The sequence below is a fragment of the Brienomyrus brachyistius genome, chromosome 21, assembly GCF_023856365.1.
Source record: "Brienomyrus brachyistius isolate T26 chromosome 21, BBRACH_0.4, whole genome shotgun sequence".
NCBI classification, from domain to species: domain Eukaryota; kingdom Metazoa; phylum Chordata; class Actinopteri; order Osteoglossiformes; family Mormyridae; genus Brienomyrus; species Brienomyrus brachyistius.
The window spans coordinates 10,917,488-10,989,576 of record NC_064553.1 but is presented as its reverse complement, the minus strand read 5'-3'; the positions used below and the strand labels follow the sequence as shown (position 1 = coordinate 10,989,576).

Here is a 72,089-nt window from a genome sequence, read left to right as displayed (position 1 = left end):
CCGCCGTTGATCTGAGGCTCCCACACCTGCCAGGAATGCACTGTGCAGGCTGCGCTTCTGAAACCAAAAACCCGCCAGACATCACTTTAAAAACACGCTCACAACTACACATGATCCGGTAATCTGCCTCACCCCATTCTTTCACATTAAAAACATCCTCTCCGTGAATACACAGAAAGCAAGTGAGAGTTCTCCTTTAACGACCCAGCCTGTTATTACTGAATTAACAAACCATTTATTTGGTAATTAACATTTAAAATTCTTAAGAGAATTTTAGAAGAGAAGATACTATTTCACGGAAAGAAAAAATGCAAGTGGCAGTGAATTTTTCAGTTTCACGCACCACCACTGTTACTTAGAGCTTATCTTGGACATAAACATCCTTTATTGTACCAAGCGCAAACAAACGGCGATGAAGAGATTCATTACTGTTTTCGCCCATGTCGTGACACAGCACCTGTGCTGAAAAACCAGTAGCGTATCACTGTGACCTGGCTGTTGGATATAGAATTTACTGCGTTAATTATGCATGCTGGATGTATTGCGAAAACCTGAACTGGCCCGATCGATGTCAAATTCAAATATTGTCACATGCATTATTAATTGATTGGTTTGAAGCAAACATAATGCCGTTCAGTCATGAAATTAAGCTGGACTTTCCGTTACTTTTTTAATATTCTGCCCAGAAAATGGACTGACTCCACTAATTGTTGCTCTACAGCCCCAACTTTAGCTTGATTCAAACAGCTAATGTACATATCAAGTAGCTTTGGAGCTGATTCAGGGCGACGTATGGTGGCTCCGTGCCAGTGTTTGGTAGGCACTCAGCTATCTTTTCAGGAAAGGAGTCACAGACTGGATTTGTTTCTGTGGATCTGGGATCGCTTTCCTAACAGAACTCGACCCTCGCGAAACCTGTTGTCGATTCCGACAGATTCATTGGTTTTGGCAGGACTCATTGTACCATATGGGCTGTCATTCACAATGCCTGCACTGATGAACGTGCCTTTTGAAAGTAATTTCCTAATGATTGTCTCGGGAGAGGGCAATGGACCACGCTTGTTTGGCTAATGTATTCAAGTGGTCGCACTGGGGATAGGATTAATCATCTAAAAAGCAACCGTAGCCTTTATTTCATGTGCAGGAACAACAGAGGGTTGCCATGACTGTGGGTACATTTTCTCTCCGTTTGGAATAAATGCCAGATCCCAGCTGATTAGCTCAGATGAGATAATCCTGTTGGCTAACCGTAGGGAGTTCGCTTCATACAAAGCAGAGATGGTGAACACTACAGCAATCCCAAGGTGTCAAACTTAACATGTGCGGCAATTAATGTGCATTGCAGCTCAAATAAGATGGGTGTCTATCATCAGCCGTAACTGATGCTGATAGTATAATTCTGCTGCATTTATTTTTTAACACATTAAAGAGTAATAATTTTTGATAAAAATTTAGATAATATGTACAATATCAATATGAAAAGACCCACCAGGACCAGTCAGATTATTTAGAGCAGCATGCATTTGCCCAGATGGTACCTATATAGTCAAGTCACAATGGCACCTCTTGAAATCACCGCAAGGCATGATTGGTAACATGAAGCTACTCACAAACACATATATAATAGCTACTTTCTACAATAAAGTCAATTTACGAGCATCAACTAATACTATTTATAACGCAACTGGGGCCTGTAACACGAAGCTCGATTTCTTGCTTAGCCAGATAAATTGTTGTATTTAAGGTAGTCTTGGCTAAATATAAGTGAAGGAAGATAAAGTCAATGTAACTGGGGAACCTTAAATCCGACAAGTTATCCGACTAAGCAAGAAATGCAGGTTCATGATACAAGCGCCTGATTACACTTTATCAAACTGAATGAGTTACAAGATGTGAGATTAAGCTTAATTCTGCTAAAATGAAAGACTTTTCAGTTTGATTGCAGTCACTGTGCTCAGTTATGTGAGGGCTTTATGTTCATTGACCTCTTTTACCAGTTGATTCATTGAGAGGAGCAACTTTACACAAATAAGAATGAACATCTGTTTAAAGACAGCTGACCATTTTTAAAGCTGATTAACTATGTTCCTGGTTAACTATGTTCCTTCAGCAACTCACATGGTTTAATACATATCAGTTTCCGTGTCATATTATGTTATAACTGTAGATGTGCACGGTATTGTTTAAACTGCCTTGAGATTTGCCACAAAACTGGACTGACCGCAAAGAGAAGCCTGGGAATTTGCTGCGGACCGACCGAGATCAACAAGTCGGCCACCAGTGAAATCAAACATTATCCTCAGTCGTGTCATGGAGATGGGTTGGGCTCCCCTGGGATGTAGGCTATATAATGTTAGGGTTTGGGACAGAAAACTGCCTCTCAGAGGGAAAATGCTTCAAACTTCATGACAGCCAGCCCATACCTACAGAGTTAACCGTTCGTTTTGGCACATAGACCTGTCAAGAGTTGAACTTTTCTGTGGTGTGGACACTTGGGCTGTGTTAATTCGTGAATTGAAAGTCTTTTCTTTTTGTGAAATGAACTCTGAAGTTGAACACTGATTTAGGAAGAGCTCATCGAGGCAGGAATTTTCTCCTAGGCATGTTATGGAGGCAAGGACATGTTTGGAAAAACACACGACAAGTGCAGCCCATTGCCCCCCTCCCAAGAGCATTATCACGAAATTATTTTCATAATGGTCAGCTCAAAAATGCCTATTCATGGTCAACAAAGGAAAGATGTGATGCGAGATGGAAAAGTGGAAAACCATCACACTGGCTGCCGTCTCCTCCATCCTGCGGTGATGTCATCCCCGTGATGTAGCAGCAGGTGGGTGCTGACTGCAGTCCTCCTGGTCACACCATCCTTTCTCAAGCAGCCAAGCTGGTGTTTTTGTGCGGTCAATGATTACCTCTCCTAATTTCCCACAGGCATCAAGCAAGCCTGGCCCAGTAGCTGGAAACCCTGAGCAACATCTGGCAGGTGGAACAAGGCCTCCCTTCCACCGTACTCCCGGACAATGGCTGCCAACAGATTTCTATAACCAACTTTCCCAGAATTCCCTGCAGCTCCCCTCCAGGCAGAAAACGAGTTTTTTGTGACCATCCGGGAAAATAAATGCACCATTGGCTACTTTTACTGGGCTTGTGTTTGTCAAAGTTAATCAGGAGGCTCATTCCCGGTTTATGGGCAAACGTAATTAATTAATTAATTTTTTTTTTTGCCTCGAGGACTTTTTTCTTATCTCAGAAAAATCGAAAAAGAAGGAAAAAGTTGAGACGATACATAATTTAATGCCCTACTGAGAAGAGGGTCCACATTAATAATTCACCTTAGATTCAAAAGTGTAAAAAAGACAGTTCTGTAAAATAATATCCTCAGAGGATTCTAAATGTTGCAATTATTGAGCGGTTACGTTAAAACGAAATGACAAACACTCAGCGTTCCGCTTCCCTCCATTCCTGCACATGGATGTCCAGCTTAATTAAGCTCCTCAAAGGGACCCGTCACTGCAGGGATTCCGGCTCTCTAGCTGCTATGGCATCTATTGCTCCACAGACCAGATACAGAGCTTTTGACACGATGGGCCAAACAAGCAATGCTGGGATTTCCAGGAACATTTCCAGAGCTTCAGATGGGGAACATCTGTAACATCTGATCACAAAACAGGCTAAACATGCCCTCATTATGACCAATTTGATGCGAAAGTATAAAATAATTTAGTCTGTCACAGACACTGAAGCACAGAGTGATATATGAATGTGATGTATTAAAGTCTTGTTCCCATGCTTGTTCTGCCGTGATGTGTGTTGCGGGTGACAGCGTATGACCTCTTGGAAGCAGTACCACATCTTTGTACACATCATCAGCACTGGACTGAGTCTCCATCTTCACGGCACAGGGAATGGTGACATATGTAAGGGATCTGACACTGAAGGAGTGTTCATTGACGAAAGGGCTCTGCCGTTGGCCCCCGTGGACATACTGGGAAGGCTGACACTGACCCCATGGGGGGGCCATAAAAAGGTGACATGCGGGTCAACTGTGTGCTAACGCTTACGCCCGCGCCAATGCGCATACAGCTGACTCATTTGGTGCCCGGATCCGCTACGACTCTGGCAGCCTCGGTTGCCGTGGGTGGTGCCACCATCTGCCTGGCGACGGCGCGGGGGAGAGGGCTGCGCTCTGGCCGAGGTAAACGGCCGACTAAGTGTGTGGGAGCGGGCGTCGGAATTGGCAAACACACGGGCGCACAGGTCATTTAAACAGAATGAGAACAGCCATCTGTCCCCCTGCCCCACCCTCACAGAAACCTGGACTACTGTCCAAAAATTTGCCTGATTCAATGACCCAGCCGTTTTACTATTTGCGTTCATCAACCGAAAAACTTTATATATAAAAACAATATCATACACATAAAATCAGGAGCGCGTGGCTTCTTAACGATGCCGTATACGCACAAAAATAAACACGCCTATTAAAAAGCATTTCGTTTGCCATTACAGCACCGAGGAGGTTAGTGGGGGACAGGGAAAAGATGACAGCCACCGCTGAAACTTTTGTAAGGACCGCTAGCATCCAGCAGCTGGCACTTTGTTTAGGAGAAGCTCGAGCTGAAAGAGCAGCAGGTGTCACCTGCTGGTTGGTCGAACGACGTATATAAATCACATCCACTCGACAAAACGATTGCCTATTAATGTCACCGGGCGAGCAGGCCGTCGCTTGCTTTTTTTATAGCGCTCAAGATGTTGTCCCTCTGAGCAGGATGCGCGGTAAACAAAAGTGCAGTCAAAGGGGGAACAGAAGAGCAGATCTCACAGGATGTCTGGACATTTTACGGAGATTTTCCACCGTGAGAGGCAAGAGAACTGAGATCTGATACAACGGCAGCGCTGGAGGACAAGGAAGATGTGATGTTCCTGTGTAACTACTGAAACACTTTAGCTGTTGCAGGTGAAGACACCAGCAGAGGTTGAGGGAGGTGGACGTGGAGCGTGATCGCAGAGAGTAACTGAGGGAAATACCTCAAAGAGAATCCACACAGCATAACAAAGATCAGGAGATGCCAGGAGTCAAAGCTTAAGGGATCAACAAAGGCGGGCATGGGGGGGGGGGGGGGGAGCAGGGGGGGGCGACCGGTGTGGTCTGTCACTTACTTCCAGGTGAGCACACGACATTTCACAGCATCCTCTCCCTGCCCCATTTCAGGATTCCTGCCCTCCCAGGCCTAGGGGAAAATAGGGTTGCAAAAGATCTTAATCTTCACCTTAATCTTTTCGTGTTCTTTAAGGTATAAAATGTACTGCAAGCGGAATATCAGCACCTAGTCATGAGGGCGATTGTTTTTTTTTTGTCATAGGAAGTTACTTCTATGAATCAAGGCACAACTGACACCGAGAAACGATATAATTATTATTTGTATCACTGCTGGGGAATGCAATTATTTACCTTGTCCTGAAGGCCAGAAGTCTCTCCTGGTCATTTTCAGAGAGATCTGCTCAAGCTCACTGATATTTCACAAGGGCATCTCTCAAGTTTCATTGGCTTAAACTTTATTACATTATTTATCCTTAACAAGAATTTTTTTTATCAATTCTGTGCTGGTGCTGAAATTGGTCTCTTTTGCTCCTACAACTGAATACTTGCATTTGGAATTCCACCTACTACATTTCAAGCCTAATGCATGGTTATACGCTACATTCTCGGATATGAAAAATCGAATTGAATTGAATTCAATTTTATTTATATAGCGCTTTTAACAACAGTCGTTGTCAGAAAGCACTTTACATTCAACCGGCCAGAACCCCACCAAGCAAGCCTGAGGCGACAGTGGCAAGGAAAAACTCCCTCTAGCTGGAAGAAACCTTGAGAGGAACCTAGGCTCGGAAGGGGACCCCATCCTCCTCTGGGCAACTGGGGAGCGTGAAACTGCATTTATACTGAGATTCAATAGAGTTCATACAGTTATGAAGTCCCAGTTGGTTTCATGCTGCTCTCTCCAGGAGTTCAGGTGCGGGTTCACATGGTGTAGAGTCGGCTCGGTATCTGCTCAGACAAAGAGAAGACGGAGAAGAGTTATTGCCCTACACCTAACCTAACCTCCGGCAGGACTAAAGTAACTATGGCAGCCTGGCTAAAAGAGAGACCTGGAAGGAAGGACAGACATGAGGGTTTCCAGGGGTTTTGGTGTCAAGCCAACCCTCCGTCCACAGCTTAAGTGATCGGCAAGAGAGGCAGGACAACAGCACCAATCCCCCCTTTCACCTTCAATCTCAAATGCCTGTGAATCTCCAGATTTCCCCTTCACCTTAGAAACGTACAAAAATCCCATCCATCCATCCTTCCGTCCATCCATCTGTCCATCCATCCATCCTCCATAATTGCTTATTCAATAAATGGTCACCATGAACTTGGAACCAATCCAAGAATAGCACATTAGGAATGGCAGCACAATTTGAATAAATGTGATGTGGTGGTTGAAGTGACTCCCCACTGGTTCTGTAAAGTGATTTGGGTGCCTATAAAAGTGCTATATAAATGCAAGCTTCATTCATTACATGTTATGCATGTATGTGATGGGAGAGTTTTAGTGAACATTAAGCAGAACCATTCACAAATTCATAAACGAAATAAGTCAGAGCATCTCAAAAACCTTTGCACACGAAGTGAGATTAAGCTTGGTGGGTGACTGGTGGGTTAATTTTTGAGTAACATTAAAATGGAAAGCTGCACCGAAATTAACCGACAAAGGAACCAAAACGTGTCGGGAAGCTGTTCAAGAGTCAAATTCATTCTACCAGGTGCCATCTGCGAGTGCCACGAAAACCAGCCAACGCCTTTTTGGAAAGAACTCCAGCGGACGACATTTGATTGATGGCCAGTCGGAGGTTAATGACCCACGACTTTAATCTGCTCTGCTTTGAATTCATCTAATCAAACATGATTGCCAGAAGCTGAGGTGAGTGAGAAAGCGCCTGAACGGAATGTTTGCGCCGTGACACGAGAAAACAAGAGCGTCAGAAGCTGTCAGTCAGCAGATGCTACTAGAATTTTATCTGAAAGTCATATGACGGGGTTAACAAGGCAGACCTCTTTCTTAATGCCTTTGGCTGATAACGCCTGAAATATTAACGAGCTCACTTTCAATATGGCTTCCCTGCTGCCAGGTATGTAGTACCTACTGGATAGTCCTGGAAGGGGCCCTGTTTGCATGTGAACATCACAATATCACTCTTTGAGAAAGGAACCATCAGTTGGCCTGTAACTGCAGAATAAAAATTTCTAGGCCACTCAGTGTGATACATGCAACAACATGGAAAGGAATGGACAGGGGAGGGGGCGGTGCAGAATCAGGTAGTGGTGGGGGTGGGGGGGGGGCATGTTTATGTTTTGTGGCAGATCAAGTATGACGAGAAAGATGGAGGCGGGAGGCACAGCGAGGGGACAGGTTGGTGCAGGCTTCCTGGGTGGTGGCGATGGTGACGGTAGCCATGCGTGTAGAGGTGCTGCTTGGAGAGGCTGCACGGGGATCCCTGCTGGACCACACAGCAAGATCGTCGACCTTGTTTTTGTTTCCCAATCCCTCGACCCCCCCCCCCCCCCCCCCCCGCCGAAACTGATTTGGAGTTCGGAGATAAACACAAGCCGAAGCAGCTCGACAAAAAAACAAAAAAAAAAACAAAACAGAAAGAGAAGAGGAACACTAAGCGCTTTGAGCTTTGTCAGAAAACAAGGTGCTGTCACGGTCACGGGAACATTCCGGAAAAAGCTGAGCAGGACCATTTTGCGGTCACTCGTCAAGTATGCAACTTGTGGAAGCATATTATCTGGGGCTCAAAACTGTTTTTATAGCGCAAAAAAGAAAGTTACACTGAAATAACAGAATTTATTATTATCTAGTGCAGATTTAGTGATATAGAGCGATAACACAGGAGAAAAATCTGTCATTCAGACACAGCACTGGACAGACTGATGTGAATAATGCTCATCAGAGCAAGGTCTCCTGAAACAGCCCTGACGGCCTTCAGACAGCCCCTGAGCAGGTCTGCGTCCACCGCGTCGTCCATGTCTGCTCTTCAGCTGGAGCGGACGATCTACGGGTCGAGAGTGGGTTGGGTTCCATTACCAGGTTGTGAAGGTAGCTCTGTGCTTGTCTGACACTGCGAGGAGTGCAGAGTCACACGGCAGACAGAGGGCCGGTGAGCTCAGGACTACAGCTGGCATGTCCAGCATGTCCATGCCAACCCTTTCATTTATTACTCAAAGACATGCAATATCAATTATACTTTGTACTATCCAGTAGGCAAGCCTAGGGACAATAGGGTATACGGCTTGACTCTTGAAATCTGGCCGTCGATTCCAAATCCAGGCCATGTTTTCAGTTCTCCCAGATAGTTAGTTTAATAATTTCTGATTCTGATTGGCCAGAGGCTTCACACCTGGCTCACAGGAAAAGGAAGGCTGGTAAATGAGCAGGACCTGTACTTTCTGGGCTGTGATATGCATAACCCTGGTATACGGAGTTAAGAAGCGTTAAACAGTACAGTAAAAACTAACAAAAAACAAAACATGCATTATATTTAATATACAGTACTGTGCAAAAAACTTAAGTAGTCAAAGAAAATGATGTTAAATCATCTCCATGTTTGTGTAAAACTATGATATTATCTCTGTCAAAGTGAGTCAGCTTAGCTTTCAAAACCTCCCCTAATGTCAACCCAGCATTTACAGCGACCATCCAATGCACCCCTGTGTTTTTTGACTACTAGCACGTCTTGTTTAGCTAATTAGTACCTAATTAACTAATTAATTAATTAAGTGATGAAGGATTTGGGAACCAAAGCAATATTCTTCTAGTCATCAAACAAGATGTCAGTAACTTTTCGGAGAACAGAAGACATTCTTGTTACTTTCTGTCGTGTCGCTTGTAATTTACACGTGTTCTAATGTAAAATAGTGATTTTTTTTTCAAGGCATATATACATTTACCCAAATAAATAGCATTACCTTTGACTGCCAAAGACTTTTGCACAGTACTGTATATATATAAAAATATCACATAATGCTCATATGCTCATGTAAGGTGGTGGAAGCACGTAGAGAACTACTCACATGATTGTAAATCAGTCAATATCTCACTAAATCAACAGACCACACACACTTTGATGTTATTACACCCCAGTTATGTCCTTGAAACACTTTACACTTACAAATATCTCAATTACTAAAACCTACAACCATCGGCGAGCTATTTTACATAATCCAGTGAGTATTTATGGTGGTTTCAGAATTCCACCATGGGTAGAACCTGCAACCTGACAGACTGACGGGAGCAGACTGGACCCAGTGCCATGCATCGCTTAGCCTGTTGGTGCATTTTCTGCTGCTAACATCTCTCTAGGTTGATACACGTGTGAAGCACATGGTTCATAAAAGGGCAGCGTTCTAGTACCTGCCCCTTGTTTTCAGGACGAGTACATATAGCAGATCATGCTACGAAGAAATGCCAAGACTTTGATCTGCCCCGGAGATTCAGCGTTTTTCTGGAACTTGCCGTAAACATTTCCTTACCCCTCAGGCCGAGGCTCAAACTGAGCTTGGCTGAATTTGCAGATGCTTATCACTCCCTCCGGCCCCCACTCGCCCGATGTGATTCACAAGGTTGTGAGTTTGAGTAAGTGCTGAGGAAGATGGGACAAGCCGAACTGCAGGAGAGCCACCTGGACATCACACCTGAGTATCCGAGCTCATACTTACACGCTTGAGGTTGAAAGGCAGCAGGCACTCGGAAGAACAGCTGCATTATATAACCACAGTGATGTCAGCACTGGATCAAGTTTTCACTTTTGATAGCAAGGGCCAGTGTGCTTATTGATTTAATGAGCTTCCAGGACTAACGTTGGGCTTTCTGTTGTTGGGTTTCCAGACTTTCTCCCAGGGCTGGACTGGTCATCTGGTACACCATGCATTTTAACAGAGGGCCGATAGGTTTGTGACCCAGCAAAATTTACTATGGGGGGTGATGTGTGTGTGTGTGGGGGGGGGAGGGTGTCCAAAATCCAGGGCCGATTTTCACTTCCAGTTCCACCCCAGCTACCTCCAATGTCTTAGATGTGCCTACAGAGGCCTGTGGGATGACTCAGGCACACAGGGACACCTTAAGTTAAGGTGGCCCTCATTTTCTGGGGCCTGTCCTTTCTTTTGGGACCTAAAAATGCCTGAAATGTCTGGCAGTTTTGCTTTGTTTCATGCTGACATTTGCTTTCAACAGTCAGATTAATTTCTGTGCGCATATTTGCGTTGCTCATAAGCAATGCAAACCAAAATACGGTCCCCCTACATAAATGCTGAAGGTTGGTTAATATGCTCCCTGTGAACACAATGGCATCAGCGCGACTGTCCCAAATGGAGAAACCAAACATGCACCACGAGGAACATGTGAAGTTCAGTATTTGGGGTCAATCAAAGGAGAGTGTATCTGCCAGCGACGTGGGCTGTGTTTGTACAAGCACTCAGGTGTCACGCAGTGAAAGCAGGCAGCTGCGTGCCTCCCCTCCGTGACCTTGGGTGGGCCTCCGTCTCGATCGGCACAACAATCGCCGGAGACAAAGGTGCGTCGGAGAGGAATCCTCGTGCGTGCTCATTGTGGCGGCATTAATCAGAGCGACGCCGGCTTCCGCTCCGTGCTCTTCCCCGTGCCCTTCGCAAACAAACAGGCCGCCTGCCACAAAGGAAGTCCCGCCTAAGACCTTAAGTCCCCTGTTTTTTCCCTCCATTGACAGGCATTGTTGTAGGCTGCTGTTGACCAGCTTTTACCTGCATGTCTGGGAGGTCACATGGGCGTGGGGGGGTGGTGGGAGGGGCTGGGTTTCAGGTAAGCACGCATCCTTCCCTTGTTGTTACGGTCCATTGTGTTCGTTCTGAAGCGATTCGATAGAAGAGGCTTTCTGCGGAGAGCGCCGGTTGTTCCGCCGCGTGGGGGAAAGTACAGTAAATAGGCACGTGAGCGCAAACACTCCCGGCCGGGCTGGCTTTAAAAAAAAATGCACGAAAGGTAACCGGAGACGAGGCGGAAAGGACTGGAAACAACGTCTTTTCAGGCTTGTTGTGATTCAGCTGGCCCACGTTGGTTGGCAAGGAAACACAAAGGCCGAGATGACTGAGAGCGGAGCCTTCTCCAGGCGCCTCGGGAAGAGAAAACGTAGCGAAAGACTCTGACAGTGACAGAGACAGAGGGGAGCGGCGCCGTAATTCGTGTAAATTCAGAACTGATCTCTTCCATTCTGGCCTGTGATGACACTCGACTGAATGTCACTAAACTGCGGATGGGTCCTTGGGAATATTGTCCAAAAGTAAGGAATCAGGGCTTAAGGTGTGAAGAGGAATGAGGGGGGCATGTAAAAAAATATAATAAAAACATAATAAAAGAAAGATTTATCTTTTAAAATATTGCTGCGTGCATGAAAGAAGAGATTTTGTAAATGTGACATAAATTTGAAACTCTGCAATCCTCGATTATGTAAACTGCTTGATATTTATCTCTTGGAATCTCAGGTTGCTACATATTTAAGAATATTTTAAATGCGCCATATATTCCCAATGGAAACAAAGTTTATCAGATTATATACCCTAAAACATAGAATTATTCTTATATTAAAAATTTAATCTTAGGGATCAATGAAGGTAATTCTAATTCTAGGACAGAATATTGCTGCACACTAAGTACTAAGAATAAAAAAACAACAACTTTGAACACATGAAGAAGAAACACCGTTTCAAGAAAATATCAAGTAAAATAAACATGAAGGAGTCCATTTGGAGCCCTGTCTTCTGTCTTGTGTGTCTTGGCCTTCCCCAAAGATCTCAGCGACGCAAACGCAGCTCTCCCAGATCAACACGTCCGGATTTGTTGTCTAAGCTGGGCCGTCGCTAATGAGAGGCAGCCAACACACGAACAGGCAGAGGGAGGCGAGCTCCGGCTTGCTGGGCAGGGGGGAATGTTTGCCCAAGTCTCCAGCGCTCAGGGTTTATCTAAGGTGTGGTCCACCTTAAGCTGTGGTAATTACCCAGAATACCATTGCCAACAGCAGCCAGTTGCACTTAACCCCTGAATGACTGCGATGGCAACGGTCTCTTGGCATGTCCCCCCTGCAAATTCACCCACATGTAACCGTCGCAGTGGATCCATCACAGGGCACATCCTACAATTTCACAAAGTGGATGTTAAGTCATTTATCCATCTTCTATCGAAAGATCAATTATATTAATCTGAAGCAATCTGGGACTGAGTTTTGCCCATTTATATATGATTAGCCATATATTTTTTGCAGAAATGGTTCCATTATATATTTCTACAGGACAGCCCTTTCTGAAGCCTAGTGTCTTAACCAGCATGCCACCTGGTGCCCAACACCAGAACGGCAACTCAATTCAGATTAAAACGTGCTATGTCCACCTCCCTCCTGTACATAAATAACAAAAAAACACAACACTCCCCCCTTAATTTAAATCATGAGCTATCAGGTGCTTCTTTCACTAGCGCCATTTAAAGTGAGAACCAGACAGTTTTTGCACTTACCTACAGTACAGTATTACGCAAGATATATTTTTCCCCATTTGCAATTAATTGCAATTAACTAGCTCACCTCTCGAGTGAAATGCATTGAAAATCAAATAGATTTTGATGAAGCACTGCACCAGTACTGAGACAAGGCATAGAATTTGTAGATTTTCAAATACAGATGTTGGGGCATTCTTGAAAAATTCCTTTTACCGATATCTAGCTGTCAGGTCTAAGACTTCTTAAGACTCTGTCAGACAGCCCAAGACTCTCAACGGCTTACAAGTGACATCACCCTAAATCACCCATTCACCTGTGCAAAAATGCCCTCCAAACTGTGTTCCACATCCTGTCTGTACCTGTTCCAAAGTATTCCCTTCCACAATGTTCTCTCTGACTTCATTATGGTTCCTGGAAGATAAAGGCAAAAAGCATGAACCAGTAGCTGTTTTTAGCATAGCGCTCATGGAATCATTTTCGCACCATGAGGAAAACAAGTACGGACCTAGTGTAAAAGACTCGTGTCTCTTCTATTAATATGAAAATACTCCTTCGTACTTTCCCCAAAATGAGGCCAGCAGATCTGTCACAACCAAATATGTTCTGAAGTAGCGCTTCAATCTACCGTGCAACGCCAAGAAAGTCATCGGTCTCGAGAGCGAGCTCTACCTGAGGTGATGGCCAGAAGTCATTTGTAGTAATTAGATTATTTATAACGGCAGCCTGTGCTAACCTCATTAACGCAAATGCTACAGAATCCCATCTGCTTACCTGTCATTGCTTAGGTGACCGGTTCACTTCACGAAATCCCTTAATAAGCTCATGTTACATTATTAGCGCTAAAGAGGGCCGTGATCTGTTTGTATATCAACATAAAACCTGGCAGGCCTTTATTGAGGCAAAACCCGGTTAACCTGTCAGAAGAAATGACTGGATAAACACAAACCTCTCATTACAACACATTAATACGACTACAGCACGGCAACAGGAGTTAAAACCGCAGCCGTAACGTCAAAATATGAAGAAATATAGCTTTACGTCGTAAATTGCGTTACAGACACTTGAAGTTCTGTCCTCAGCAAACGGTTGCTTGACTTCCATTTCATGGTATTTTTATGGAACTAAACTGTCATCCATTTAAATTTTTTATATTATGCAATTTTCACCTTATATTAAATTAATTTAAATAAGAAAATTAATTAAAGGTGGAAGAATGAAAGTTAAGTGTTATTTTCAATAACCCTAATCCCAATTATGAAAACTCTGACACCTTAACCCCTACCCAGCCCTAAACTTAATCACAGGTAATCAAACAAAGTAAGAGACTATATATATATATGAACACACACACAGTATAGTCAAAGAAAACGTTTAAATGTTAAATCATGCTGGTGTAAAACTATGATATTATATCTGTTAGGGTGAGTCAGCTTAGCTGTATTAAAACCCCTCCCAAAGTCACCCCAGAATTTACAGCATCCGTCCAATAACAGTCATGTGTTTCTTGATTTAACCATTGCCCCACCTCCTTTGAATAATCAATACCTCATTGAGTTATTTTCCTTATTAAGTAAATTCATTAAGAGAGCTGGTGGATCTCTTAATACATGGGATGGCTTGGGGGGTGAGTGGGGAGAAGTTTGGGATCCAAAGCAGTTTTTATCCAACAAGATATCACTAACTTTTTTGGCAAACAGAAGAAATCCTTCTTTATTTTGTTGTGTTACCATTCGTTCGCATATGTTCTAATTGTGTTAAATTATGTTTTGTTTTGCTGAGCAAATATATACTTACTACCCAGAAAAATACGTTTACACAGTAAAAAAGACTTTTACACAGTACTGTATCTAGCTATATATATCTGCATTTATGTACAGTAAATATATTTCAGATATTATTCCCTGTTTTTGTGGAATGCATAAATATGCTGCCCCGCTGCACTGAGCTCAAAGGCCACTTCTCCCATCTCTTCACCTCATACTTCGCATACGCATAGCTTGGCCCCATCCAGAGTGGCCCTTTTAGCATACACTGCCGCTCGTAAGCAAAGCACGGGAGACAACACAGCAGGACAGCTGCACGTATGCGGCCACAAGGCCTCTCAGATGTCAAGAGAGTAACACCGTCTTATGTTAGCGCTGAGCCGCTACTATTGTCAGAATTATTAGAAAAATGCATTAGGACGATTCTGCGACGTACAGTGTGGAAACAGGAGGATGAAGAATGCAGGGAAGAGCATATTTTTGAGCCCCCCCCCCCGCCCGTCTCTCTCATTACTCCTGAGCAGTCTAATTTAGAGAGTGCATATTCGCCCAATCTCCCGGGACCTGCATGGCTGAGAGGATTATGAGAGTGGCATTATCAGTACGAAATTCAGATCAAAAGGCTAAGTTGGGGCATTTTAAAGGTTGAAGCCCTTTAGACCCAGAGTATTTCAAAGTCATGTAATGACAGAATCGACTCTTCATACCCAGCCGCTAACCCTAGCCCAGTCTGAACAGTGCTAATGGCCAGATAGGGCCATCTTTGTTTAATACGAGGCCGGATCTGCGCGCCAATCATCGTGTGCTTTCCTCATAGTTTTGGAAAAGTCTATTACATAAAGGGGATAGCAGGACTTCAAAATTACTTTGCTCAGCTAGATAAAAAAAATGTGATAATTAATGTTAAAATTTGGCATTTATTTTAAGTGTTATGCAAAAAAACACCGATGTGACATTAGATTTTGTGCACAAAATAAATTAATTTTAACAAGCATATATACAAAAATATTTAATTACTAACAATTCTGTCAACAATAAAATTTAAATGCAATTTCTGGTCTATGTTGTTTTATTAAATGTGGGATATATGCGTGTAAAACAATAAACAGAAAATGAATTGTTTTACATGCGTAATATCTGTATCATCAGAGAGGCGTTTTTCCTGCAATTCAGTCACCTGCGAGTTTTACCCATAATTCCCTGCGTTAATGCAGGAAGACACAGGAAGTGAAAGTCATTTCAGGACCCGTGGCCTTCCTCTGTTTGCCTGCCTTTAAATGATTTAAGTGGCCTCCCCTGTGGGCGCAACAATGGGCCCGGGAAGCATTGTGCCCACGCGGCCCAGTGACAGGAACCCCCTGTGGCAGGCGTCTCGTCACGCCTCCTCTAAAGATGGCCGTCTCCACAGGTCCGGTCTATCTGGGCAAACTGCCACCTCACGCCTCAGCCGCCAGCCGTCTGCCCATGAGAGAGGCACGCAAAACAAACAACAATGACAAAAAAAAAAGAGCATCGTCATGGAGACCACACTGGCAAAAGATTATAAATACATGTGGCAGAAATGGCAGAGAGGCAGGAGCAGCCATTAGCATTGGGTTTCATAATAAATACGGAACAGGCTGCCCAAACTGCAGCCACACTCAGTGGTTTGGGCCATTTTACATCACGCTGCTCCCTAAAATGACACTTTATAGACATTCAGATTACAAACATTTATGTGGGACGATTTACTGGAGCAATCCAGAATGAGCACATTTACAACTTCGGCTATAAATGAAATAAATTAGATTTTATTTAAATGCTTTTGTATATACAGTGATAAGTGGCCAGTAGAAGATGCTAATTTATGCCATAATTGCTCCGATTTAGTGGGCTTTGTGGTTTCCGGAAAGTTCAGCCTGTTCTGCAGACATCACACAGATGAACAGGTGGGAATACATGCATGGCCCTATGTGTTGTTTAATGCGAATATATAGACTTTGCACGTACAATTATTTAATAATTTAAATATTCAATCATTTAAATATCAAGCAATTTACCAAAAATATACAATTTGCACATAAAATGGCATGGCTCAGAAACACTATTTCTGTCAATTCTGTTTTATTTATTATTATTATTATTATTATTTTTAGTTTTATTAATTACGCTAATTGTTCTGACATCCCCTGCCATTTTAACGTCAGCTTCCCCCCTCCCCAAAAAAGATCACCCATAGCTTCAAAATAAATTTCAATAAATGGTATAAATGACAGACTTGGACTCATTTCAGAAGTGGATTAGAATGTTTATCAATTATCTTTCCCATCAGAACAAGCACTCGGCTTCTCATCCACTAATTGAATCATTAAATGAGGTTGGTTCCTTTGGGGGGGGTGGGGGGTGAACAGGGAGCGGTTTGCAAACAGTGCCATCCCAGGCCCCTTCGGCTACCGCGAGATTGCCAGATATGTTTATTAATTTAAAGCGCCCAGTGTTTGGATTGCGCACAGAGAGCTGACAGGCCCAGCTGCAGGAGCCGGTCTATCTCTGCTGGCGATCTCACGGCGGTAAATACAAGGGAAGACCGCGGCGAGCTTCAGGCTGGAGAAAAGGCTCCCCCATTGTGCCGATATGTTGTAACCCTTAGGCAAGGAGAAGGAGGGGGAGCAATTTTATTAAATCGTCCCAAAGCAGAGGCTTGCTGTTAGTGAGAGCGGGTGCCAAAAAGGTGTGAAGCCCCCCTCCCCCAATCCACATGCCCCCCCCCCGCCCCATGCAGTGAGGAGGAGGTTCCTGCACAGCTTCTTAACTATCTTTTGAACCTGCACAGGGCTGCCATCATGCACACACACACACACACACCCACACACGCACAAATACACGCACTCGTATGCATGCACACACACACAAATACATACACGCATGCATGCACACGCACACTCGCATGCGCGCACACATGCACACATACACACACACTCGCGTGCACGCACACACACGCCTGCAAAACACATGCCAAATAAGAACACCAGCAATAAATTTTATACCACACATTCCCCAGGCTGACATGGCTCGTCACGCAAGACCTTATTAAAAGCTGTCGTTCTCAGGCTTTATTAAACCCCGAGCCTGCCAGAAATCCTTGCCCTGATTCTGAAGAGATATGCGGATTACGTAATATTAAGGGACGGCCACGTTGGTGACACTGAGCTGGACGGCATCTGCAAAGCCAAGCAAAACCTTTTCCTTCTTCCGGGCCAAATTGGTATTAGTTCTTTTCTGCTTTTAGTCCTTAACCTTAATGGTAAAACAATTGGAAAGTCAGTCAGCAGCATGTGGGCTGTTTTGGTCACAATTGTGGAATGGATGGGTGGGTTTACAGCGAAGCCCCACCTCCTCAGGCTTGCTATGTCTATTAGCACGCAGTCATGGCGGGCAAGTATCGCTCGAGAAACCCGGCATGCGTAACTGCGGGGCGGGAGGGGGGTGTGTCAACTCGGGAATCCCCAGCCTCTCGCGGGGCTGAGAGGGTGAGTGACGTGATAAACTGTGATGGGGAGCCAATTGAAACACAGAAGGGACGGGGCTCAGCAGGTGAGTAGGCGGGGCATCTAAGGGCCGCTGGCTGGACCCACGGCTGATCAACCTAAGCTGATGACGAAAGTTCACATTGTGTTTGTAGGTCCTGAGATGCGTTAGTAGAGATTAACCGATACTAGTCACTCCCCGGAGATGATACACATGCACTATATAGAAGCATGCAGGCCAGGGACATCTAAAACCTGCATTTTATAGCCTTCAAATTTTTTTTTCATTATATATACTCTAGTATACATACCTCGTTATACACTTCTTTTCCTGCAAAATGTTTTCCTACAGCTAACCTGAGAACCTGAATGGTGTCAGACTACATTTCATGACAGTTTGTTGCCTGTGGTGGGGGGGGGCAGGGGGGTTGACTGGATTAATAGTTCAGGAATAAGTAGATTTAATTGCAGGTAGCTTAGGGAGCCAAGCGCTCACACTGCTTCTTAAAGGCAACAGGTCTGGGAGCGGAGCTGCTCTCGGCTTGGTGGGAGATAGAGGCAGCCGGGCAAAAATAGCTACTTCCTCATGTGGCACCTAAATTAAGAAAGCCATGGATATTTCAATGTACAATGGTGAGGCGTGCTGGGTTAAATTGCTTCAGTATATTCATTAGGACCTTGACAGCTGCCATCGGTTGGGGAGCGATATCTCTCTCTTTCTCTGCTGACACCAGTACTGCCCAATTCCAGAAGCCACCTGCAGCAGCTCCTGAAGCTGATCTTTTTTTTTTTTTTACATTTGATTTATTTTCATCCAAAGCAACATACAGCTTTTTGAGAAGGTAGGATCAGACGGTGCCCAGAGGCCTTACTCTGGGGCCCAATTGAGGTGTCACTCAGCTGACCCTGAGATTTGAGCCAACAACCATCTGATCTCAAGTACATTGTCCTAACCCACTGGACCACGCAGAGACATTGAGGCACCTCCCTCTATTAAATGTCCTGGCGGCCTCACATGTTCTGCTCTGCTCACATTTAACATGCCACTTGCGTCACTAAGTACCCACATCAAACACCTACAGCGGGGCCCCACCTTGGAACCAGCGACTGTGAGTGGTCCTCTGTCAAGTATCTAATGTGGGAGCAGCTTCATGCTCAGGGAGTGCCATCCACACCGAAACACACCCTTACATCACCTGACAGGCACGTCCGAAGACGCCTGTGACCATTCAGGAACAAACACTACAAACTTCCATCCATCCATCCATTGGGAAGATGGTGGCACTGGAGGTAGTGCTTTCGTTCGGCAACTGGAGGGTTGCAGGTTCGAGCCTTGGTTCCTCCTGACCCCATCAAAGTGTCCTTGAGCAAGACACAGAACCCCACATTGCTCCCGGTGAGCAGGTTGGCACCTTGCATGGCAGCCTCTGCCACCGGTGTGTGAATGAGTGTGTGGATGGGTGAATGTGAGGCATGAAATGTAAAGTGCTTTGAGTACTCGTAGGAGTAGAAAAGTGCTATATAAATGCAGTCCATTTACCATTTTCCAAACCACTTATCCTACTGGGTCGCAGGGGGTCCGGAGCCAATCCCGGAAGCAATGGGCACGAGGCAATTTCTATTTTAAACATTAAAACCTGTCTATATATTTATGCAGATTTGTAAAATTATACTTCCAGTTCATTAAAACCTGTGAAGCAAGGTAAGCAGTCTTTAAGCTGTGAATGGAACAAGCAAAGGGAAAATTCTGAGCTTCTTTTCTTATCAATGAGCAGAGTCCAACAGAGGAGTAAGAGCTACACACTGTTGTTATGTTACCAAGGAAATTATCCCATATTATATCTGAACAATACAAGTTCTAGAGAGCATACAAACCCAAAAAACAAGCCATAAAATGAGAAAATAAAAGAGAAAATGAGACTTTATTATTTTAAGAATTACTTTAAAGTTAAGATCCTAATCCCTCACATCATCAGTTATGGTTTTAAAGTAGGTAGTAAGACAGTTAAATTTGCGAATCATGTTTGGTGGGGGGGGGGGGGGGTGTGTCTGGGCTTATAGGATATTTTTCAACGGAAGTTAAGTCATTAGAACTCCCGGCTCAGAAAAGACTGCCTGTCCTGCAAATATCTGGGGTAACTTCACTGTGCAGAGGTTGCGGTTCAGTGCCAAGAGGCTTAATCCTATGTACGTGGTTTTTTTTATCAAAGTGAACATGACATCCCAGCCTCCATGCACTGCCTCCCTTGCTGGAGGCATTTGGAGAGGTTTGCTTTGCGTGTGGCGAGAGGATGGCCGAGGACGAGCGGAAGAGTACATACTCACACGCCCTGCTCGCTTCACCACAAGCATTTTACATACTTTGACACTTTTATCAAAAGCAAGGAACATTCTTTTTTAGGAAAATGTAGAATCTGAAAGTCCCTTGAGCAATTGAGGCTTTAGGGCCATACTGAGGGGTCCAGTGGTGAAATCACTTGGTCAGTCATGGGATTTGGACCAGCAACCTTCCTAGTGTACCAGAGGCACTGCACATGGAGGGACACACACACACGTATGGACAAACACACGCATGTGCGCGGACACAGTCGCACACATGCATGAGCGTATTGACTGGCACACGTGCACTCATACGTATATCTCTGCACTCAGAAACGCATGCACCCACACACACACACACACACACACACACACGCAGAACAGTGTTGCCCACCACAATTGGAAGAACAGAAATGGCATTGAGGCTCTAAGCCGGTTTTGTTTATACCGCCTTTCAGGAGCAAAATTTTCACACTCTTAATTCCACTGCTCTTGTGCCTCTGCAGGGTGAGCCAAAAACTCCCGCGGATTCAGCGATGTTAGACAAAGCAGAAATCCTGTCATGCGGTGAGACGCAGCCTTATCTGCCCAAGAAACTGAAGACGACTGGCCACAGTTCATTTTCCACATTTGGCGACGCTCAGAGAGGATAAAAAGGCACTTTTATTGGAAACAGTGGCAAGGTTTAATACTCAATAAACTAGGCTTATTTTGTTCTCTTTCCTCTCCATTTAAATGCGGAACTTTTAATCAAAAGCGATCACAAGAGGCTGAAGTGCCCTTCCATGATCCTCCCAGAGACACTGCCCCAGCATTTAGCCAGTCAGCAGACGCTAAACCTGACGCAGGCCTGCTGGGGGTGGGCGGAGCTAACGGCCGTGCACCTTTGGCCAGGACAAAAAGCAAAGGTGGGCCAGGAATGGCCCTATTGTCTCACCTGATGAATATACCCCCCCCCACCCCCAGCCAAAGGAAGGGAGTAAGAGGGGAGGCCTGGGGAGGGACTTGCAGTGGGTCGCATACGAAAGGCAGGCGGGAGGGAAGTGTGCCCTTTCAAAGCAGGCCGCACTTTATGGATCCCACCTCCCTCTCCCCTGAAAACCCCGGCACACTGGGGAAGTGGTAATTAATGTATAGTGACTGACTCTCAATAGGAAATCACCCCCCTCCCTTTCTCCTCCCCAGAACCCACAATGGAAAGTTTGAAAGCAGAGGCGGCACAGAGCAAAAGGGGGCCGAAGGAAGAGTGGGGGATGCCGTAAAAAGATGGCCGCCGCGATGGGCCCGCCCCAGCCAGCGGCCCTGCTGACCTCCCCTTTACGATCCGCCACTCCGCTGGCTCTGTGTGCGCCGTAAAAACACAGTGGAGCTTTTCCTGTTGATTCTGTTATGTTTTATTCCATCGGCGTACATGTGCGTATTTAAACGCGCAGAGCTGTTACCATACAGGAGCACACATGGCCGATAAGTACAGCTTCAGGGAGCAGATTGAGTCAGAGCGACAGGCCGAACACAGACAGGCACGCACACGCACCCATACACAAACGCACAGACACACACGTAGATGCACATATACGCACACACACATGCATCTCTCTGACACTTACCCATTAATAGTACGTTTGATTGATTTTCAGCTATCAGCACGGCATGGTATGACTACAGACGGAAGACCAGAAGAAAATTTTAAATAAGCAAAATATTCTGCCATTTTTACTCTGAAAAAAAGCATTAAGTAGTAATAAAAAAGAAAAACAAAAAAATGATGATTCATTCCCTGAAGGTCGTGCAAACAAACACATTTCATTCCTGACACATTCCTGATACCCAGAATGCACCTCTGCCATAAATGTCAGACTTGTTTTCCCAGAGATCAGCATGTGCGAGGCGTTGCTCCTGCACCTACCTGCTCCTGCGCTGCCCACGTCGCCTTCTGACACGCACCTCCTCGGCCAGCAAGGGCATCACATGGGAACTTGGCACCTTTCCTCAAGCTTACCAGTCACCGGCATTTCTATAGCGAGATTCCCAAAAGATGACAGTACAAAAGATTTTAACAGATCGCTATCATTTTATGCCACGGGCTGAGTGTGTCTGTTTGACATTTGTATATCCCCCTGTGTTTGTACGGGTTGCCTTAGGTACTCCGATTTCCCCCCAGAATCCAAGATAAATGCAGTTAGGTGAACGGGTGTTCACTAAATTGCCCTTATTGTGTGGGATTGTGTGCGTAAGTGCGCACCCTTTGATGGCTGGCCCACTGCCTCATGCCCTGTGCTTCCTGGGAGACGCTCAAGGCTCACGGTGAATCTGTACCGGATAAGTGGTTACGGAACATGGAAGGATGCATAAATGGGCAAAACTCAAAGCGGCTCTAGACAAAAGATCTCTAAGAAACGAAAACACCTGGGATTTGTTAGAAAATGGCTGATGTGTGGTGGTTAACAGTTGTTTTATGGTCAAACGAATAGCAGGCCTGTCCTGACGCCCCGGTCTACTGTATTTCTGTCTTTTTTTGTTAAAGCCAAAGAGAGGAGAAGAGCAAACATTCGGATGACAAAGGGCCCGGGGCCCGGGGCCTCTATTGAGCGTGTGCGAAGGCTTAATGAGAAGGAGTCAAACAACAAAATACAGAGCGCAAGCCGCTCGTCCCGAGCCCTTTTAGGATCACATTTCGGAGTGAGGGCTGGGGCAAGGGGGGTCAGAGTAGCTCACAGAGAAAAAGCTGTAAAAAGCTTTCCAATCATAATTGTCTTTATTCAGAGGCTGTTTTGGCAAACAAGATCCTACAAAGAGATACGGACATGGAGACACAGGCCTGAAGCTAAAAAGGGTAAGTTGACCCCCACAGGAAGCGAGGGCTAGGGGTTTTTTTTTTTTGGGGTGGGGGGCGTGCTAAATGGTAATCATGCCTCCAGGGCTACCCACTGATCTGAGGTTTTGAGGCTGAAGCTGCAACTCTGCGTCTCGACTTCAGACGACTCGCCTTTCAGAGTGACTGTTGGAGACAGGAACCGGCGCAACGGTCCTGCCGGCGTTTGATGTGTAAAGCGGGCGAAGAGCCCCACTGACCGAGAGCCCGCCTGCGTAATCACCATCGGTGGTGAAATGCCGAGGTCAGCGATTCAGCCCAGTCAATGCCCCGGAATCCGCGCGACTGTAGCCCCCCAGAACCTCGCCGCGAAATCAGCCCTGCTAATTTTAACACCGGCGGTGCTAACACAAATGTCGCATTCTTCATATTAACACTCTCGGTGTTAAATTATACTGCCGGTTCTGCTCTGCCAGCAACTCCTCCAATCATTCCAATTGACAAAGATGTGGACATTGCAGATGTTTTCTTCATACCCGCCTTTGTCAATAGGCTAATAATCATACTCAGATCAGATATAACCTCATTCTCTCCAAGTCACAAGAAATGGCCCTAAACCATTTTTCCATTTACCTATGCAAAAACAAGGGGACAACTAGCAATTGACTGGCTATTTTATTCCGGCTCCTTCTAATTGTTAAATACATTATTCTTGGGGATATCAACCTTTGTTCCTTCTGGTGGCTAAAGACCTTCTTCCCGAAGTGAGGAGACATTGCCAGTGAAGACAGAACTTGCAATACAACAAGACATAGCGGCCTAGAAAATGCAGAAAACAATGAGAATTTTTCTTTTACAAAAGACCAAACCGAAGGCCAAACAAGGAGAAGGACTACACGTGTTGAAAAATAGCTTATATCATTAGAGACACCCCCCCCCAAGGATTTTCTATTGACAGCCTAGAAGAGATGCAGACGTTTTTAAACAGAAGCCTTTAGTTGCCCGCCAGCCCTGAGGAGAATGACCTTGTCGAATAGGTTGCCACACAAATACTCGTCCGACAATAATCTTTTTGTCATATATAGGTGCGCCTTGCATTCACACTCTTCCTAAGCGTGGAGGGTGAGCCGACTTAGCGCACCACCCACAAAAGCACAGTGGCCTTGTTTATTCATCTGTCTCCCCACCGTAATCTCCTTCACTTTCAGTTCACGGACTCGACTTTATCATTTCAACTGTCAGTCAGGCAAGATCATATAAGTGTTGTGTACCTCTATCTACATGTTCCATGTGTTTTACACCACAAACGAATTAATTAGCAGTTTTCTATGAGTACATCACGTTGTATTCGGTTGTCTTTAAAGTACTCACCTTTTCCATCCATCCATCCATCCTTCCATCCATCCATCCATGCATTTTGTGAAACCGCTTGTCTTATTCAGGGTCATGGGGGATCCAGTGCCTACCCCAGAGGCTACAGGTGCAAGGCAGGGAACAACTCAGGATGGGGGGCCAGCCCATCGCAGGGCACACTCACACCATTCACACCAACGGGCAATTTGGAAACGCTCACCTTTTCCATAAGACTTAATGGTATATTCCAAGAATCTAGTCACACCGATCATCCCACCTTCAAGTCACACAATCCTTTATCACCCCGCACGTTGCATAAATCCTTAGTAAATAGGCCGTTATTAGTTCTCATTGACTATTTAGATGTGCTTCGGTTTTGTACATTCACCTCGTCCTTGCATTACACTTTGTTCTTTTGGCATATTATCCACTTGGGCAAGTACAGCAATGGCATTAAGCAGTCCTGGATCAATGGCTGAATTTGAAAGCCTTAGTTGTAATGCACCGTACTTGCAATTCTCACTACGAGGCACAAATGTACACCTGGCATAGTAGGTAGCATTTTTGGTAAAGGGCAAGCCCCCCCCCCAGTGCCCCAGAAGGGTATGTTGCCCTCTCAAACAAAATACTTTCTCAGAACTGATCCAGGCTGTAGTCATGAGTTCAACTGTAAAGCCCTTTGGACAAAAACACTGGCTGGGCAGCATACATCTAAATGCAACGTCATTAAATCTATAAAAATAAAAATAACATATAAAGAAATTCCCATTTATTCCCTGGCTTCAGGCAAAGGTTAATAATTTAATCCTGGAACAATCCATTGGCTAATCCACCTATCAGAAGACGGAGATACCACTACTTGCCGTCATGGCAAAGATAACAGCATCTCCCGTCTGTTTACTCTCACACACTCGCAACGTAAACAGACCATTCACAACAAAGCCTTATTTTCACTAAGCAGCATTATACACTACTCACAGAAAGTCTTGGGATGCTTGCTTAATTCTGTAAAGATTTTGCAAATTTAATGGCTTCATAACAAAAGTCCACTGGCAAACAATGTTCAACATATCTGTACGTATCTTCTGCAGAGATTTTCACTTTCTGCATAGTGTAGTAATTTTTTTGGCCTATTCTTTCAGTTCAGTTCTTGTCATTCGGTTATTAAGTGCAGTTGTAGTCACTGTCTCCCAAATGGATACTAAACACAAATGTTCGGTGTTTCCTGTTATTGCAAAGGTGTCACTAAATAAAAAAAGCACCCAGTGAGGTTGCTTGTCAACGAAATTTTTAACTCAGAACAGCTGTTTTAGAACTATACTTTGGGTTTTAATTTGCTACTTGAAATAAATGTTTTACTTAAAATTGCTGGTTATTTTTAATGTCGATATACAGTATATTTTTCTAAACAAATGACTAAAGCAATGATTTTTGTTATAAAACCAATAAACTTGCAGTATTTTTACCGAATTAATAAGACTTTCTGCGAGCACTATCCCTCTTTATTTTGTTTTAGTTTTTTTCCCTGTATATTGTGAGGTGAGTCGTCTGATTGGCCATCCATATGTGATTCATATGCTTTCGGAATTCCTGTCCCATTCCAAGCTCTGATTTTTGAATAAGGGTTGATCCCGACTTCTACAAAATGTATCCGTGTGACTCCATTTGTCTCAGCAGTATCCAGCCACTGGAGGTAGAGATGTAGGTTAGTTTTCAGTGTGGAAAACACAGCGTCAATAATTCACATACAAACAACAAGCGCAGACTAGGTAGTCATATTACATTGTCGTGGCAACAGGAATTCAGTAGATTAACACGCTTTACGCAAACATGCAAATGAACAAATAAATCGTTCGGCAGGCCTACGATTTAATCCCTCCTGTATTCCCACAGTACAGGTCAGGTGTCTGCTGTCTGTGAAGGATGTTGGATACGTAAGTCAAAGTCAATAATGTGCTCTTTTGCAATAATTCCTGTGCAATCTCTGCATCTTTACTCTTCAGTCAGCAACTCCAGTAAAATATGTCGCTGATACCGGATAAAGGAGGAGACAGGCGAGATGTACCCACTGATGCACAGTGTGGGGAAAGCAAACAACCCATGATTGTGAAAATCTGACTGCTCAAACTAGCACAGCAGACCCTCTAGAAGTATCTTCAGCAATTTAATTTCGAAACTATGCGATGCCATTCGGTAAAGCAGAAAGTATGTCTCTCTGAAACCCCAGCAACTAAACAGGTGGGGAAAATACTGCAAGAAAATCACAATATCAAAATCCTTTCATTCACCCAGTATGGGGGATTTGTTTTGTATACAATTTAAATGTAATAGAAATACGAGACAAAAAGAAAAAAAAAACAATAAATAGAATAAAGACAAAAGGAGATGTAGTAAAAGAGAATGTATTATTAATAACTTGTCTTATGCAGGGTCGTAGAGGCCTGTAGTCTTTCCCAGAAGCTAAAGGTGCAAAGCAGGGAATAACCAAGGATGGGGTGCCGACCCATCACACACACACACACAAATCGGTGTGTAATTATATCTTTGTGGGGACTCTCCATTCATTTCCATGGGGAAAACTCTAATCCCAACATGATGACCTTAACCCCTACCCAGCCCTAACCTTAACCATAAGTAACCAAACAAAATATGCAACTTTTGGCATTTTTACTTTTTGGATTGCATTCATAGATCTTAAAAAAAAAAACAAAACATAAAATAACTGGTTTTTATTCTATTGTGGGGGACATCTGGTCCCCACAATGTAATATAAACCTAATTACGCACACACACAAATACCATTCACACTGATGGAACATTTGTCAAGTGCAATTCACCTCAGCATCTTTATGGACTGTGGGGGGAAACCAGAAAATGCAGTGGAAAGCCCACGGCAGCTCGGGGAAAACATACAAACACCACACACTGAGCGAGGTCTGCAGAGGCACAAGGCGGCTATGCGAACCAGAACACCACCATGCCACCCCAGGCTATAAAACAAAATGAATAAGTGCAGGCATATGAATAATGGTAAGACAGCAACACCCGGCCCCTGGATAAGCAGCAGAGAATAAGTGAATGAATGAAAGACTGACACAACGAGATGTGGGGCTTGACATGTGCAAATGAGCTTGGAGTCAATGGGAGAATAAAGAAGTATGTGACTAAGCATGGATGGGACCCACCGATGCCGGTGTGCTTCTCATTGGACCTTGTTTAGGAGGACGATGGCCTGTTCAGATGGCAAGTCATCCTTGTACACTAACTCTCGGCCCAAAGTTATACTGCATCTATAGGTGATTATATTCTGCCGTGATGAAGCGCAATTTCCTCAGTGAATCAGGAGAAGAAAAAAACTGGATTAGAGATGCTGGCCAGCACTGGAGGCAGATAATGGCGGGTTTATTAAAATCGCTGTGAATCGCCAAGGCCCCTGTTTGAGCCTGTGCACTTAGTAGAGAACGAGGGGCCCAATTTCCATATAAAAACAGGCAGCAGAGCCAACTGCCAATCAGGTAGCTGACGGGCCCCGCCCCCTTTCACACCTGCCCGCAACAATACCTCAGCATGTTAAAAGGAGGCAGTACAAGGCTGAGGCTTCATTCTGCTCCACTTAAAACTTTCCTGGATTTTTTTTGGGGAGGGGGGAGGAGGCTCGGTTCTCCTAACAGGGGAATGAAGGGGGAAAAGATGCTCTTTTAAAAAGCTATGGACACAAAAGCTGATTTTTTCCCCTGCAATGTCTGTGTAATCCAAAAAGATGAGAGATGGGCTTTGCAAAGATGTATGCAAGGTGTATATTATTTGGTCAGCATCTGGCAGAGCTTTTATAATGGGTGTATTTGCAGAGGGAGGGGTAGAACTATATTTTTCCTAAGACAGGCATGTAAGTTTCACGGTTCACCTTAAAAATGGCAAACAAAGCTGGACAAACTGCTCTTGGGAGAGAGATGGTTTTTACAGTTTGGAAGGGAATGACTATACTTATTTATATTAAAATTATCAAAGGAACATTTTATGACATCCCACTAGTGCAAGAATGATTGCAAATGGGGAAGAAACAACCACTGAAACATCTAAAACTACCTATAAACTCCGTCCATTACCTCCCCACTCTGCCCCCTGCCCCCGGACAGTAACATGTTCACTGACTACCTCAAGAACTGTTTACATTCATACCTTTCCGCTGCTAATTTGAATTTGACTTGTATGATTGTTACCATTTACACTCTATTGTTCACCATTTGCATCACCTACTTATCTATGTTTACCATTTGCACAACTACCTTAACTATTGTTACCCTTTGCACAACCGCCTCTTCTATTGTTACCATTTGCACAACTGACTTATATATTGTTACCATTTGCACTTTGTCGATGTGTCTCTTGCCTTGTCAGTTTGTCCTGTGTCTTGTTATCTGCCTTTTTGGATAGAATGTCTATAATTTAATAATCTAGATTAAACTTTCCGGTTCACACCGGTGAGTGAGAAACGGCATTTCGGTTCTCATGCATGTCTTGCACATAAAATGTGAATTAAAAATAAAATATCTTTGATCTTTGATCTGCAGGCCCACCATATCCCAGGAAGCACAGGGCACCCGGCAGGATTTCTGGGCACACACTCGTGCTCATAATCGCACCTTATAGGCATTTTAGAAACACCATATTTTTAGGCTGCAGGAAGAACGCAAAGTTACCCAGTGAGCATCTGCGGAACCTCAGGGAGGACGTGCCGGCTCCACACACCCAGCTTGTGGCAGAAACCGAACCCTCAGTCCTGGAGGGACTGGCTACTACCCACAATTCCACCTGAGGATAGATTTATTTGTTTCTCCATGACAACCAGCAACCTGCAGAAGGGTGAAAAAAAAAAACAAACAATGGCAGCCATAGGTAAAACATAATTAAGATGTTTTGTTACTGTAGTACTATCTAATCTCATACCACAGTATCCAAATACCACCAAATAAAAACAGCAATGAAATATTAATACAAAAATATGCACAAACACTAGCTATATTTAGAAGCATCAGTTAGATAAAAAGTGGCCTGACGAATTCGTTCTCTACGTTTGCCTCAACCAAAAACCAACAGATTTTTAATTCACAAATAATACAACACAGCCAACTATACAGGTACAAAGTATTAAAGGGCGTAGTGTGAAAACATGAGACATTTTCATTTTGGCCTGATGACTCTCGGTCTCCGGATAACTGTCTAGGTAAATGGCTGGAATTGTGTACTTGCGCACGCAAATTTTTCTTTTCTTTTGCTCCTACAATATTTACCGAAAAACCGCCATTTTGAAAATAAAAAAGGCAATTTCGTAAACAGCACGGCGCAAAAAAAAAAAAAATGCTTATATAAGACTATTGTCAAGCGCATGACAGCACAGCGTGTCACAAATCACAGCCTGGTTGAAGGCCGTCCCCGGTCTTGATGGCTTCCCGTCCGCAACCCGCGTCGATCACCTCCGACTGTCAAGGCCTGATGCACAAAAGACAGCGATGGGAAAACAAACCTTTGCGGTATTTCCCAGGGAGAAAAAAAATGACAAATGACATGTGTAGTTACTGGCCCAAGGCAACGGTCCGGTATCAACAGAAAGAAAACTGAACCACCTTGAATGACGTAAACCCCCAAACATTGACTTGGCAGCATCTTGGTAAACTACACTGCTTAAACTCTGCCGGTAATCTGTTGCATGCAATTAGGGCCAAACTCTCACACGCAGGCTGTAACACCATGCAGCAGCTGAAAGATCAGAACTGAACTCCATAACATTCTGCACCCTCAGCATCATCATTTGCCACCATCTCAACGTTCCATCTTTGGTAACAGAGTTTGAACTTTAAAACTGCCAGTTATTTTTTATATGAAATAAAAATTCATGACATTAATAATTACTTTACTAAACATCAAGAATAAAGAAGTCTTTCATTAATTAGTAAGCAAATGTATAACAATATTGCATTACAGAAAGCATGGGTAAACCGCATTTCATTACAGGCTTTTTACAATCAGTACTGAGTACTTTAGAAACAAAAAGGTACACATCTACAAATCCATCTTCCAACCACTTATCCTGGCTAGGAATGTGTAGGGGGCCTGGAGCCTATCCCAGGCAGCATAGGGTACAAGACTGGGGTACAGCCTGGACAGGATGCCAGTCCATCACAGGACACATGCACGGTTATACATACATACTTAATAATGCGCAAGAGGAGCCAATTAACCTAAACGCCTAATGTCTTTAGATTACAGAAGGAAACCAGAGTACCTGGAGGAACCCCACCAAACAGAAGAATATGCTCTCTCTCTCTCTCTCTCTCTCTCTCTCACACACACACACACACACACACACACACACACACACAGCAGGATTTGAACCCTCAAAAGGTGTGAGGTAGCAGTGCTACCAAATGAGCCACTGTGGCACCCAAACTCTGCATACTTTTTTCTGCATCATCTCCACTTTTTCTTTTGTTTACGCGTGAATTTTCATTTGTGAATCAACATACTTTCGGGTGGGGGGGGGGGGGGGGGGGGGGACTGCTCTTCAACCGCGGTCTTTCATCACGCTGAAGAAGATGTCTGGAGGAAAGAAAAAAAACCCAAGAAACACAGTATAATCTTTCCAAACTGGTCGCGAAAGGTAATTTAAAGGTTTAAAATACCTGTCATGTCAAATTTAATTTTCTCGTAATTAACAAAGTGGCTCCGAGCGATCTGGAATCATCGCGGGAGAGTTGTCATAATAACAGTTTTAACTTGCGGACAACTCTCCTGCGAATCCCTCCCTTTTGGGCAGGGGCTTTCTGGGAGGATGGCGGAGCAAAACACAAAAGTGAGCTCAATAGAGACACGCTCCCGTGCAGCCACATAATGCAAGGACGGGGTGCAGCAAATTCAAATGGATTTTTTTTTGGCTTGGAAATTGAATATCAAGCTTTGCTTGTCTGTTACGTTCCTGTCAATATACGGGGTGGGGTTGGGAGGGGGGACAAAAATAAAAAGTAGTGCAGGGAGGAAGAAAAGGACCAAAACACAGCTAGACAGCCAAAAGGGGACTAGTCAGACACAGTCACAATTATTTGGAGATTCAAATGTAAAATTACTGTCAGGGAAGATGATGCGGGATTGTAACAGTGGCAATCTGTGTCAAAACACGGACTAGAAAGAACGATGGAGAGAAAAAAACAGCACCTCCATCCTTTTCACTTCGGCAGCTCCAGTGAAATGCTGGTTCGCTCTAAAAGATGGTTCAGGCTTACAGAAGCGGCTTTACGTTTTGGCGCAGAGCATCACACGACGGACACTGGCGAAATTTAACTGGGCTGGAGCAGCAGCGGCCAGTTTATGCAAACAGTGATACTTAGCAGATATGGGCACATCTCAGCCGGAATGTTTGATTGTTCTGAGACCAGTTGCAGACATACTGAAAGGAATCCATGTAGAAACTTTTGAAAAGGCAAAAAAATCACGGGAGAGGACAAGGCAAGCAGATGTTTCTCTAGTGTCAAATTTATGTTGTCATGGCAAACCAGCCAATTTACCAAGTAATAACTCCAGGTCATAAGTAATTGTTGGCATCATCCACAGCATTCCAGGAAACTATAAAGGAGACTTTGGGATGAAAGTAAATCCAAGTTTGTTGTTCCCGTCTATGAAGTTTTTTAGTTTAAGCTTGTACAACAAGAGGTGCGAAGGATGCATTTACATTTTGTAGACACTTTTATCCAGAATGATAGAAATTATTTTTTTGAGGAAGCAGGCTTAGGTAACCCCAAGGAGCAATTGGGAAGGATTAAAGGCCATACTCAAGAACCCATCCAACAAACCACTCTGCTGATCTAGGGATTCAAACCAGCAACCCTCCGATCAAAGGCTCAGTTCACTAACCCACTGAACCACACATACCTCAACAAACACCCCTGCAGTGATTTCTCTCTGTTCTCTTCAGAATTTATCTTTGACTGTAACGCTAAGAACATGAAGTAAAAGTTTATGGTATAACGTAGCACCGAAACAAAGAGCTGAGAACTATTACATACATATACATACACGTGACCTAACACGAGATGACAATGAGTTCACAGCATGTGCTACAGGGCTTCTGAAAGTGCTCCTGGTGAATATTTGTGAGCTGAGTATTCCGGAGAAACATCTACACCCTCGGATTAAGCAAGTCACTCCTGGTCCTTTGCTAAGCCGTGACACTGGTTTCTTCTTGCCACTGAGGAATGACTCAGTGACGAGGGTCTGATTTGACGGACAGCACTCTTCATAGCCCTGTTGGGGTCAGGCAGCTTTCTGGTATGATTCCATTCTATAAAATGAGTCTTGGGTGGTGAGGAATTACATTTAGAGTCATCAAAAGCAAAAGGTAATGGGCCTGAGGCGAATATATATTGGAATCTACACACCTTCTCCATTCGGATGTGTTTCAACAAGATCAAGCAGATCTTGATTTACAGGAGTTACAGTAACTCTTAAACATCATGATGTAACCTAATAGACTCATACCTAGTTGCCTGCACACCCCCATGGGACTTCAGGGCAGTGTCCAGAAGATAATATCTGCATAGGCTAGCCAGTGATCACTGGGCTCCTCACGCGTTACATTCTTGAATCCTCTGTCCATTCTTCAGCTTTTCTGTTGCAGGTTAATGGTCGTGTTAGAGAACATCCACAAATGACAGGACAGGATTCAGATTCTTTTCAAGGCGGTAAAAGGATAAACTAAGAAAGACAAATATTTGTCATCTGGATTGACAGACACAGTCAGGGAAATTCGGTGTAGTATTATATTTGTGTTTTATTGTACCTTCACCCTCAAAGACAAATATGACATAATTTGTTGTGTAATGACATCACCATTGGACCAACAGTGATTCAAACCATTGGCATCATTCTGTCCTGCTAACATCGCTGGGTTTATCTGTGCTTTCCTGTTCGGTTTTGACTTGCGATGCTTGCAGTTGCAATGTTGTAACCTTGCTGATCTCTTTTAGAGAGTCATGTTGCTTTTGTGTCCAGTAAGCTTTACTAATAAAATTGAAACTTAGTTCTTTCCACCATTGTAGTTAGTGCATACATGCACTTTCGCTCCGTAACGTGTTCGCATTGCAAATCCTTTTATTTGCAGTTTGTTTGTGAATAGTCTATTTTTTGTTTTTATGTGGTGTGTCTTTTATCTTTTTCTATATTTTTTATTGGATTAATATTATGTTGACACCTGCACCACGAACAATTCTTTGTACAGCTGGTACTTGCCGAATAAACATTCTGATTCTAATTCTAAAACAAACCCAACCACAGTTTCTATTGAAGTGTTACAAAGCATTTTCAGGGGTTCATCTCAAAAATATATGATTGCGACATCCACAACATAGAAAGTTATGTAGACTTCCAGCAAAATGTCAACCTGTCTTGTTCCAAAATATCACTTACCCATAACATTAAATTTGAGAACAAAAACAGCTTTAAACTTTAAAGACATATTGACATTTTACTAAACTTACAGTCTCCTGCTGAGATTTATTTGTTTGACAGAGAATTTTAACCCCCGACGTCACCATAGTGCACTGAGCGTCAGTCTGGCCAGACCTGTTTACATATTTCATTCACGCTTCTTAGGTTATGAGTCACCCTTGGGGGCAGAGCAGATGGACTCCCGTACGTAACTTCGGCCTGTAATCCTTTAGCGGTTACTAATCCAGTTCTTTAACCGCGACGCCACCTGCTGGCGTGGTGTGTTATCAGCTGCACTGCTCATTCTGTTCATCGGAAAGGTGACTTTTCAAGGCAGATTTGGGTAGAAACCCAACAGATCTTTTACTCAGCCAAAAAACCACCCAAACTAAACCCTCGCGCCTCCCCTTCAATCCTCTTCTCTGCCCGGGAGAAACTTTGTGGCTACAAACTAAATTTGACGATAAACACATCAAATGCCTATTTGATTGTTTCAGATGGAGATCGGATTTAATTTGAATTAAATTGGTCTTTTAGACACCGTTCAGCCCCCCCTGACTGACTCACTCCATAACGGCGAAGAAGTGCCGTTTAATTTGTAAATACACAATGGCTCTTTGTTATGTCTTTGTTTCCATTGTTGCCCTTGACTTTGGGAAGCCAGAGTAAATCTTGACAAAAACGCATTATTAATCATTAGCAGCCTACGTTTATATCATATGAAATAACAGAGTGTCATATAGTGCCATTTTCATCATTCCAAACTTGACTGAATAACTACCACATGTCAATGTCATGGTTAAAGCACTACCGCATGATATCTTTGTCATTAAAATGAGGAAAACAAATGTGCTTAAAGACAACCGGCATGCTACGTAGTCATAACAACACTTATTCACATTAAGGCTGGGACCCAAAGCTATAATTTACATTAAAATTAATTACCTCGAACAATTAAACTATTCCAGAGTAACCGTGCAAAGACTCAAAAGGCAATGGACGCGCGTAAAAGAAAAGTTTGATATTTCGCCCAGCGGAATATATATCTCTTTTTTTAGGTCTGCGATGGCATTTTAATGAAAGAAAGTTGCCCCCTCCCCCAAAAAAAACACAAACAATGAATGCTGCTTTTCCCTCCTTACACAGTTTAGTTAATGCAAATTAACGCTTCTCGGGGATGACATGAAAATGACCATGATGCTTTGCGAAGATGCAGGTGCACCAACTCCATAGAAATTATGAAAGATATAGGTAGTTGTGATTCTGATTACCATCATCTGATTTTGCTAGCATCCAGGCAGTTGATTAACGGTTAAAATATATGCATTATTGTTCTCCTTTTAGATGGTCTCACCCTTGTCAGGGACAAGGAATCACTTTCAACAAATTTGCAGAAGTAATAATCTACCTGAGCAAGTGTTTTTCGGGAGATGAACATGAAATCGCAACCATCTAATTAGCATTGTAGGTAGCTAGAAGTGTCTTCTCAGGTCAGGTCAGGTTGCGGAGCATGCATGACGAAACGCCTCAGGATCCTGGTTGGCGACACGCGGTCCAGTCCCACCTTCCAGAAATGACTGTCTATCTGCCGCGGCCAGGTGTTACGTGGGCGTCCTCTTGGCCTGGTCCAGCCGCTTGGGTCCTCAGCAGTAAGGATCCTGCGAGCCGGATCACCCTCAGGGAAACGCACCACATGGCCGTAATGCCGGAACTGCCGTTCCCTCACAGATAGCTATGCAGTGTCTTCGCCGTATCCATTACAGAAAGCATGCACTTTGCCGCAAAAACACATTCAAATGCCACCCAGCAACTGTCTTCTTACCAGGTCATCGGGCTTCTGAAAAGCACGTTCGTTATCACGATTAATGAGTCATCTTGCTGTTTCATCTTCCACGATCAACACACCAGCACAGTACAATTCGGGATCTGCAAATATGTCTTGGAGCGACCGAGAGGATGTTGTCACTGTCCACACTAAAGCAGGGACTGTAGCCATTTTCCCTGACAGACTTTTGGGGTGGGAGGGGGGGGGGGTGCTGACTCACAGCCACACTTTACAGATGATGAGAGCCAGTAAAGGCTCGGCTGGTCACTGGGCCCTGGATCATGCGAAGGGAAGCAGAGAGTGAGCAGGCAGTCTGGCAGCAGATAGTGGATGTCTGCAGTAATTCATGAAAGAGCTTATTTAATTAAATGTGGGTCCACATGTATCCAAGGCAGAGGTCCAGAGCAACAGGGGTGCTTTTGCATACCTTCCAGGGTTAAATTGCCAATGACAAAGAACAACAAATTTGACCAAATAATTGCTGATATATTGGGTGAGAAAAAAAATTGCCTGGAACACCTGTTTCGGTGTTTAAGCAATACTTAGCTACTCTCCAGGCACAGTGGCTGCAAAATCCACATCCGCGGAAGGTAACGGGCAAAAACTTAAATCTAAGGAATTCCAGAGGAATCCCAGAAAGGTTGTAGTGGGATCTCTGGGATCACTGAGTTTTACTGGGGTATTCAACAAGTATTTAGAATTAATAACATTCACTTTCTTAACTTTTTTAGATTTTGCATGTCAGAAATCTTTGAAAATCTCTCTGAAGTTTCATATGGATGTAAAAATAGATCTCTTCAAGCGCCTCCACTTAAAGTATCTTCAGCAGTTTTTTAAAATTATTTTTAAGTATTAATTAAATGCGATTTAAACCCATTTCCTCTGAGAAAGGGCTGGGCCTCTTCAGTCATTTCAAGTATCTAGTCAGTACTTTCTCAGTGATAAGTCTTGTCTTTCAGGACACCTGACTGAGAGACGTTTCATAAGTATCAGCACTGAGACACATCTAAAGGGGGGGGGGGGGGGGAATGTTATTTCCTGCAGATGTTCAACAAATGCCCGTTACTGTCATTTCGCGACGGGATCGGAGGGCCGCGGGGCGCAGAAAAAAGTGGCTCAGCAAGGAGAGCTTTGGTGGCAAATCCGAAAAGGTTTAATTAATTTGAAATGGCGCTTTTGAGAGCATAAGGGGCTCAGAGCAGCGGGGCGGAAAGCAGTTGGAGTGGCCAGCGCTTGGCAACGGGGCTGATCCAAGCCGTACTCAGCAAAGTTGCCGGAGAATTACATCAGCACGTAAGCATCCTGAGGTTGGGTTTCAGCAATGCTGGGGGGAGGAGATTCAAGCCTGTTCTATATTGGTAAATCCAGCCCCGCATTTGACCCCAAACACACGCGAGCGAGGTATACTACGCGTCCATTGTTTCCTACTTTGGGCTCTATTGACTGTAGCTTCATGGCTACCCGTCATGAAGTTTACAATACGTAAACTGGGAAAAATGTAATTTGTAACGATTGTGAGACATTCTGGATAGGATGTTTCCACACTACTGCTACAGTCTACGACTTTTTTATTGCGATTCGCCTGTGTTTAAGGGACTCATTGCATAAGAAAAAGGTACAGCCTTCAGGAGTATGGTTCATGCATAAATGATGAATCAACATACTAAAAACGGCAGATGACCAGATGGCTTCTGAAGTGGTAGAATATGTAGTGAACATAATGCAAAATTTAGTAGCGAGACAACATGTCCCATGCACCGAGTTGTATTCCGATTAATTTTGACGGCACGGTTGGTAGGTTGCAGGTTCTAAACAATGCAACTTCTCACTTAAAAGGCCCAACATCATGAGGGACCTCAACCAGGAAGACATTCTTTCACATAATTGTGCAGCGTGGGAAGGCTGCGAATTTGTAATCGCTGTAGGAACAACTTCACACCTAATGCTCTCTGCTGTGCCGGAATAGTAGGCACGTGATGATATTTCTGCTTCTTACTCATTATTCTTAGTGCAGATTGTAAAGGCGGGATGGACTCGACGGAATCGCTATTCCGTGACAAAAGGCAGAGGGATTAAATGAATGAGGAGACTAATAATGGATACTGTGTAGCAAGAAAAGAATCACTTTTGTGTTTTGTTGCCGCAGTTATCATCCTACTGCTTGTTGGTTGTGCTACACTGCAACACCTCCTAAGATCAAAAAAAGAACCTCCACACTGGAATTTGTCTTTCATTTTTCTTATCAGGGTAAGACATTACTTCAATCAAAATTCTTTTAAATTATAACTAAGCTTCAACGTTGAACAAAATGTCAAATCTATAGCACTGAACAGCTGCACTGAACTATTTAACTATTACATAACATGTATCATAAAATACAACTATACTACGGATGTAAGGCATATGTAATATGTACATACATGTGTATTTTTCTGTTCATTCTCTACGTTCTGCATTTTTTTGCAAATAGGCAGCATAGTGTTGAAAAGGTTGGTTACTATCCTCTCCTCTGCTCCTGCAACCTATTGGAACCGAGATCCACTTGTTCTACGCCATGGAATCAGTGCTGGGAATTATGGAGGGTTTACAGAAATTTGTGAGCGGATGCCGTTTGTTTTCCGAACGACAGAGAGGGGAACATGCACCCCTTTCTACTAGTGGCTGGGAGGGTGGGTGCTGGGGGGTGGGGGGCTAAGTGCGGGGGGTTCTGGGAGCTTTGTGTTCAGGCCTTGATGTGTGACCAGCAGCCCACGGGCCTCCTCTCACCCCTGGCCTATTCCGCCAGCGTTCTGCCCACCCAGACTGACACAGCAGGGGAAGGCTTCCAGAGCTGGCCTGAATCAAAAGCTCGGCGAGAAAAAAATTGCTTTTCAGGGCCCGATGTGTGGGAATCGAATGGGGCCTAGCTCAAATCCGGTCTCCAGGCAACCGCGGCGATATGCTGGGTGAATATCATTAAAGTTGGAAAATTAAGCACTCTTTCTGAATTAGTAAACCTAATCACCACGGTTAAAAAAAAAAAAAAAAGAAAAGAAAAGAAAAAAGTGCATTGGGGTGGGGGGCAGTCTGAAGCGATGCTGCAATGCGCGGCCCCTTTGTGCAAAGTTTAGGAATTTTCACCCAAGTTTGAAATCACGGTTTGGCTGGCGATTATCTCCTCAGATCACTTTTTGAAATTATTTTAAACAAGACGCCGGCAAACAGAGACAAAAAAAGAGAGAAAAAGCAAAAGCCCTGGAGACGAAGGAGAAGTAGGGGTAGGGGCCACTGCTGCAGCTGGCCCTTCATCACAAGATTAATAAGTTGGCGTTTCCAGGCCAACCAGAGCCTAGTGGGAACTATCCGGCCCTTTCCGCGCCTTGTGGGTAATAGCCTGACCACAAGCTGGCCTGGTTTACTGCTTTGTTATGTCCCCCTCTCTTCGCACAGAGAAAACATCTGTGACTAGAGTGATGTCACCGCAGAAGGTGTCAGGCAAGAAAGAAGGAGGAAGAAGAGGGAGGAGAAGGAGATGGACGGAGATCCAAACACCGCAGGGCTCTTCTGCTGAATTGAAGCAAAGTTTCCAGCAAAGTTTTCAATTTTGCTTTGATGCGCATCGCCTGATAGGTGGAACACGAGTCGTTACACTCTCTTCAGCGGTTCCTAGCTGTGCACTAACTGCTTAAAAATAGATGGCCGTTCTAATTACTTAATGAATATTGCCATTTTTAGTAAACTTCACTGAGAGGCACAATAAACTTCACATTTTCATTACAAAAATGCCATGAAGTAACAAGCCGGACGCATTTATTTTCAGGAATAATAATAATAACAATAATAATAACTTTTATGAGACAATACTAGCATTACGTTCTGAAAAGTGACGTTTAAAGTCAGTTATTCCAATAAAATTAAGTATACATTACAGACTATTAACAATGATGTTCTGTAAGTATTATACAATGAAACACAACCGAATTCCTTCATTTTTAAATGAATATGTTGTACATATTTTGCTTTTGTGTTAAATGTATCCCCTGCTTATTCTTTTCTTCATGAGAATTATGGAGTAAAATAACCAGAAAGCAACATCACAAATAATTATAATTGGTTTACTTTTAAGTGTAAATTAAAACTTTGTCAATGTAAAGTCGATCGCCCTATTTCATCAGTGGCACCCAAGGAAATAGCATGTCTTTATAGGATAATAGGGATAATTAGGATATTAGGATTATTTTTACATGGATTACTAAAAAAACCCATAAAAATCAGCTATTTAGCTCTGCGCTGTTCTTATAGTACAAGGCTATGCGGTGGTACTGCCCCCTGGTGATACAAGCTTAGGATTGATAGGATTCTCTTAAGATCAGGTTCTGAATTTCGAGCAGCTCTTTTGAGCAGCTCTGCACTGCAGAGATCATTATCAGGCAGTTTGTACAGTCTCTTGACACGGAGTTACAGATATAAGACCTGAAGGTAAGTGTCTAAAAGATGTTGGAATCAGTCAGGGAGGGGTAAGAAATCAGCAGTCATTATGAATGATAATACTCAGGAGCACTGAGGCAAAACCAAACATCAGCTGTGTTTCTTCCTGCCCCAGCTCCCCGAGCAGCAGGCTGCCACGTGACCACTGCATGCCTTTTACTTCTGAGGAAGTGACTTTTAAAAAAACGACATTAAGCCGCAAACCTGCTTTTAAATAAACTAACAAACTGCCTCCATGTCCTGGGACAGCCCTGTGCTCCAACAGCACCGGTTGTCATAAGGCCTAAAAATGATTAAACGTGATGTGTGTGTCCTGCTACAGACTGGCATCCCTTCCATGGTGTCCCCAGCTTGTCCCTACCTCGCCTATGATAGGCTCATGACTCACCGAAACTCTTTATTGAATCAGCATTTGGACAGCGAACAGAATTAAAACATATTTTGCCAAATGCAGAGTACATGCACCCAAACCAAATAAAGATAAATCTGAAATCCATGGCGTCCCAATTGCTTTGTATCGCACAGGAAGTGCTTCATATTTGCAAATTTATTTGCCACCCATAGCTCCAGCAAATAAGAAGCAGTCACTTCATTAACCTTTCTGACCGGAATGTTGCAGGTTCGCATCCCACGGAGTCTCAGTACCAGTGAGCATGGTGCTTAACCTAAACCACTTTGGTAAAATATCCTACTGTTACCAGTGGGGGGGGGGGGGGTGGGGGGTATACCCGGGGGGTGGGGGGGGGCAGATAGAGGTTAAGGTTGCATCAGATAAAAGCACCAGCTAAGTAACCATGAGTAATGTAAACGTTAGCGTGAGGTGATGCCGTCTGGGGTCATCAATGTCCCGTCACTGTAATTACCTCACAGCTCGGATTCCGGTGGGACATGGCTACCTGCCCCCCCGCTCCCCGTCTTCCAGCTGCCACCCCAGGTCCAGCATAGCCTGGCCTGCTCCAGTCTGACCGAGAGTGCCTGTAAGCACAAAGGCTGCTTCCAGGGGAGAATTAGTGCATTTAGCTGTCAACACTCGGCTCATTTTCCGCACAGGGCCTGGACCCCCCCCCCCCCCCGCCGCCCCCCACCACCCAACCCCCACGCTGGAAACGCAACCCTCACGCGACTGAATAGTCCGCCATGCGCAGGTGTAAACGGTAAATAAATGCGATCTGCGCGTTTGGGTGCGACCCTGATTAACTTTCTCCCCCCACCCCCCCAAACACACACACCACCCACCCACCAGCCAGATAATCTCACTCCTTCTCCACGGGGGTGAAAGGGCCAAACAGCTTTGTTTCGCCGCTTAAGCAGAACACGAGTTCCGGCCATATGGGTCATACTATATCGACCCGGATTGTCCAGGTGAGCCGCGCATGACATCACAGACCGTCTCACGGGTCAATTGGTTTATCGTTCAGGAAAACCAGCTCCAGATCGCCAGGGACAAGTAAAGAAAAAAAAACACCCCCAAACCTCACACAGCCCCCCCCCACCCCCAGTCTAACCCCAACTATGTAAGCAGTAGGGTGACGTGGGGAGGCTCGTCACCATGCCGACACTGCTTACTGGGGGTGGGAGCGGGGGGGTCAGACTGTACTTGGGGAAACAACTGGCCATTTGTGAGTGTTGAGGCGAATGCACCTGGGAAACAGACAGACAGGCCGCCTCCCCCCCTCCACCCCCATCTCCCCCCCCCCTTACTCCCAGGTAAACAGAACTGCATGAGAAACAGCAGTACCTATCAGAACCGTGGTGTTTAACCCTTCACAGCCTACTCTCACCTAAACTGTCAGTGATAAAATTTTGCCAAGATAAAGTTTGCCAGAGGCAAGCATGAAGGGTACGTGCAGCATCGGAAAGGCCCGACCATCTTAGGTAAGTCTCCTCTCCCTGCGGGTATAAAAAAAATCGAAGACAACGAGGATCAGAAGTGGAAGTGGACTGCAAATAAGCCAACATGTGCTTTTTTATGCTTGTGAATATTTAAATACCCCCCCCGCCCGACAGCACACGCGAGGAATACATTTACGCGTCCTCGCGTGTTTGAATTTCCGCAGTGCTGTTTGGAAAGGGTTCAACAGGCATTATCTGCAAAACCCGTGAATGTTGCAGCGACAAAAAAAAGGAGAGATGAATGAAAACTAATTTCATCATATAAATTACCTTCCAGAAATACAGAAAACCCCAAGAAAAGGAGTCTTCATTTTGCGATTATTTTATATATAATTGAAGTGTATATGCATGCAAAAATCACCTATGCGCCAGCAACTTCCAGGATGATCTGTGTACCAATAATTACATTCCCATCTATTTCACCTTTGTCAGCAGCACAGCTCAATCCTGAGTCCCAAACTACAAAGAGAAAAGTTAGTACAGCTCAGGCCAATTTGAAAGCTTTTCAACTGAAAGATATTGTCACTTTTTTGCCAAATTGCCCCATCCTCAATGCCCTTCAAGCACTTTCGTTGCATTTCCTGTCACATATCTGCTTATCAAAGAATCTTGTGTCTCCCTATAAGCAAAAAAAAAAAAACTAATTTTCCAGAGCAGCAGTATGTCAAGCCTCTGTGGAGATTCTTAGCGTCTGTTCCGGAATATTACAGCGACAATAAACAATTCCGATTTCACGTTCCTACCCAGAACTGTAGAATCTGACAGAGATAAATTGGGAGCTCACTGCTCGGCATCAGAACTTTTCCCAACTTTCCACCGGAGCCCCATTATCTTCCCGAAAGTTAATTAAAGTGGCGGACTCTAAAATAAGGCGGATTTGTCTCTGTCCCGGGCCGAGGGAACTGAGGGTCTGGAGTGAGTGATGGGCATGACAGGGAATTCACAAGATTACCAAGGGAGAGAAAGACGCTAAAGAAGCAGGGAAAATTATGCCAGAGATTACGCTGGGAGTTCCGCTATTTGTCGGAAGAATATGTGTGCCATGTCTTTTCCCCAATCATGTAATTCCACACATCATTACCAACGTTCCTAAACTTAATTCTGCAATTACAATGCAATTAATTAATAGCTCGGGTGTCATTACACCCTTCAAGTATTTCACATGAATGAATGCATCTCTGGGAAAAAGTCTGTCCAAGCAGAAGGTGGGAGGAGTCCATCTCAGTCTGGGGGGGGGGGGGGGAATTTAGGCTGCTCGCTCTAAGTCGGTAACAGTGTCCAGTTACAGATAGGGCAGCGCCCAGTGGACAGATTGGTGAGGTCTTCCTGCCATACGGCTGTCACTCCTCGTTAAAGGGAACGAGGTGGATTTCCACCACTGTGACATCACCGCGGGTGAGCGAACGGCACGGTGTGTGTTTCTGTCTGTGTGTGTCCAGGTACATGTGTGTTGAAGGCATAGACAGGTACTCGGCGTGTGGGATTTCTCATAAACTTCCCGATCCAGACTCTCATGTTCTTTCTGATTAAGGATCCTGTTCCTGGTTCTCTCTAAAACCGGGGTCTCCAACTCCGGTCCTGGAGAGCTACCGTCCAGTAGGTTTGCTATCCTACCTGCCCTCAGATGAGCCACACCTGCTCTCAGGTAAATACCAGGAACAGGTGTGGCTCATCAGAAGCCAAGGGGGACAGAAAACCTACTGGATAGTAGCTCTCCAGGACCGGAGTTGGAGACCCGTGCTCTAAAACAAACTACAAGTATCACCTATTAAGTTTATCAGAAAAATACTGATAATATACTTTCCACAAACTAGTCCTAAGTCTACGTTGAAGGTGCATTTTGCTGGCATCAAGCGCTATGCGGAGACCAGGTATAATAATGTGTTTAAAGTCACAAAAAGGGATTCAGCAGCTTGGTATTCGCTCAGCAACATCTCGGTTTCTACCACACCTTTCTGAAATGGCTGTGTGGCAGGCTTTTACCAGCAGCCTGTTTCTGTGCCTCTCGGATGTTCTAAATGAGCTCATGGTGTATACCTGCCCTGCAAAAAAATGTAACTTAATCCGGCAACTTGGCGAACCGCTCCGTCAAACGCAGCTGGGGACCCGATAAAGCGAGAGGAAACCTGCTTGTTTCTCCTCGGCTCCTTTTGAACTCCAGCTGACCCGCTGTTTGTTGATATACAGTCTGTGGATATACACATATTTTATTACACGTTTCACACCAAAGCCTGTGGATGCTTCACAAAAATAAACTGTACAGATTACTAAATATCACAAAGGATTTTGTGCTTACTTTGGACGTCCTTCAAGGACTTTAGACACAAGGGTAAGAGTTTGAAATTGGGGAACACAACTTAATATTTAAAATGCAAAGATCTATTTTTTGCACACATTAGGCCGAATTAAATATTGAGGGGGGGGGGGGGGGGTAAATATCCCACCGTTCCCCTGTCTCATACAGCCATTTTAGAACACATACCCCAATCTCCACACAGACTTCAGAAATGAATGCCACAGACAAGCACTCTTACCTGATTTTCTTGTTACGCTTTACGAAACGTTTCGACACAGTCACAATGTCATCCCAAACACTTCAGAACATGTCATGTCCCATGAAGGGTGTTCATAGCTCGCATGACAAACATATTGACCTGTTTTGACTTTGTGATAATGACCTGGAATTAATACGGTTAAGGGTATAGCTAGCTACCAAAACAAAAATGACAGCTCAATATCCACCTGCATATGATGTTTCTCCGAGGATGGAATGGCGTGGGCCTGTACTAAGAATGTTTGGTTTTGGCAAGACTTGAGGGTTTACCTTATCTCAACTTGTAAAGATTGTTCTCCTATTATCGCCCCGATTTTTACACACTGCTGAAATCATTCACCGGGGGATGGGGGGGGGGGGGGGGGTGGTGGATCCCATTCAAATCTGACGGTACTCTGCTGTTGACATAACAAATGGCTTCAGGGGTATCGCATTTCCATTAGCGAGCGCCGAGCTGGCTAGCCGGCAGGGATGCTGGGGACAGACCCGTAAGCGACACACCTTGTTTCCAGCAAGTTCATGGGCAGTTAAAGCTAATTTGGCAGCAAACTCCAGGATCCTGACCATCGACCCTCTCTTCTCGCGCTAAATGGCCTACTTCAGCCCAGACAAATTTAACCCTCCAGTCAGCAATGGGTTAATCACTTCGGTCACAATTTAAAACCTGCTGAATTATTGACGCAAACTCTAACGTACGCTAAATCACCCAGTAAAGGTAAAGAAATTTAATTAAAAAAAATTTTACACTCATAAACTGATTAAGCCAATCTGTTGCCATGTTATCGCTAGATTCTCATCAATGATATGAAACAAGATGGAGGATTTCAGTGACAGTCTGTGGCAAATGAGATATACAGAAAGCAAGAGAACACAGCTGTAGCGGGATGTCAGTAAATCACATACCTGGGGAAAATACATCCCAGCAATTGTGTTGCTATATCCAGGAGGCAGTCCCTGCCAAAAATATCAATTCTCCGTATTAAAATGCATAAATGACAATCAATCACCCTTGTAATACTCACAGGTAATTAGTGACTGGACAGCCTAATTACTCCGGTACAATAGAGATCTCAGTCTCTGGTTTCACCCTCATGGTTCAACAGATTGATCAAATGACAGCTATCAACTCATTTGGCCATTCATTCATGGAAATTGCTTTTAAAATATTGATATTGTAGTCTAGAGCTTATAACACAATAACGCTGCCATAATTCCATTGCACATTAGCTGTCATCTGTACAGTCTATGAAAAACAAGAAATTTCTGGGTTTTTTTTTTTTTTAAAAAGTAGCAGGAATCTAAGGCTTTGTGACATCACAAACTTATGGGGTTTAAAGAATGCATACTTTCAGACAAATCAAGCCGCGGGTGACCAGAGCTGCATCCAGATGTCGGAAAATGAAAGTGAATGTTGCGAACACATGGACACATCACCACATGTATGCTTCCCTTTGTAACCGGGGGCAGGAGGGGGTGGGAACAAGGAAGTATAGAAAGTGGGTCAGTGACCAATGAGGTGTGGAATGTGACGTGGGCCCTGAGTGCCACTAAGCCCCCCCACGGTCTGACTGCCTGGCACCACACGTCAGCACGCTCCACTCGGCCTGGCTGCTCCACTCCACTGGCGCCCGCTCACTGGCCCCGCCCCCCCCGGGGCCGTCGTGTGCGCTGACCCGCGGTCGACCCAGAGTCGCGATACAAGCGACGGGATTGTAATGAATCTCTAATTACCCACAATACCTCTCTCTGCTCTGCTTGCTGCTTGAAACACTTCCCTAATCGATCTGGACACCACCGTGGGCCCACTGTGGCCTGAGCAAATTATGTGCTGAGCACTGGAGTCCAGCTCAGGGGAGAACTGGGGGGGATGGGGCTGGGGGGCTGATATAAACTCCATCCAACATACTAAACATACTTAACTCACAGTGTACAGTGCGAAGAATGAACATCAATAAACTAAGGGCTACTAAGAAAACACAGTGACCACGTGGGAATCCGGTGAAAAAGTGATGAGCCATGGATCACTGCGAACTTCCCCCCCCACCCCACCCCCCCCAACCACGGTAGGCCTTTCTGAACTATAGGAGTTAGATGATTCATAGGAGCAGCTAGCCCCAAGAATGGATCCATTTTAGTGTTAATAGTCTTAAACTAACGCCGAAGATGAAAAGCATTGCACATTGCTATAGCTTTCATCACAGATGATAGATAGATAGATAGATAGATAGATAGATAGATAGATAGATAGATAGATAGATAGATAGATAGACGGATGATGGATGGATGGAAGGATGGATGGATAGATGGATAGATGGATGGATGGATGGATGGATGGAAAAAATTATTGTTCCCAGAGGAATATTTATTCCCATACAGCAGGAATGAATATTACAGGCAGATACAAATGCACAGAAAAGCAAGGTGTTGCTCACAGTGAAAATTGGTTTCTGCATTTGACATCAACGGCCTTCTCAATTTTTTTGGGCTATGTGCTAATTAATATGTACTTATTATCTTGTCAGGGTTATGTTGATCAAATGGCCCAAGAAGGATAGAGCACGGTCACTGCGTTAAACCGCTTTCAGGAAGCTGCAACTCTGCGTTTTTGCTAACGTTTCTAAACCGCATTTTGGCTCTTCCAGTCATCCTTCCAGCCATATCTTGTTTTCACCTCGTGAGATAAACAGCCCTTTTATTCATTTGTATCTTCATTCACTTGCATGGTTTTTGTGTATAAAGATATGTGCGATATTATCAAACGAAACTAACACACACAATAGCCAAGAGTATTTGCCTGTTCCAGATTTGATGGTTTACAAACAAAATGCTGATTGACACTGAGGGACACCATTTTTTATTCATTTGAACAACCAAAAAAAATGATTACATAAAGGTTTCGGATATGAACATAGACTAACATGACTATATACTAAAACAACATCCCACAGAATAATTCCAAAATATAATCAGCTTATAAGGATACTTAACCTTAATTCAGGGTAACTGAACCTTGCTTTGAAAACACTAAGCTGCTTTGCCATTATCTTTATACAAAAACCACCTACTTTTGTACATAGCTCAAGGAAAACAGACTCACTGACAACTCAAGTTACTTTAACTTTAGTCTTTAAAAGGTATAACATAATTTCTGAATGTACTTGTCAGGAAAAAGCTTAAACACTGCGCATGGTGCGTCAATTATACACACACACATACACACAGACACACACATCTGTGTAAAATATAATTTTTTTTTGCAAACTGCAGCCTGGTTCTTCTCTGTTTCTCGTCAAGGAAGGACTTCTTCCTTTTTTTATGGGTCTTCAGTCCTCCTTCTAGGGGCCTGTTATGAACTGTCCTAGCAGTGAACTTCACACCACTTAACATTTTCCATTCTTTTTGAAGGTCACTTGAGGTCATCCACCGATTTATGAGATACTGCTGGATAACTTGATGGTCATCTCTGGCATTAGAATGTTGCTTCTGTCCTCTACCTGGCTGGATTTTGGTCATTGCCAGTGTCTCCTGTTTGACCTTATTATTCTGCACTGCGATCTTAGAAACTTTCAGTCTGGAAACAACCTGCTGCTCAGCATAACCTTTTGCCAGCAGAATCAGAATTAGACCAGGATTTAATGTAGATTTAGATGTAGATTTTTTTTTTTTAATGGAGTGGACTCTTGATTTTTTCCAGAGTTGTGTGTATATGTGTGTGTGTGTGTGTGTGTGTGTATGTGTATGTATATGTATATGTATATATATATATATATGTATGTATGTATGTATGTATATATGTATATATATAGGGGCGGCATGGTGGTGCAGTGGTTAGCACTGTTGCCTCGCACCTCTGGGACCCGGGTTCGAGTCTCCGCCTGGGTCACATGTGTGCGGAGTTTGCATGTTCTCCCCATGTCGTCGTGGGGTTTCCTCCGGGTACTCCGGTTTCCCCCCACGGTCCAAAAACATGCTGAGGCTAATTGGAGTTGCTAAATTGCCCATAGGTGCGCATGTGTGAGTGAATGGTGTGTGAGTGTGCCCTGCGATAGGCTGGCCCCCCATCCTGGGTTGTTCCCTGCCTCGTGCCCATTGCTTCCGGGATAGGCTCCGGACCCCCCGCGACCCAATAGGATAAGCGGTTTGGAAAATGGATGGATGGATGGATATATATATATATATAAACAGTTTATTTCTCTGGTCTATATCTGACCTTTTCAGTCCAAGTCTGGTTGCTTTATGGTAAATAGACCCAGTTTGTTCACCATTATGCTACATTCACAAATTAGTGGGTGCTTGTTTGCCAGATGACCAAGTCCATTTGTACCCATAATCCTTTGGCAGCCTGTTACCATATCACTTGGTACTGGTCCAAAGCTTCAAAGAACATAGGCCAGCGCTGGTAATGAAATGAAACATCACACTCATCAAATTAAAATGGCAAGTGTCGACTTGGGACAAACATGAGCACTTCCCTTCACTGCGTTTGATGGGATGTCAGCAGTGCGGATCTTCAGATTTCCACTGCCATTGTCTTAACTCCAGGAGAAAGATCAGCTGAGGCGTTTTTGAAGGCTCAATCTCCATTTGTAATCATTCAACAAACGCCAGTGAATTTCATCATCTGAAGTGTCCGTTAGTTTTGGGGAGGTCTAAAAAACATCATAGGGATCAGATGTGAAAGGAAATAATTCGGTGGGATACTTGAGGTATGAAGCCCACCGGTTTTAGATGAATCATCCACCTTCCGGCCACTAATGCTGGTCAGGTCTTTTGATGTGAATCCATCACACAGCACATACACAATCGTACATGTTCACCTCCGAGGTGTCAGTTAGCCTCATTGCATGTCTTTGGAAGAAAACTGAGCATCTGGAGAAAAGCCACACAACACACGGAGAACATGCAAACTCCATGCAGCAAGCAGAGGTGGGATTCAAACCCACAATGGGATCAAGCAACAGCCTAAACCGCTGAGCCAGCCATGCTGGCCCTTAAAGGAACATATGCTGCAAGTCCGAATTCAACTGCCACATATATATATATATATATATCAATGTATCTATTAGTACATCGTACATACTTAAGATCACACTGTGCCAAAAGCAATGACATTTAAATCTCATCAGAACGCTCTACTGATCTTGGCTCCATGACTGATTAAATACAAGACGGCCCTCTGGTGAGGATTGGTGTGGCATTTAAGAAGCTGCCAAAATCACGTTTGCTGCCTCACTGTCATCCTGTAACAGCGCTGCTGCTTTCTCGCAATTCTGAACACGTCTGCACTCCTGTCACGCAGACGGCTTGTTCCTTCGAGTTCAGATGCCTGGCAGAGTCGACATGTCAGAAGTTTGAAACAAGTTAACGATTAAGGACAGCTACCAGGAAAAATGTAATTTAACAGTTTTTTTTTTAACATCCAAAAACGTTTTCTAGTATTATGATTTCACCACAGTTTAAAGAACTCAGCACTAATCAATTAGAAAAATGAGGCAGTGAGTGTGATCAGAAGGTCGCTGGTTCAAGCCCCAGTCTCAGCAGAACGGTCACATGTCTGTGGGCCCTTGAGCAATGCCCTTAAACCCCAGCTGCAGGGGCGCTGTGTGTTAGCTGACCCTGCACTGTGACCCCCAAGCTATGGAGAACAACACAAGGTCAGCAAAGAGAAGCATTCCAATGTACCTGCACTTGTGCAAATGGCAAATAAAGCATGCATGTTCCTTTTGTTGGAGATTAAAATAATATAACACCTTCAAGCAGAGATCAATAGAAATTTGAAAATATTACAGAAAACCTTATCAACTGCATGAATAAACATGACTTTAGACAACCACTTAAACTGTTGTAGGTTAGGCAAATTTCTACTACTCCACCTGTGATGAGGAAAGGGCAGGTCTAATGGTAATAGGACCCAAACTCAGACACCTGTGTTGGCCATGGGGGTTGGGGTGGGGGGGGGGCGTTGGTTGTGTGAAGGCGGCTGGTCAGTAGGGATCTTACTCTGGGGTGGGGTTCCAATTCGACAGCAGGGCGCCATGGATGTGGGGTGTCTGGGGCTTGCGGGGGGGGGGGGGGGGGTGTTGGTGGCGTGGCTGTTACCGATCCTCCACCCCCCCCAACCCCCGCCCATGATTTAAGTTCTCACAGCGCTGCCACTTGAGGTGCACGGCCAGACCCCACCCGGTAACCCAAGCCTTGAACCCCCCACCTTGCATTGTTTGCCAATCCCCCTGGCAACTGACACATTTTCGGGCCGTGAGATACACCGGGATGCCCCGTGTACCTCTCGCTGTCTCCAACCTGTCAGGCCGCTAATTTAATACTTCCCATAAGGCGGATGTAACTTTTCCTTCCTCATCCAGTGGCTCTGGGTTTGATTTCTGATAAATCAAACCGTGTAAAATGAGTCATCGCTGCTTCGAGGCTGGATTTTTTTTTTTGCAGGGAAAATTAATGGGCATTCCTGTAAAATATATTCCCAGTGGTAGAGCTTTTTTTGCCGTGGGTGTCGCACGCTACCTCTCCCCTGGGTCTTCTATAACACCCTGTGTTGTTCCTGAGACCTGATAGCCCCATTTCCTTTGTTTGAGCTCTTCTGCCTTAACCCCTTTATGACTGGCCCAGCCAAACTGACTTTATCAGAGCCCCTGAAATTAGGCATGCTGAGCTCCTCATTGGTTAAATGTGTTTGGAGTTCAGCAATGACTGCAAGCCAGGGTCAGTGATTCCATCCTCAGAAATAACCTTTTCTGTGCTGAGCATAACGCACATATATCAATCACCACCCGTTTTTAGACATCAGTTCAGGGTTGGGTGCGATTAGTAAAATTCTACAATGCCAAGTTGTTAAAGTCAAACCAGCACACAATGTGTAAACCTAAATATCATTTTAAAAGGCAACTTGTAATTCCTCTTTTTCATCCATCCATCCATCCATTTTCCAAACTGCTTATCCTATTGGGTCGCGGGGGGTCCGGAGCCTATAATTCCTCTTTTTCCAATGTTTTAATCTGTTAATACGGCGGAGTAGGACCCGGAACTGGACCTTGAGGTACCCCACATGGTAATCTAGGACAAATAACTCCGAAGGTTTCTGTGACTGCTTATTAAATGTCAAGTTTAACTACACATTTATCAACAAGAGCAACATAAGCTTTTATTGAAATCACAAATAAAAAGGAAAAGAGAACACAGCTTAAACACAGTATAATGGATGGATGGATGGATGGATGGATAGCTGGAAAAACTGGTTGCAACATTTTACAAAGAACATATGCTCTGGAAATATCACAGGAAGTGCATACAGATAAAATAATATCAAGCCTGAATTTCCTGCTAAGTCCCAAAACGTTTGTCATTCCAGTTTTATTCCTTGCTTTTCCTGGGACAGTCTCTAACTACAGGTTTTCGACCAGGAGGAACTTCTGTGATATAGAATCGGATGCTTCTCACACTGGTACTAAGGGACTAATCTCCCACCTGAAGTCCCAAGGGACCTCTGATTGAGTAGCCGGGGCCGCGAGTGTGGCTAGGGGGATGTTGGTGAACGTGTATGCATCTCCTTCCAGCAGGTTGGGGGGAGGATGAGCTGAGCTTTGATCCTGGTTCAGGTGACTGTGAGTCCAATGAAGTGGCGGGGGCTGCCCTCAGCCCAGAAAGGTCTCCAGGGGGTATCTGGTGGACACCAAGGCTCGACTCAGGCACCTGATATCTAAGGGATGGTCTTTCAAGAGTGGGATTGGCTTTGTATTCCATTATCCTGTCAGTCCTCCCCTTCGGCTTAGTGCCGGAACATCAACACGCTTCCAGAAGTGAACATCCTTTGAAAAATAATTCCATATACCCTGCATGTGTAACATCCATCCTCTAACATAAATCACATGCAAAATTACATATATCACTTTATAAGTTACCCCAGGTAAGAAAAAGCATACATTTTGACTAAAATCGACAAAGATATATTATTATTATTTAATGTCACCGTCTAGACAAATTTTGTCACTTGTTTTTTTTAAGAAAAACAACAGAGCACTTTTAAAGTAAATTAAGGACAACAATTTATACTCTGGATTGGAAATATGAGAGGAGTTATGACCATAATATTTCAAAATTATTTTTCAATTTTAAATTCAGGTAACAGGGAAAATGTGATTAAAATATACCCGTCACTCATGTATTCAAAGTACTAACGAAAATAGTGAAATACGACGGACAACAGGCAGACTTCCGTTGTGTTCTTAACATCTCATTGTGTGAAAGCTTGTCTCAGACCTCTCAGGTTAAATAATTAAGGTGTGCAGTTCTACCAAAGCCAGGTGCAAGCTCCATGGCGACCTAAATTATTCATAATCTAATATGCAGGTGACACTGAGGGACAAGAAAAACAGAGTCAAAACTGCCCTGGGGGCAAGTGTTATATTCCATTGCAAACTCCTTTGACGTGGCACTAAAATACTAGGAAGCAGAAACGAATGCAGTAGGTTCCATTTTGGTAAATGTAAATGTAAAATGGCCAAAGAAACCTAGAATTTCTTGAAGCACAAGTCTGAAATTAATTCAACTGCAGAATGAATAATAAAATACTGAACTAATCACACGAGTCATTTTAACGAAAAACCTGAACAGTTCCTCAAGTCGTCCCTCAGTTCAGCCGTACCGGAACGGTTCACACAGATTTTTGACTGCTTCACTACGTATCAGTTCTGGAGTACCCAACCGACAACACGGGCTTCCCATGGGAAACAGTGTCCTTTCGCAAAACCCCAGATCCTGCCAGGAACACGCCATCTGCAGCTAGGCTTGAACCAACACCAAACAAATGTTAAGAGCTTCTTGAGCAAACGTCAAGGCTGCAGACCATAAACCTTGCAGCTAAAACGCCGTCGACAACAACCTGCTGATCGCCCGGGATTACACACAGCAGTTAAAGCCTTGCGTTAGTTTGTCGTTTCCCCCCACCGCCATATCAAGCGTTAAAATCAGCTAAATGAGACAGGCGACATTCTATCATCTTTGAGGCCTCGGGGAGATTTTAGGGAGGGCAAGAAAGGGAAGCACCAACATGTCTGCCATATGGTGAGCGGGTCCTTATTTGGGGAATTTACATAATCCCTCTACCCCGTCTTCTAAAGATGGCCTTTACATGTTGACGTTAACAGCACTAAGAGCGTTCGGAGACTGCAACTTGGGTCACGTGATGTTGTTTGGTTCCTAACCTTTTTTTAACATCACTTCATATTTATCATGTCTGTTTTGATGAATTAGTTTTTTTTTTCTTTTTACTAATGTCCTGCTTCCTGGCAGTAATTGTTACTTGCAGCAGTCAAGCAATCGCATTAGTCTTGTAACAGAGTAGTATATTACTTAGGGAGAACTGTTTTCTAAGGCATTACGGTAAATGTGAAGGCAGGTTTCAGTTTCCCACTTTCTCTTCTTATTTTGCTATCTTTTCATCCCAAACAGACGAAGACCTACATATGCAACTAGATAAACAGTCTTCCAAGTAATCTCTGCTGTTGAATAATTTAAATGTTTATCATAACTGAACGAGAATTAAAATAACAGCCACACCACCCGGTATTCTCGGCAGTCATGCTCTCTAGTAATAAAACTAACGCTTTGACATCAACAATAACGGTCATAATAAAAGGACCCTGTACTACTTGGTTTAATCGTAATACTATCATTTTGTTGATAAGGAGGTCAAATGATTGCATTATTCAAGGGTTCGTAACCATCTTTGTAGTAAGGCACAAAGCCTGCTCGTTTAATTAAGCAATGACGTTTAAGCCCTTCTAAGGGGTTGTCCTTTATAAGCCTAATTTAAAAAGCTAATAAAACCCTATAGTGCATAAATTTAGGTAACACCAGCGTGGCTAGTCACAGTTCAAGCTTATCAACTCCCCCCCCACCCTAACTAGCACTGGAAGGTAGAAATTAAATTATATTTCCAGTCCTTATTCCAAATGATATTAAAAATCTAAATGCACGCTATATATTTGCAATCTTTACGTGTTATCCCGCAGGCTTTTCTACGAACAGCCGCTCCAAAAGAAAAAAATTGTAAAAATAAAACCAAAGTTGCTCCGATCGTGCAACGTGAGTGACAGCGGCACGACCATCGAACGAGGAGCAGGTTTATCTCTGAGGATGTAATGTTGGGGTCAAATATGCAATTAACCTTCCCGCTGAAGCCCAGAGCCCAATTCCTGACCACATCAACTTCGGCGACAAAATCCAGCTGCCTTCCCGAATCCCTCCGCACATGATTTAAAACTCGCCCGGCCGAGAATTATCTGAATATAAATGAATGTAAATAGCTAATGAGTTCTGATTTGTTTTCGTTTGAGGCCCTATCAGAGCATGAGGTGCCAGGCTGTGTTTTTTCCCCATGGTGGGGGTGACTACCCTCTCTGTCACTAAGCTTTTATGTTCCGTATTGGTTACAAGGGAACAATTGGGGAATATGAAAACGGAAGCTCAGTGCATTCATATGGCACTATTCTTCCGTCAGGTCAATGGAACGGGAACGCCACTGTCGTCTTCCCTAGGCCCTTGGGGAGGGGATGGAGACAACGACAGCGGTTCACTGGGCCTCCCAGACGGAAAGGAGAGGTTCCACCACCCTTCCCCAGGAGACCGTAATGGGAACAGGGTGCAACACCTCCGAGGATGAATGGCCGCAATAACCTTATTGACTTACCATCCGTTTGAACGGTGTGAAAGTTCGTGGCATGCAACCATATCTAACGGAGACAAATTTATGTGCCCTTTCTCCAGATACGCGATTCCCCCATTCCATTGTTAGAAAGATGCTGTACCTCTCCTACGGTTACTTAAGCAATCATTTAATTACAAGCAACCCTTCTTACCGAGGTCCTTCCACATTCTGCGCGGCTTACAAGCAACGTAACATAAATCGACAACAAAAGTCGTATCGGCAGAAGGATGACGTGCGGAGGGCTGCACGCGCACGTCGGTGCGGATCTTTCGAAATAAGATGGAAATGGCAGTGAACCACAGTCCAGATAATTTCCTATTAAGAAGATCAGCAGTAGCGTGTACACATAGGCCTATACAGTTTCCCTTGGGGTCAGAGTGGCATGAGAATGAACAATCAAGGTCAGTTGAACTTATAGCCTAGGGGTTAAGGCAAAAGGCTGTGATCGGGTTTCCCTTCTAATTGCAGTGAGGCCTGTCACTCAGGCACTGACACTGCACTGAGTGACCAGAGAGAAGGGCACTGGTATTTTTACCCCTTTGCGAGATGTATTTTTCATTACCCAGTATCCCTCGCCTCTCCACTCGTCTCATGAGCACCCGGGTAAAGCTAGCGAGCAAGGAAACACATAAGGCCCAAAATTAAATTGTTCAACTATGCCTCGTTTGCGATTTAATTATTTCAGATGCGCCGGCTTGCCTTGGAATGATCCCTCGTCCTCCGCACCTAGTCGACTGGGCTATGAGCCTGGAGAGGATTTGAGAGTCGGGTCATTGACAGTCTGGGAGCTAATAACCCTTCCACACTGGACTTTTTGTCTAATATCTGCTTCGGTAACATGCTGTGTAATCCTTAGCTACCCTTTGATAACGGCTGTTTTGATTATGCCGTGTGTCAAGTCTCTTGAGCTCTGAGTTATTACCAGAGGATTAGGAGCCGCTAATATTACTCTCAGGCTTGAGTATCCAAGTTTGTGGAACAAATATGACACGGTTTGCAAGCTCTTCGTGATTAACCTTGAAAGTGCTTGGGACCGCTTTTGGACACTGCTGGATTTATGATGCTAAGCCATATCTGCGTACAACACACCTCATCTATCCTTTACTAATTACCAACATTTAGATGTTATGCATCTTCTGGGCAAGATGATTTTGTTTATTGGAATAAGTGCAGAGGACTACATTTTTATATTTTGAAAATTTCCCTCTTCATGTGCATTTTTATTCAATTATCTTCCAAAAACAGCGTTTGCTTAATACCCCCTATTAAACCATGCAGGCTGTCGTGAATTAGACTTTACTATGATAAAGATCAGTTTATCTGAAGGCTGGTTTCAGATGAGTTTCTCACTGCTTACAGTAGGTTAAATAATCTGAATACATTCTAATATCTTGCTTATGCTGTTCTTTGGTTCCCTCTACTGGCCATGAACTTCAACGTTCCAAACGCTTGCTAAATACATTCTAACAACGGGTTGAATGGATCACCAGAACCGCGATTAAATATTATATTCTTCTATTTTATAAGATATTGGGCTTGAAAGCAACTAAAGAAAAGAAATATATTCTTGAGCTTTCTTTATTAATAGTGCAACTACAGAAAAGTCTTACAGGCAAAGTCCCTGAATGATTCAACAAGTCAAGGAGATTTTCTTATCCCACTTCAAAGACACAGGGAAATAATACTTAATCGCCTATTGTGTTATCCTCCCTTAAAATCTGTCCTTATACCAATAAAGGAGACAAATAATATATCTCTGGGCCACTTAAAATTCTTTTCCTCTTTGTTGCTTAAAACGTATTTAAAAATAAAAAGGCAACGCCTGCTTAAGTACGTTTGTCAGAACTTTGTCAAAGCATGATGCAGAAAATCTGAATCTGATCTTGTACTGTAAAGGATTACACTGTGATCCGTGTAGTGAATTACAGCACACGCTGCCTTTCCTGAAGATTTCCGGGGGCCCGAGTCAGTCCAGCGTTTTAACGATACGCCGATCCCCGAGTTCAAGCCCCTCGTTTCGGCGTGATGGGCGGCACTGGCGCTTGGAGGTCAGTAACATGTAAAGGGGTTTAAACGCAGACAAGGAGGGCGCTGAAGAAGCCGGTGTAAAATCAGCACCTGCGCACAATGCAGACTCCAGGCACCTCTCACACATCATCGACCTTTCGAGCTCCGACGGCTTAGTTTGAAAGCAAAGGTGAAACCAGATATGAAAATTGCAACGCGGCCACAGAGCAGGCAGCTATCGCAAGGCTCCGGCTGACACCGCATCCGCGGGATCGGGTTTCCGGCGCGCTCTCGTAGCCTGGGTCAGCTGACCGCTGCCCCGCGGCCCCATTGGTCGCCTGCCATCCAGGTTCAGTAATGATGTAACCGGAGCGTGTGGGAACAGGGGCGCCTTGCGGTTCTGTGTGATAAACGCGACTTTCCCACTCCTACCCCGGAGACGGGAGTGCATGCGAGTGCGGCCCGCCGCCGCCGCTGCCGCCTTCGTCCCGGCCGCCCCTTATCGAGAAATCCAACCTGCTCGCTTCTGTAGCCGTGTGCTTTCAGGGCTCCCCGTTTCAGCAATGGGAACAGCTCCTATCACACGCCATTTGCGGATTAGTGCAGGTTCCTGACATCTGCTTCATTGTTTTTTATTTTTACTCAATGTTGCCATTTATTATTTACTATCATTTCAATAAGATATGTTTAAAATGTTTATTTGCCCATAAGAATGTATTTTCCGTTAAAATATGTAATTACTAATTACATAGTGTAAGAAAGTCCACCAGGTGATCATAGAGTAAGAGAATGACTTTGAGAGTCATTTTAGGAACTGAAAACAATGTCCGCTTGTCAGTTAACTGGAGAGAGTTTATAAGGAGAAGCTTACATTAAGATTACCAAAACTACAGTCCATTATTTGTTCTTAAGATAATGGAGGACCAATACCAAAAAAATATATACCGACAATTAAACATATCCCCAAAAAGAGCCTGTAGACGTCATATTATTGACCACATTTAAGATAATCATGAGAAGGAGTTACCCTGGTTAGGTAATTCTTATATAACACTAGTCAACCTGCTTACATGCATTTTTAGTGCATCCTTTTAAAAGTATTTGCGCAGTAAAACCTGCAGTATTGTGAAACGGGAAGAGGAATGAAATCTATTTACGAAAAAAAAAAACACATTCGTTTTAACGGCAGTCTGCGTCTTTTTAAGCACTAAAAACATCCGCTTCTCGTTAGCGCCGTAGCCCGGGTGCTTGAGACAGACCCCCCTTTTACTAATGTATTGAGGCTTCCTTCCTCCCGTGAATCGAGTCCGGGGCATAAAGGGGGGCGAAGTACCGGCGCACAGGACCGGGACGCAGGGGCCAAGGGAGAAAACGGCTCGGCAATTAGTCAGTATCCTCACCGGGCACTTCAGGTTCCCAGTGCGAGTCAATTATGTGGGTCTGATTAAGCTGAAGCGCGAAGAGAGCCATTGTCTCCCCCTGCCTGCATCCAGATGTTGGTGGACAATAATTCTGCCTCATAAGCGTCTTCGTTTTCCCACGTTATTATTGCGAAATTTAATTGCTTCCCCCCCCCACACTCTACGCACTGGAGGTTCATTTTTAAGATCTGTCTCGTTAAATGAATTTGGACCGGGCCTTCTTCAGTTTTTTCCATGAATATTTAATTGAGCTTTGAACAACTCTTAAAACCCCCCCACGTGTGACGAGCCCTGTTTCGAAACACACTAAATGAGAGGTCCAAGTGGACCTTCATTATATAGTTAAAAAAAATAAATAAAACACTAAAGGAGACCCCAGTGTAAATGGTTTCAAGGGAATTTCTGCATTAATTTGATATCTATTTATATGGCATCTGATGCCTGCCTGAGATCTTCCAGCGTTTGTTTTGTCTGTGTCCCAAAACACACAGCGAGAACAGAAGTGGTACCACTTCAGTGTCAAAGCCCCGCACTGCCTCTGTGGCCTATTGTCCCACAACAACCACCTGCTCTTGCTAACTTCAGCTAATCCCTTCATAACGATGGACTGCTAACAGGTTAAAACCCTAAGAGGGAACCCCAGCAATGAGTCTGTGATGCTGATCAAAATATAACAGTCTGATACATTCACATGCAATATACAGAAGAGTAAAAAAAATAGTTTTTGCAAATGACTTGTACTATATTATCTGAATTTGTAATCCATTCTCATCAAAGTAACTGGTGTTTACACTTAGTCCCCAATCCTGGCTTTAGTATTTAAGAAACTGATCTGCAGAGGAAGAATGAACCAGCATGTCCTACTTCAGATCTTCTAACAAACACTAAATGCTGAGCTTCCACTATGTAACGCAGCCATCTGAGTCAACACAGTGAAATCTGCCTAAAAAAACAGACACTGCAACAGGTGCGATACATTCAAACACGTAAAGGGGAGATGTCACGCCGTCGCGTGTCAGGTGGTTTATTATGGCCTCGTCCTGGGGGGCCAGGCGAACAGTAGCAGCGCAGAGCCTAGCCGCAGCTCCTGGGGGGGGGGGGGGTAACGGCGTTTGTCCTTCCTCTGTCTAGCTCCAGGGTCACTAGGTTCCTGTCCCCGGATGGCTGTGTTTGATTTTGTCCCACGCATTCCCGTGGGGGGGGAGATAATGCACTGTGGTAGCAGGGGAAGAGTTAACGCTACCCCCATCCTGGTGCGTGTCATGCCACTGGGACCAGTGCTGACCTTAATTACTCCAGTGAAAGCAGGAACAGGGACTGCTCTCCCCCCCTCCCCACCCCCCAAAATCACCACCCCCATCACCAGCCCCCCTCCTTCCCCTTAACGAGCGAGGGGCACTCTAGGATGGGCAGCTGAGCGGCACGGGGGTCTCTGGGAACGGATCCGTGGGGGTGGGGGCAGGGGGGCGCTCTTCACGAGAAGCCCCTCCATGCTGAGAGGAGCGGGGGCCAGCTCCCGGACACCTGGTCATTAACATTGCTAATTAGCGGCCATTAATCAGGGCTGGCGGGGCTTCGTGCGGCGCGGGCTCCAAGGAGAGCCCATGAATGGGGAGATTGTGCCCCCCTGCCCCCCCTCCCACCCCGGGTACCTCCAGAAGTGGTGGGATAAAAAGCGATTCCCATCAGCTCAAGATGAGATGGATTATGAGGAAGGTTAGACGACAGTCGGAGATGAGGGGATGCAGTGAAGAAGGAAGTGGAGAGTTATCTCTCACTCACTTACCTGCCCAGCAACTGAGTCTCTGCAGCCCGAAGCAGCCGGTTAACGAGCTGGATGCCAGTGACTCGTTTATTTCCTTCCCAAGATGAGTCAAAATTTAGCTAATAACCCAGCTTCAAATTCACCATAAAGACTTTTGGGACAAAAACATGCAGAAATATAGGAAAAGTAATACAAGTAATAATAAATTAATCATTCACAGTGCTTCTAATTTACATCTATATTACATTATTGTTCTCAATCACATGTATTTGTCAAGATGTATGTAATTCAGTAACTGATTTAGTAACTATAATTCTCCATGATCTTTAACAATGTGTGATTTACAAAGACGGTACACTACAGTTGACTTGTGAAAGTGGCTGTTTTGGATTGTTTTTCATTCAGTGGTGCATTGCCTCATTTTTAACATAGGATTAAAATAATTAATCTCCTTGAGATATGGCACTTAAATTTGATAAGTAATTTCATCATCCACAGTGGTCAAAATCAATATTCATTAAACAAATTAGATAGCGGAAAGTATATTGCAAATATAAAAAAAATAGCCATAAGTTGGCTGAGTGATCCATAGTCAAAAAAAATCTCAATTGATTTACCACATGACTTCAAAGACTCCAAACATGCCTAATTTATTAAATAACTACTAAATTAAATAACATTGTCAAAACCTTTTCAGCATGGTGAAACACTTTTACCAGTAAATTAATAAAACTTGGTGAACGATAAATAATACCGCAGGTAAGTAAAGTAAAAAGTAGTCAGATGAAACACGATGTGTGATGTGATGCATTAACACTAAGGAGTGTACAGGGCTACATAACACTATACATATTCAGCTTGAAGGAAGAGCTCTGGAAATTCCAACATTAGCATATTTTAGTATTCAGACGCTACGCATGTCATTTACCAATTGGAGCTGGGCAGTGACCGTGTGACGAGGGCTAGTGTGCTGACCAGCTCAGGCTAACATAAATGGGCTCATTCCTGGCCCTCTCGTGATGGATTGCCTTGGAGGCCCAAGGAGAAGAGATAAAATGTTAAGGGGCGATGTATCAATGAGCTCTGTCGGCCTGGTTGGATTTCGTAGGGGCAACAGGGACCTTGCCAAGAGTGCAAGAATTTGCTCTAATGGGAGGTTGGGGGGGGGCAGCTTAATTCCTTCATATGGCCCCCTGCTTTTCACGTTTTTTTTTTTTTTTTGGAGAAAAGCTAAATCCATAAACCGTTCGAGGCTACTGAGAGAACGCCTTCACCCAAGTTTGTCTTTTTAGGCCAACTCCTACGGCAATTAGCACCGGCGCTTTAAAAAATTGTTGCGGAGGCCTTCTGAGGGAGAACCGTTGCTCGGACAGCGTCTGTAGTGGGTTCATTTCAAAACCCGTGTGACTCCAGTAATTCCCATACTGCTCGTCAATCCAGGACATGACGGATACGAATTTAGAAGCAAAAATACTCAAAAGTAGCATATTTCCGCATCCACTCATATAAATTCAGTATTTCATATTTAAATTCTGTTTACGGTACTCAAACACATTTGAAATGGTAACTTAAAAACACAGTTATTCATATTTATTTCAGTACTAGGGTACAAAGGATTAGCTTTTAGTAACATAACTGCCCATAAGTATAGGTAAGTGGGACAATATAAGATGTCTGTAAAATGTGGATTTATTTTATATTTCTTTAGGTATGGAAGTCCTTCATTACCTGCTTTTGTTTAAAATATTCTGAAATATCTCCTTTGCTAAATCTATGTCATTCAGTGAGACAGGAGACCGTGAAGCGGTTCGTCTCTCCTTTAGCTCTTTTCTCACTAAAATCAAGGCCTGCTTGTCAGCGATGAAATTTTTCGCCCTGACTTGTACGTTTCATCCTTCTGCTTTAATTATCACTTCACGGTCTGAGGCCTTGGGGGCAGAGAGTGATTTTTTAGACGGTTACCGTCTCTGACGGCAGCCTCCGCATCACTCTTAACCTCAAGTACTTCCAACCCCCCCACCACCACCACCCCCCTGGTTTGGGCCCATCGAGGATCCGTGAAACGACAGTGAGGCCCCCCGGCCATCAACAATTCTGGAGTCCTTGGGCCGAGAGGGAAGAGAGGATGCTTGAGCGGCTCGTAAAGGCTGCATGGGCGCATGTGCGCGCCGGCGACGACAATGAGGGAACCGGGGAGAGCTGGATTGAGAGGCTGCCCACCCGGCGCATCGACGCCCGTCGAGGTCACAGGCGGGAGGAGCTGAAGAATCACATGTTAAATGGTGTGGGAGGACTGAACGGCGAGGGTGAAGACGACCGAAAAACGCTTCACGTCTTCTGCCAAAATCATCTCCCCAGGGCCTGTGCACCTGTTTCCTTAAGACCGCACTGCACTCCTGATGAAACGCTCTCTCTCTCTCTCTCTCTCTCTCTCGCTCTCTCGCTTTTTTCTCTTTCTGCTTTTTTCCACTGTCTTTTAAAGAGAGGAGACATGAAAAAAGCCACATCAAAGTTTCTAAAGGAGAAGAGTGAAGTCTCCTCAGAAAGCCCTCGGAGGCAGCGGGAGCCGGTCGCTCGGGGGGGGGGGGGGACATTCCGTACCGTCGCGTTGTTTATCAGCCCCCGGTTACAAACAGAGCCGAGGCCAGGCGACTGGCGACGCTTCAATGCAAATGAAGGGGACATTGCAACAGCCGGCCCTCCCCTCCCTCAAAAAAACACACATAAACGGGCGCGAGCATACACACACACACACACACACACACACACACACACCCGTTCCAAGTTCTGCTGATCGGCATATGCCTAGCTGGCTGTGCACCGCTTAGCGATGAGGGAGATGGGATAAACAGAAACAGCTATGCGAAAACAAAATGGTAATTAGAAATGCAAAAAAAAACAAATGTAGGAAAAAAACAGGCAAAAAAAATGCAGAGAAATATTCCATCCGAAAGCTTCTGTTTGCAAATGCAAAGCACCTGTGAACTTTACCTCATTTTTAGACCATGTCTATGGTACTCAAGTTACAATCCCAGCAACTCTAATAGTACGTTGCAACCAAGCTTCAAATGTCAGTGTGTCATTTGCTCACTCCTGCTTGCGGCAACATCATGCACAAACTCACCTAAGCTACTGGGAATTAAAATTCCACTTTCCAGTAGCTCTACTTTTTATCCCCACCCCACACCCCAGCTTAAAAATTCACCGTTACGGTGATGAGGAAAAAGGAGGGAAAACTGTGCATAGTGTTGATATCAGGAACGTTTGTCCTGTTTTCAATGCGAATGAATGTGTATGTGACATGCAGCACAGTTCTAAAGGTGATGTCGTGATTGTCCTGGAGAAAACCGGTGGTTGCGACCAAGTTCCTTCACTGGTGAGTCCAGCCCATCGCTGATGACCAACCCATTTAAAAGTCTGCATGTTGGTCAGGGAAGTTTGTCATTGTTTTTTCTTTTTTTTTGGACACCCAAAACTAGCTCTGGGAAAGGTACACGCTCTTTGTGTCAACAGGTGCCTAGATCAGCTTAAGAATAATCAATACCGCCCCCCTTCACGACCCTTCCCCCCCACCCTGCTTTTATGCCCCGTCATTAAGCCTGCCCCAGACAGGAAATTTTTCACGTGGATGGTCTTTACAAGTGGTTCTGGGTCTTAAGCCCACGGCCTGGAGAAGTCATTTGGGGGAGGTTGGGGACACCTAACTCAGTTTGTCAGGTCCCACGTAGCTTTTCGCACCCAGTTAACACCTTTGGTTACGGCCTTGCGCCTTCACACACAGACGCTTTTATTATCTTCCCCTAAATACTAAGACGAGTGATTCCACAGACAACTCACCCCCCCCCCCCCCCACTTCACTGATTCTTTCACACCCCCCAGAGGTGTTGTTTCATTGCTTCGTTAAACTGAATTTATTTTAGCGATTCAAGGACAGTGCTTTAAATAAATACTCCCTGAAATTAATGAAATTAATAAACAAAATAACCACACAAAACAGACATCGCCTGTTAAATTTTCATAACTGACGCACATATATATATAGCAAATATATAGTATAACAGTAGAGTAAGTCAGAGTAAGGCTTGGAATATTATCTATTAAAACATCCGACTGGCAATACAGGAATCGATTGCTGTAAACATAAATTCAATACTAACTAATGAAAACCAGTTTTGTTTTGCAGTTTTGCTTGGCTTATTCTATTGAATGGAGGCCCATTTGACAGCAAACAAAAACAGGCCCCTGAACTTGCTCTGATTCCAAAACGCTTTGAAAGTCTTCCAACTTTCTCATCTGTTTAACTTCCACTGGCTCAGAAAGCAGTGTGACCCACTGACAATGGAGAACAGATATTTTGGGTAGAAGAGTTTCGATAAGCGAACATGTAACAATCACTTAAAGCCCCCATCTGCAGGGTCTGGCGAGGGAGCCAAGGACAAGCCCTGAGGGTCATTTTGGCTTTGCTCTGCCAAAACACACTTTAAATGGGCGATGGCAATAAGCGAAGTCAGGATCAGAAGTGCCGGACCATGCCTTTTCACCGGGCAGAAAAGCCACCGAAATCTCTGGCTCTCCAGCGGAAACGTGGCATCTGGCTGTCGGGGTCTCCACCACCCACAAGGCCACGCGCATCGACCTGGCAGAGTCCAACCAGAAGACACGGACCACAGTGTTAGTCTCCCTACAAGGTCCTTCTTGTCAACACAAAAAAGGTTCTTATCTTAAAAATAAATGATCTAACTGTGACTGTGACTCTGACTGTGACTGTGACTGTGGGGTCGAATGGGAATCGCTTTGGTTGAAAGATTCCAGAGAAAGTACTGTAACTGAATATTAACGCTAAATCCAATGAACGCAATGAACGATGCATTGAAATATAATGTGCAAGGCAGCTCTCGGTTGGCTGCACATGACTCAACGCATTGAGACGCACAAAGGGCTGGCTTCTACAACTCCAGCAGGCTTCCCCGCATCTTTACCGCAGCTGGTTGGGTGCACAGGGCATCCTTATTGTCAGGGGAAGTCAAGCGCAGCCAAAATGGCCACCAAAACAGCTACTGGATCACCCACTGGTTTACAACAACGCTAACTTGCAAACTGGCATCTGTGTCACATGGGTTGCCGGCTGTTTTTTTTTTCCCTTGACTTCCATTCTAGTGCGACATTGGACACAAATTCAATGAAATTATCCGCCCACTCTCTCTGAACGCACTCTTTAACCTTCTCTCTCCTGAGGTGTGTTCCTGAACTCCAGGGTCAGGAGAGGGGAAGAGGTCGCAGTAAGTAAGAGACTGACCACGTGCTTTATCCATCACCCTGTCTTCCGAGGTCCATCCACTCTTACCACAACCCGACCCGCCCCAAGACCTGGACACCTCATACATTTCGATTGTGGAAAAGTATTCAGGTCCTTCTGCCATATATAAAAAAAATCAGGAACCTTAACCACAGCCCTGCTTGGTTAAGAGAAGAAAGCAGGTCATAGACACAACTTGACAGCTTGATTATATATTTGAACTTAAGAATTACACACATCCATTAGTGATGTCCTTTCAGCTCCTTGTAAAACAGCTCACTGCTCCAGGCAGACTATTACAACACACATAGCTTATGATATTTGACATAATTCAATCGTTTTCATTGTTCTCAAAAGCTAATTAGAAGAAGTCACTAAATCTTCTTCTTGGGTCAGTTGTTTTCATTATAAGAAGTAAAAGGTAAAAATAAAGTTACAACATCTGCATTATATCTTAAATAGATATGCGTATCTTTAAAAAACAATATTTAACAATAAAAAAGAGTTGATATCCAAAGGAATGCTACTATGACTTGAACTGATGTATTACTTTGTTGGTGTGTCAACTATGACTACAATTTGGTGGAATTATTTTAGGTAACACTTCATTGAGGGGGGCACAAATAATGTAGTAGTACACTCTTACTAACCAGTTAATTAGTTAATTAACCAGTAACTGTTAGTTACCTACTGACTCTATGTTTGTTCATCATTAACCAGTCATGACAGTTCATGTATTTCATCCAGGAACTATATCGGTTCATGATTTGTTCTTCAGTAGTAACTGAGTAACTAAATTATTTGTACCTCATCAAAGTACTACCTTATTTTGTAACTATTGTACTATGGCTACAGTACTGTGGTCTCATTTTGTATATGTGTAGTACTACAGCTATAGTATTATGGTATTGTGGAATTATTTTCTAGTTCTGTAGTACTATGCCTGCAATATTGTTGTATTACTTTGTAGCCCTGTAGTACTCTGGCTGCAGTATTGTGGTATAATTATGTCACCTTTTAGTAATATAGTTTCAGTATTGTAGTATTATTTTATATCTTTGCAGTACTATGGCAGCAGTATTGTACTAATTTATTCTAGTTGTGAAGTAATACGACTAGAGTATTGCCAAATGCTGAATACAGAACAGTATAGTAGAATAACCAAGGAATTGTACTATGGAAAATGAACGCATGGAAAGCATGGAAAGTGAATGCGTGGAAAGCATGGAAAGTGAATGACAAGTTCAGGGATATTAAGGGGCAAATTAGTGACTCGGCGCCTCTGCTCACATCGGCTGCCCTGTTTTCTGCGCAGGTGACGCAGAGCTGGCAGATGAGTGGGGGGGAGGCAGGTCACCACAAGCCCGGTTGCGCAGTCAGGCAGCGTGATGAAAAGCCGCCGCGCATTCTTGTTAGCGGGAGTTCCTCTTTGTTGACTCAAGGCTGCCGAAACAACCTGGGACCAGGTGAGCAAATGGAGTGCATTTGATATGGCTGAATGGGTGGGGCAGGGGGGGGCGTGCCTTGCCCCGTACTCATTTCATTGTCACACCATATGGCTGTAACTTGGGTCTCTGAGAACTCAGAGGCGCACACGCGAGCTTCTGAAGTCGGCGAGGTTTGAAGCGCCGGGATATCTATACAAAATTACATAATGGATGTGTAAATAAATCAGTCACAGCTTGTCATGCTATAAATAACAGATTAGCCCATCTGAATGCTGACGGTTCATTAAAAGCAAAACTCTGCGTTTTAAACAAACAGGAGCGGGATCCCTCATTGCGACGGAACGGCATCTTTCTCATACGGAAATCGTAGCCTGTCACGGCACTGGCTGCTTTTATGTCTAAAGGAGGCTTTCGGGGTCCCAGCTGCGCCACACAAAGCTTTAATGAGTCGGGATTTTCAGCATATTTATCCAGCAATAATTTCAAAGTGGAAACTCTTCTTAAGATCACACATGCAATGTGTAAATGCAAACGAATTAAACGTTTCCACTGATTAATTGATGCGTTGGTGGACACTGAAATAACATACAGAGAGAAGAGAGCATGCTGGGACTTAACATTATTAACATTATTGCGTGTATAATGCCTTGCACTGTACATAATTTACAAGAAGTAATTTGACTGAATGATTTACCCATTGCGCTTACATTCCCCACAAATATGTCAGAATACGAGACATAAAACGAATAATTTTGCTTTTTTCCATTTAAAATAGACTATGAATTAAGAAATATAATTATGATTAACATCAAAATATTTGACGGCCTATTACACAAGAAATATTCAGATTTGCGCCGGGTTCTATTTCAGCGTTGTCAGGCATGAATGGAACCATTTCTGTGGCCTAATTTCAGAGTTTTAACCATGTAAATTTTCTAATTAGGCAACAGGAATGTTTGACAATCTGCTATAGCAAGTTAGCGTTAACCAAAGCTCTTCACAGTACAATTAAGCAGGAAAAACCGAAAGACATTTCCCAAATTAGAAAACGTTGCTATTCTATAGTTTCTGGACATTAATGTTTTAGATAAAACACGTACAGAAACTGATCACGCTGTCGCTGGTAATAGGACCACATAAAATTTGATGGCGAGTAATTTAAACTTAATATGCATTCACAGCCACTCAGTCCAGGGTGTTACCCAAATTATGACGTCATACCACGCTCACGGTGACCCTATACAGCATGACCGATATGGAACATAGATGGATGCAACAGATGGATGGATGGATGACGTGCATTCACAGCCCTGCACCCAAACGACACCCGCAGTCACTGACTATGTATCAAGTTTCTGTTTACATGCAGCTACAATATAACAATGCAGTTGTCATCGAGATTATCTTTTACTTCCATATGGTTCTGCTGTATTTGTTGATATCTAGACTGTGTGAACAAACATTCACATTTATTTATGGCAGGATTGGATAAAAATTGTGCAGTGAAACACTAGGGCGCCTAAGACAAATTCGGTCTTGAATTTATAGTACAGTCCGTCTTTTACCATGGCAATATACGTTCCAACACCAGACGCGTAAAATTATTTTCGCTTACAATTGTATGCAGGGTTGCCAACTGCCATGCATCTAGCGTGACACTTAAGAAATTTTACGGCAAATCTATATTGTTTCATTACAAGTCTAAAATTTGTTACATCAAAAGTGTTAGGGTACGTTATACTTCCCTACAGATTATTTACAAGGCAATAAAACTCATACATATATGAATGTGTATAGGTGTGCGGACGAATCTCAAATTGAAAATCTCACTGAACAAAGCTGGCAAAGTTGGTATGTTAATATTTGGAATATAAATACCAAGTTCTTATTTTTTGCCTATAAACACGTTAAATGAACATTATAACAACAATAAAGTAAAACAGCAATAAAAATAAATGATTCATTGCAAAACAATGTTATTAAATACAGGAAGGAAAAGCATTGCTAGTGAACACAGTTGTTATATAGGAGAACTAATGAAGCGCGATTCTGACGTCTAGCAGAAACAAAGGAATGACGCTACTGAGAGCGAGAAAGAGTGCAAATTAAAATGTACTATTTCTGCATGATTTAAAAAATTTTGAAGTTCATGCCTAAAAGTGCCTAAACGTAAAACCAAAATTCTGTGGAAAAAGGGCGAGGTTGTTTGTATTTTGTATTCTATAAAAAAATACTTAATAAACGTAATCCATTGCGCTAGTAGCGCACCTTCCAAGATTTTCAGGACGGTCCCTCCTCTTACACCCAGCCAGGCTCCATTTTGGATGCACTGACCACCTGCACACCTCATTCTATTACTGAGCTAATTATCAGGCTTTTCTTACCTGGCTCAGGTGTGCAGGTGTGGAGGAGAACAAATATGTGGACCCTCTGTGAGGATCTAAGGTCCCGGCTGAGAAGCACTGAAATAGACCAGTTTATCACTTTGGATTCCTGGGAGAGCTGGAGATTAGAAAGTAAATTCAAACAATGATTAACAGGAGCCACAGTGGACAGCGCTGCTTCGTTACTACTTCAGCGTTGGGGGGGGTATGAATCCGGTCCAAGAGTGATCGTCATTCAGGTTTCCTCCCGCAGACCAAAAACATGCAGCCAGGTTAATTAGCATATCTGTATTGCTTTTAGATGCTTTTTGATGCCCCCCCGTTAGAGGTGATTTTACTAGGGGTGCAATTGCACCCCCTACTAGTCTGAAGAAACTGCGATTTCAGCTTCAATAAAATGAAATTATATTGTAAATTTATATTTGTCGCTTGTGTTCGTCATATTAACGTGTAATAATTTTTCTGGTTATCTGGCTGAATGACTGGTTGGGTTTTCTTACCTTATACCCCCTAGGAGAAAAGCCAAGAGTGACTTATAGCCCCTGCAACACAGACCAAGATAAATGGTTGCAAGATGGATGATTAATAGAATACATTTACATTTACATACAGCAGATGCTTTTGTCCAAAGCGACATAACAGGGAGGCAAATAGCACATTACAAACACACGTGCGGTGAGGGAGTCGGCTAAACGTAAGTGCAGCCAGGCTGAGCTTCCGATGAAAGTCCAGGTACAAGTGTAAGCTGTACTGGGTCAGGAGCTACACGACAACTTTTTAAAAAGTAAGAACCCGATGAGACGATTCAAGGGCCAGAAGAGCAACATAAGAACATTTTGGGAAATTAAACAGGCATCAGCTTAAGAGGAATTCATGGGACAGATGTGTCTGGAGACATTTCTTGACGGTGGAGAGGGAGTTCGATGACAGGATGTGGTTTGGTCGCTCATTTAACCATCGGGGAACCACATCATGTAATGACTCTGGTGGTGCTCCGGAGAACAGATAAATACCGAAGGTGCGGAATTCATACTCCTCCCATACTCCCAGTACACCTTGAGGCAGAAATGTCTGTCCTGTTGACATCAGAAGGGAGTTTATTTTATATAAAACCAAAGTAGTGTTTAAAGAACATGTAACACAATTTATTTTGTGTGTTAGGAAAATTGGGAAAATTACCTTTACAAATTTCTGAACTCTAATTCAAGCCTGTGAAAGAGAATTTGGAGCATCTAAACAGATTTATTTAGCTTATGATTTTCCGTGAAGAAATCTAACACTGCTGGGTGATAACAGGGCTTCCCTTGGGACTCGAACCAATAACATCTTAGCCACACATGCATGTTCTTAGCCAGACTGGGTTTTCGTTTCTGATTCATTTATAAGTAAAAGCGTGGCCAAACTTTGCAACTGGTGAACGGAAGACATAAGGGCATAAATACTGATTTCAATTAAACAAGCTGTCTTTTGTAATTACAGCTAACGGCAAGAATTAAGTAAGAAGCCAGGGTACGTGAAATGTTGGGCCCGGTCCAGCTTCTGAGTGGGACACTCTCCAGTGAGGGATGAAAGACCATTTCTCCACGCTATGTTATAAAACATATGCGCTAAGAAAGATAGCCCAGTCGCTAAGCGCAGATGCTTGTTTTCATTGTGCAGTATTGCATCTGTTGAGTGGTGTATAACTACGTATAATTGATGGTCTTTTTATCAATAAACTGTGAACGGGTTTCCCCACACAAGCACTATTTATACAGCTGAAATGAGAACCTTAATGAGGAATTGAATTGCTTTGGAGGCTGTCAAAGTTATTGCAAGCCTCTATGAAGCTGATGATATGGTTTCATTTTTGCAGATTTCAGAATGCGGAACACAAAACAGTAAGGTGAGTACTTTGAAGTACTTTGTTTACAGGTGAGTAACAACTTTCTTTAAGTTTTCAGAAACCTTAAAAGTTAGCAGAGAAACAAGGGAGCCGGACCAAATCTGAGACGTCTAACGATTCTAAACAGTCAGGTAATAATAATTCTTACCAAAGTTGGCGAGCAAACTTAAAAAAAAAAAAAAAAAAAAAAAAAGATTGGAGAAAATTAATGTATCTCTCAAAAACGAAATACATTTGAAAAAAAAGTACATTTATTGCCCAAGGCCAGTCAATTCAGGCATCAGTGAGGCCTCTCAGCAGACTGCAATTTCATAATCAGAAATGGCCTTGCTGTAACTTAATTTTCTCAGCCAAAGTTTCTCAGAATGTCAACATTACTAATGAACAGTTTCTACATGTAGAAATAGAAAGCTGTATCTTCATGACCTCTGTCTTTCAATACCCTTCCGCCGCTCTCCCCCATCTCTGGTAGCGGCTTCTGATTAATTTCGCCACTGGGGCGTGCTGAGTTGGACGGTGTCCACACGTCCTCGAACAGAAGGCCTTTCATTTGGCCGCACGTACGCGGGAGAGCACATATATAAACAGGCATGTTTACCAGGCAAACTAGCATTTAAACAACAAAAAAAAAAAG

The 72,089-nt window shown here is 43.9% G+C and overlaps 2 long non-coding RNA genes across 2 annotated transcripts in view; one reads left to right on the top strand and one right to left on the bottom strand.

Annotated features, from left to right (window-relative positions):
* The window catches only part of LOC125716873 (uncharacterized), a 1,865-nt gene extending 1,795 nt beyond the window's left edge, over positions 1–70 (bottom strand). Inside the window, exon 1 of the long non-coding RNA XR_007384424.1 lies at positions 1–70. This exon is cut by the window's left edge and continues 67 nt beyond it. This is a non-coding gene — a long non-coding RNA (uncharacterized LOC125716873).
* A 43,201-nt stretch (positions 71–43,271) lies between these two features.
* On the top strand, positions 43,272–71,603 carry LOC125716759 (uncharacterized). The gene is made up of 3 exons (XR_007384398.1): positions 43,272–43,370; positions 67,054–67,204; positions 71,426–71,603. It is a non-coding gene; the product is annotated as an uncharacterized LOC125716759 (long non-coding RNA).
* The last annotated feature ends 486 nt before the right edge of the window (positions 71,604–72,089 follow it).